A 72,089-nucleotide genomic window follows, 5' to 3' on the forward strand; every position below is an offset into this window, starting at 1 on the left:
CACACTTCACTGCGGCCATAACTAGGAAGTAATAGTAGTACATGTTTCACACACAAGCTGTTGTGTATCAAATTAACCAGGAAATAATGCATGTTGAGGACACACACAACATTCGAATCTACACATAGGTTTTCATGCTGGGATTTATCCAGAAGAATTAGAAACATAGAAGTAGCATATGCAAGTAATTTTGCTTCTTTACGTCTGGTTACAGGGAGGAGGGGAAGAGCAGAGACTCAAGGCGTGCTCCTACTGCTCGAGGTGGATGGGGATGGCAGATGCGGGCAGAGGTGGAGCTCCTGCTGCTCGAGGCGGACCCGAGGGCGGTGAGGCTCCTGCGGTGGCCATTGGCGGTGGTCGACGAGAGGCAGCGCCGGTGGAGAGCAGCTGGGCGGCTTCCAGAGAAGACGGAAGAGGAGGCGAGCATGGGTAGAGCTCCCACGGTGGTGGTTGAGGAGGGGCCGTGCCGGTGGCCGGCGGTGCCAGCAAACCCTAAATCGCGAGGAGGCCTGCTCGAGGAGGAAGCGCGCGAGGATGGTGGCTGCCGGTGGAGTGGCTCGGCGACGACGGTGGTGCTCCCTATCAAACGGGTGCTCGACGGCGCGGCTCTGGAGTGGGGCAACGACGGTGGTGGCTAGGGGTAGTGGAGTGGTTGTTGGGGCGGCAGAGGATGGTGGAGGGGCTACCGTGGTGGGGGGCGACGGTGTCGGTGATTTAATTGGAGGGCGGCGGGCGCTGGTAGTGGGAAGGTTTGGGGTGGCGGCGGAGGTCTGGTGGAGGATTGAGAGAGATGTGAGATTGGGGATTGGGGATTTTAGTCGGGGGAGGGATAGCAATGGCGCACCACCTAGCGGTGCGCCATAAGTAACTTTTTTGGATAGCAATGGCGCACCACCTAGCGGTGCGCCATAAGAAACTTTTTTTTGGATAGCATTGGCGCACCACCCAGCGGTGCGCCATAAGTAACTTATTTTTTGGATAGCAATGGCGCACCACCCAGCGGTGCGCCATAAGTAACTTTTTTTTGGATATCAATGACGCACCACCCAGCAGTGCGCCATTAGTAAAAAAAATTATTTTTTTATTTTTTTATTTTTTGTTGCATCTAATAACTTTTTAGAAAACGAATATGAATATGAAACAGTAATAATTTTTTATAAAAACAGTAATAATTTTTTAAAACATATCATCAAATTTGTTATTTGAAAATATCATCAAATTTTTTTTTTGGATTTTTAGTTGCATTCATTTGTGAATTGGTAAAACATTTATGAATATGACAAAATATCATCAAATTTGAAAAAATATTCATGAATTCAAAACGTGCCCATGAAATTTAAAAATATTCATGAGTTCAAAAAATATTAAAAAATTCAATACTTTTTGTGAGTTAGAAACTCAATACCATAATAAACATAAATAAATATTCATGAGGACTAGAACAGAAGAAATATGATTTCAATATGTGGAATTACAATCAAGAAATGAAGACTGCGATTTAAATACAATCGATCTTAGCTAGCTATCTTTTCACAATCTGCTTGCCCTTCTTTTTCGCAAATGGAGTTCTTCTGTGGAACGGACGTCCTTTAGGTAGGGTGGTCCTGCTTCTTCTTGTGGTGTATGGCACTTCATCGTCGTCGTCATGTTCCATCTTCGGGTGGCCGTACTTGTCGAAGTCTTGCTCATTGGCGATTCCATCCATTCCGATGATCTTCCTTTTGCATCTCCTCACGACAACACGACTGGGCTTTGACGAGTCGGTAATGAAGAAGCATTGGTCCACTTGGGAAGCTAGTACCCATGGATCATTTTTCGCGGTGACGTTTGCGCCCGCGGACTTGGATTTGGCTTCGGGCATAACCATGGTGGTGAAATACTGATCTTATTTTATGACGCTCTTGGCCCATCTGACACGGAACATCGGGACCTTCTCTCCAGCGTAGCTTAGCTCCCAGATCTCCTCGTTCCTTCTGTAGTATCTGTCCTTGTCGTTACCGGTGTAGGATTCCATCGTTACCCCGAAGTTCTGATAACCATCGCTCTTCATGTCCTTGTCCTCGGTGCAGAATGTGAAGCCGTTGATATCGTACGCCTCATAGGTCATCAGGTTGTGCTCGGCGCCCTGTCAAAAGGCGAATATGAGTTTTTCTTCCGCGGAAGAATCCTCATGTAAAGGGTACGACAGAAGCTTCTCCTTGAACCAACGTGTGAAACATGAGTTGTGCTCTTTGATTATGTCTCCGTCTGTCCACTGTTGGCCTCGGTCATTGTACGTCTTCTCAAAAAGGTTTTGTGCTCTACCACCCAAGGATCGACCACGTCTATGTGTTGTAGCGCGACTAGGTTGGCTCTTTCAAAGTCGGCGAGTCGACCCTCGAAGTCGACATGCATTTAGCGGCGACCATCGCGGTGACCCCATCCAACGAGCCCGCCGAGGTGCCTATTGACGGGCAGACCAACGGGATTCTTGATGCCTAGATAATTCGTGGAGTAGGAGATGCACTCTTCGGTCAGAAAGCCCCTAGCTATGCTTCCCTCTGGACATGACATGTTGCAAACGTATCCTTTGATGACACCATTCATCCTTTCGAACGGTATCATGTTGTGCAGGAATGTCAGCCTGAGTTGGATGATATCCTCCATGATATGGACTAGCAGATGCACCATAACATCTCAAGCTCACATACTATCACCACGATCTCTTCCTATAGCCTTTTGAGTTGCCTCATGCCAACCGACTTCCGAGAGATGACGTAGAAAAAGTTGCATAGGCCAAATAGCGTTTCACGGACGTGCGCGTCCATGATCCCATGGATTGCAACTGGAAGTATCTGCATCATCAGCACGTGACAGTCGTGAGACTTCATCCCGCTGAACTTCTGCTTCACTGAGTATAGGTATCTTCTTATCTTCCCCGCATAACCGTAAGGAAGTTTTACTCCTACAAGGCAGGTGAAAAACTGCTCGATCTCCTCCTGACTTAGAGTGAAGCATGCGGGAGGGTAGTCATTTCCGATATTCTTGGCCTTTTTGCCTTTGCGATGACTTTCCGTGTCCTGCTTTGCCTCATCATCATCATCATCATCATTAGCGTGAAGCTCCTCCCTGATGCCCATTGATTTCAAGTCTGCCCTTGCTTTCGGCCCATCTTTGACTCTCTCTGGCATGTCGAGAAGGGTACAAAGAAGACTCTCACACACGTTCTTTGTGATATGCATGACATCAAGGCTGTGAGGCACACGGTGGATCTTCTAGTACGGCAAGTCCCAGAAAACAGACCTCGTTTTCCATACCTCCAGCAGCGGCTCTGGCGCCTTTCGCTTATTTCCCGGCTCTAGCGCCTTTTGTTTGTTTCCTGGCAGTGGGCAATCTTTCCCATTTTTCAACAGCTCGTCTATTTCCTCGCCGCTCCTCGTACGCGGGCGTCTTCGGGGTTCCGTTTCACCACCGAACTGATCCTTGCATTTTCTCCATGGGTCATCGTCGCGAAGCCACCTTCTATGTCCCATGAACACGGTTTTCGGAGACCCGGGATCAATATCTAGCTGGCGATACGTCGTGTCATCCATGCACCTGACGCATCCAGAAAATCCGTGGACCACCTGCCCCGCGACATATCCTTAACCGAGATAGTCGTGCACCGTCGTGAGCAGTGCGGCTCTCATAGGGAAATATTCTTTCTCTGCGGCATCCCATGTATTGTCTAGCGTTTTCCATAGCATGTCTAGCTCCTATTTTAGCAGCCCCAGATACAGATTGATGTCGTTCCCTAGTTGTTTCGGCCCTTCAATTAGCATACTCATGTGAATGTACTTCCTCTTCATGCACAACCAGGGGGGAAGCTTGTACATCCACACAAACACCGGCCAGGTGCTATGTGTGCTTCTTTGGCTGCCAAACGGATTGACTCCATCGGTGCTCGCGCCCAGCACGATGTTCCTTGGATCATCCCCAAATTCTGGGTGTTCGAAGTTCAACGCTTGCCATGGGCTCTCATCCTTAGGGTGACTCAGCATCTTGTGTTTTTTATTTATCTCCGGATCATTTCCGTCATCTTCTCGCTTCTTCTCCTCCCTATCCGCGTGCCAAGGCAGGAGCTTTGCTAGCTTAGGGTCCGCGAAATACCACTGCAGATGAGGAGTGATCAGCAAGTACCACACCATTTTTCGAGGAGCTTTCTTCCTCTTCTTGTATCGGGTGACACCGCACACCGGACATATGGTAGACTCTGCATGCTCGTCCCAATAAATGATGCAATTGTTCATGCACACATGGTATTTCACGTGCGGTAAATCCAGAGGACACACGATTTTCTTCGCCTCCTCAAAACTGGTCGGGCACTTGTTCCCCTTGGGAAGACGTTCGTGCCAGAATGACATGTTCTCGTCGAAGCATGCGTCGGTCATTTTGTGTTTTACCTTCATCTCTAGAGCCATGAGCGTTACTTTCAGGCGGGCATCCTCGGGCCTGCATCCTTCATACAATGGAGTAACTGCGTCTATCTCCAATTGATCCAGCTTGGCTTTCTCTCGGGCGGCAGCTCTTGTGTTATCCGTCTGCTTGAGAAGCAGCTCTTGAATATGAAGGTCCTACACCCAGCCCATCGATGGTCCATCATCATCTGCTCCAGCATCTTCATCTTCATGATCATGCCCTTCGTCTTGATCTTCCTCATCATCATGTAGAAGATGCCGGACATGATGATGAGGAAGATCAAGACGAAGGGCATGTTCTACATGATGACTATGTACACCATCACCGTCGTGATCATGTCCTGGAGATTCTTCGTCTTCTCGCCCGCCCTCGTCACGGTGGTTGTCTTGCTGCCCTTCCTCATTTCTTGCCCGGCCCCCATGGAAGAATTCATAGTCATCTTCATCACCTTGTCACCGATAGCCATCCATGAAACCACGCAAGAGTAGGTGGTCCCGCACCTATCCGGAATCCGGGTCCGCAATAAGGCTCTTCAGCTTGCATCTTTGACACAGACATCTTATCTCCATCTCATTCTTTTGAAGCATCTCCGCCTTCGCGGAGCTCAGAAACCTATTCACGATGCCTTCGTTCATCATGCGGACCATGGTCGCTTGCGGGATAGAGCAAAACGATATTTTAGAACCAAGAAAACATTTGGCATGACTTTGCCTAAAAATAGGACCAAAAAGAATGCATAGTGCCAAATTCTCGCCGAAACGGCAATGAATGAACATTCTGGTAAAATATTGGCAACTATTGCATTTCAAATACCGGTACCTGCAAACACAAACATATATGCAACACCACAAACATATGCAACACCACAAAACATATGTAGATCTATCTAGGCCATAAAAAGTGCATGTGCACGTTGTTGGAGGGAGAAAAAAGTAGATCTACAACATAAAGAAAGCTTTCCCCTTAGTTACCTATCACAAAAAGGTAATTTAACCACTTAATTTGGCTGAATCTATGGTGCAAATGAGGTGAGGAGGAGGAGGCAGCCGAGACAAGCTTGGAGGGGGAGTCGGAGAGAATGAAGTGGGGAAAGTGAGTGTGGTAGGTGTGGCTGTCCAAAGTATCTAGCTGGTCTCAGGTTACTAATGGTGCACCACCTAAAAATGCGCCATTAGTAACCCTTGTTACTAATGGCGCACCAGTTAGCGGTGCGCCATTACTAGTTTTGCAAAAAAATGTTAGCAGTGGCGCACCGTGGTTGTGGTGTGCCATTACTAATTTGAACTGAGGGAGTCCTGGATTAGGGGATGTCCGGACAGCCGTACTATATCCTTTGGCCGGACTGTTGGACTATGAAGATACGAGATTGAAGACTTCGTCTCGTGTCCGGATGGGACTCTACTTGGCATGGAAGGCAAGCTAGGCAATACGGATATGTATATCTCCTCCTTTGTAACCGACCGTATGTAACGCTAGCCTCCTCCAGTGTCTATATAAACCGGAGGGTTTTAGTCCGTATGACAACATACAAATCATATCATAGGCTAGCTTCTAGGGTTTAGCCTCTCCGATCTCGTGGTAGATCAACTCCTGTACTACTCATATTATCAAGAATAAATCAAGCAGGACGTAGGGTTTTACCACCATCAAGAGGGCCCGAACCTGGGTAAAACATCGTGTCCCCTGCCTCCTGTTACCATCCGCCTTAGACGCACAGTTCGGGACCCCCTACCCGAGATCCGCTAGTTTTGACACCGACATTGATGCTTTCATTTTGAGTTCCTCTGTGTCGTCATCATTAGGCTTGATGGCTCCTTCAATCATCGATAGCGATGCAGTCCAGGGTGAGACTTTTCTCCCCGGACAGATCTTTGTATTCGGCGGCTTCGCACTGCGGGCCAACTTGCTTGGCCTTCTGGAGCAGATCGAGAGTTACGCCCCTAGCCACCAGGTCAGCTTTGGAAGCTTAAACTACATGACCGATATCCGCGGAGACTTGATCTTCAACGGATTCGAGCCCTTGCCTAGTGCGCCACACCGTCACGATGAGCGTGATTTAGCTCTACCACCGGACAGTGATCAGGAGATCGCGCCGGCAACTGCTCCGACCCTCAATTTGGAACCTGTTGTGCCATCCATGGACGGGTGGATAGACCCCGCCACAGAGGCCGTATCCTCATTGGCGATCGAGCCGAGTATTGACCTTACCCTTCATGAGAGCCGTGATGCCAAATTGTCGGATCCTTCCCTGGCCACGGACTCCGAACCGCCTGCGCCCGTGCCTATTGAATCCAACTAGGCGCCGATCATGGAGTTTACCTCCGTGGATATCTTTCAGCACTCGCCCCTTCGGCGACATACTGAGCTCATTAAGGTCTCTCTCCCTGTCAGGAGAGTCCTGGCCAAACTATGTTCGGCAGGATTGGGATGCGGATGACAAAGAAATTCGCCGCCCACCCACCACCCACTGAGTAGCCACTGTCGACAATTTGACTGACATGCTCGACTTTGACTCCGAAGACATCGATGGTATGGAAAACGATGCAGGAGACGAAGAGGAACAACTGCCTACGGGGCACTGGACGCCCAGGTCATCATATGACATATACATGGTGGAGACACCCAAAGAAAACGACGACGAGGAACGGAAGGATGCAGCGACAGGTTGTTACCTCGAGAAGCAGTCAAAGCGGCGGTGTAAGTGCCGCTCCAAATCCCACCTCGGCAGAAACAACGATCATATAGACCCAGCGTTAGAGCAGGGAGAACCATCGCCCGACCACGGCAACACAGAGAATCAAACCGAACAACCCGACTCCGTCAAAGATAACAGTCTGGACGACATCACACCGGACAGGCGCCCGGATCAACAGAATGACCATTAAAGGCTTGTTGCTACTGCGAGGAGTCTGAAAAGGCAGAAGCAAAGGCTCAGGGCTGCACAAGACACACTCAGAATCAGATGGAGTGAAGTACTCAACACTGCAGCGAAGTACAGTGGTAATCGCCACACCAAGAGCTACCCGAAGCGAAAGTTGCTACCTGAATTCGATGAGGAGGCCTTAGATCACCCGCAATTAAAAAACAAAACGGCCATCCGGTCGGATAGACGACCTCGTGGTCAACATAGAGCAGCAAACGACGCCGCACATAAGCCAGTAGGCGATCCACGCAAGGGCTCACATCAAAAGGACGACACAACCAGATCCTTATATGGACCACGCAAGCGCGCTCCAGCATGCAATGCAACACAACAAACATCAAAACACCATGGTACACCAAAATACAGGGGTGCCGCACACCCCTATGTTTCAACGATGAGGTGCTGGACCATGAATTTCCAGAGGGATTCAAACCCGTAAACATAGAGGCGTACGACGGAACGACAGACCCTGGGGTCTGGATTGAGGACTACATCCTCCATATCCAAATGGCTCGAGGAGACGATCTCCACGCCATCAAGTACTTACCCCTCAAGCTCAAAGGGCCAGCTCGGCACTGGCTTAAAAGCCTCCCAAAAAACTCCATTGGAAGCTGGGAAGAGCTCAAAGACGCCTTTCGGGCAAATTTTCAAGGGACCTATGTCCGACCACCGGATGCAGACGATTTAAGTCATATAACTCAACAGCCCGGAGAGTCAGCCCGAAAGCTTTGGAACAGGTTCCTCACTAAAAAGAACCAAATAGTCGACTGTCCGGACGCCGAAGCCTTAGCAGCTTTCAAGCACAGCGTTCGAGAAGAATGGCTTCCCAGACAACTCGGCCAAGAAAAGTCGAGAACAATGGCAACATTAACAAGCCTCATGACCCGCTTTTGCGCGGGCGAGGACAGCTGGTTAGCCCGATGCAGCACCAGCGACCCAAGTACATCCGAAGTCAGGGACGCAAACAGGAAATCATGACGTAGCAAAAATAAACGCCGGAATAAAGAAGACAGCCCGAAGAGCACAACGGTAAACGCCGGATTCAGAAGCTCTCGGCTAGGTCAGCAAAAGACGCCCTCCAAAGGCAATAGAGATGAACTGTCCAGCCTAAACAAGATTTTGGACCAAATAAGTCAGATCCATAGCACCCCCGATATACCTGCAAATCATACCCATAGAGAATGTTGGGTCTTCAAGCAGTCCGGCAAGCTCAGCGCCGAACATTAGGGGCAGGATACACCAAGCGAAGACAAGGACGAGCCTCGCAAGCAAAGCACTGGGGACCAGAAGAAATTCCCACCAGAAGTCAAAACAGTCAACGTGTTACACGTGATAAAGCAGAGAAACAAAGCGGCACTCCCAGAGACACATGCCCCAGGGCCTATCACCGCGGAGTTCTGCCGCTGGTCGTCCCAACCAATCACCTTTGACCATCGGGATTACTCGGCAAGTATCCAACACGCAGGATGGGCTGCCTTGGTATTAGACCCAACAATTGACAGATACCACTTCACACGAGTCCTGATGGACGGCGGCAATAGTTTAAACCTGATATATCAGGACATAGTCCGCAACATGGGGATAGACCCAGCAAAAATTAGCCATAGCAATACTACCTCTAAAGGAGTAATGCCAGGCCTAGAGGCCCATTGCACGGGCTCCCTGCTACTAGAGATTATATTCGGCTTCCCCGATAACTTCCGCAGCGAAAAGTTAACCTTCCACATCGCTCCATTCCAAAGTGGCTATCAAGCACTACACGGACGCGAAGCTTTCACTCACTTTAACGCAATACCGCATTACGCTTCTCTCAAGCTTAAGATGCCCGGTCCACGTGGCATCATTACGGTAAATGGAAAGATTGAGCGCTCCTAGGGCGCGGAAGACTGTGCTGCTGCTTTGGCAGCCGCACACTACACGGCCTCACCAACTAAAGCATCTAACAGGTCGTTAAGACCACGGACGAGGTTAGACAAGTCCGGCGCAGCTATATGTAATTGATACAGGTTTGATGGCTATAGCCCTATTATAATACACGGGGCTCAACACGCGCGAACAAGTGGCAATTAGGCTCAACTTTACTCATGTTGAACTGTACATAGTTTATTTAACCTACCTTTTTGCATGACAACTTTTCAACTAAGTTCCTCTCTTTTACAGATGACCATCTTGCTACACCCGTCCAGGATACGGCACAACGGAGACACAGGCGTAGACATGCAGTAGGGACCCGTTCCAAGGATTCTTTTTAGATTAAGACCCTGCGTAAACCTTTTTTACTATCTCTTGTTGATACACATCCCCCAGATTCTCAGTACAATTGAGAAGGATGCTGACGTATTGGCATGTGACCACGTCAGAATATTGCACGTACCTGGACACCAGGGGCTTATTACAAAGGGCACTGCTTAAGCCTGGTTTCCACCATAAAGACCGAATACCTTAGGGAGTGTTCGGCGTCGCGAGTTCGACCTTATATGCATCAGCTCCGAATCATGTCTTTGGTCAAATGTTGGGTTTGCTCTGCTGCTGTGTTTTGCTGCCGTACGTTCCGCTCTATCGGCTAAGGCAGCACCAGGAGAACTACTGCGATTGTGCCCTTGTTCATCCGGATGAGCACCTCAGTAGAGAACGCCGAAAACTGACTGTCATGATATAGCGTGAGACTGGTCAACCACTCGATGACCTAGCAGAATTTTCGAGATTCCTCCGCTTTAACGAAGGGCCGTTTCCCGGCCAGGCATGTAAGCACCCTGAATTCAGATGAGTGCGGAGCCACCAGGGGCTATATAGTAGCCCCACTATCAAACTCCTCTGGCTAAGTGAAAGTGTTAAAGCATTATAGTCCGGTTGCCTAGTTCGCTGCGCTATCACCTTCTTAATGGACCAAGACGTTGGATCAAGTGTGAACATGCATCTTCTATGAACACCCCTGCATTATATGCGTGGAGGCTGAAGCCGACGACTGCAATCTTTCAGGTTATATACATATATACATAAACAGCCGCACATCAGGCATCATAGCACTTTTGGGTAAAAGTATAAATACAGCCTTGATAAATTCAATAAAACATTGTTTTTACAATGGGAATACATGTCGCTCAAACATAATATTATTCGAGCACTGAGCCTCTATTGAACGAGCGCCTTCAAGAACTTCTTCAAAGTAGTGCTCGGGAGCCACTCGGCCTATGGCCGAACCCTGTGCCGCAATAGTGGTGGCATCCATCTCCGCCCAGTATGTTTTGACACGGGCAAGGGCCATCCGCGAGCCTTCTATGCACACCGACCTCTTTACAGCATCGATGCGTGGCACAGCGCCAAGGAATTGTTGCACTAAGCTAAAGTAGCTATTCGGCCTTGGCCCTCCTGGCGACAAATGATCCACAACGGACCTCATGGCCAGTCCGGACAATCTATGGAGCTCGGCTCAACTAGCCAATCCCTCATTCAGCAACAGCAGACGGACTCGAGCGTGAAACTGTGACCAGAACAGCTTCTCCACTTCAAGACCCTTCTGATCCTTGAAGTACTCGGTCGCATCCGCAGCACTCGTAGCCAAATTCATGTACTCATCCGCAGAACTCCATAGCCAGTCCAGGGGAGCATATTTCGGATCTCCGAACTTAGACCGCAACAAGAAGGCCTTCCCAGAAATGATATCCGCAGCTTGATTCAGCTCCTCCTTCGTCGCTCTAATTTTGAAGCGGGCCTCCTTGGCAGCCACCCGGGCCTTTTCCAGGTCCGTCACCTTCACCCGGTTTTCTTCTTCAAGAAGTCGGTAACGGTCAGCAGCATCTTTTAACTCCACGGCCATGTTGGCAAAAAAAATTTGCTCCCGCAATGTGCGGCCTGTTCGTCCCTTAACTCTTCGTCCGCCTTTAAAGAGGCTGCATTACTACTCCTTCCTTGCTCCTTGGCTCGGGCAAGCTCCGCTCGAAGGGTCTCCACGGTGGCAGCTCCATCTGCAGTAACAACATATTAAAGATACTGGCATCATGCTGCTCTTACTTTGTGACATTCACAAGAAAAATCACCTACCCTGTGCCTCGTCAAGCCGCTTGTTAACAAGCACGATGTCGGCATCTGCTGTATCCAGTTGCCGCTTTAGTTCGGCAACCCCATCAGTCCGGCTAGCCACCGGAGCTTCAACCACCTGCACACAAAGGCGTTCTGCTTATTACCTAGGACTACGATCCTCTGTTTGCCGCCGTTCTCGACCACAACCAGAGTCTCTGGGGCTACTATCTACACAGGGCACACCTAAAAATGTGCGGTACTGTCAAAAATGTACATCATTTCACATACCTCAAAACCCGTCGGTAGACTCATAAAGGCTTCATGCAACCCGCTTTCGGCGGACGAAATCCTTTCAGTCACCGTACTCATCAACGTACGGTGCTCTTTTGAGATAGTCGCTCACTCTAGCAGATACCTCAGTACGTCCGACTGCATACCAGATGGTGCCGGACTCTTTTGATTGCTCTCTTCAAGAGCCGGATACTGGGGACTTTCGGTGGCCATAGGATTACCTTCTGGCCTCGCTGGATCAGGAGAAACCCTCCGGGACAACACCTCGGGGTCGCCCTCCTCGTGAGGCGGTGTGGCAGGGGAGGCGTTTCGCTCTCCATCATCTCTGGAAGAAGATCCCCCGAAGACGAGTTCTGCTGAGAAGGGCTAGGATCTGAACTGCAAGATAAATTCTTCGGTTATTTTGCTCAGAAGTAAGGTCGGATATCTTCACTATTAAATACTTTTTGATTACTTACAGCTCGTTAGAGGGCTGATCCCCACGCGGACATTGTGCGGCAAGAACACCCTCCGAGGCAGGACCCTCTGGTGGAGATTTCATCTCCCGTTTGGAAACCTTGGTTTCCGGATCTTCAGAGGTAGTCCTCTTCCTTCCCCGGGGAGAGAGAATGTCAGATTCTTCCCCTTGGTTATCCTCCCTCACGGAGGCGCTCATTCCCTCGGTTGGAATAGGTAGCGATGGAGGCCCGCTTTTGGCCTCTTCATTCCCCCTTCGTCTTCCTTTGACGGCACCGGGCAATGTGCCGGCTCGAGCATCTTTTCTAGCACCGGATTGTCCAAGCCTTCGGGAAGGGGGGCCGAACACCGGATCATCTTTGCCTTTGTTATCCAGTCCTGGTCAAAGAGCGATTCTTCAGAATGATGTCATGATAAATAAAAGGACAGTGTGTTCGGCCATGGGATTACTTACTTGGGCAGCGGTGCAGTTGCTGCTCAGGCCCATGTCCTCGCACTACTAGGAAAAGGCCTACTAATGGCGCACCAGTTTTGCCTACTAATGGCGCATCACTGGTGCGCCATTAGTATCACGCCACTAGTATTTTTTACTAATGGCACACCACTAATGCGCCATTAGTATCTGGCATACTAATGGCGCACCATCCAGTGCGCCATTAGTATATAACACCATGCGCCATTAGTGTGCCTCCCAGGGGCAATATTTAACCATGTGCTTTGGCACACTAATGGCGCACTGCGGATAGATGCGCCATTAGTATACTTGGCATACTAATGGCGCACTCTGTCTTGATGCGCCATTAGTATCCTTTGGCATACTAATGGCGCACCTTGTGGTGATGCGCCATTAGTATGAATATTTGTTTTTTTTTACTTTTCTGATTTTTGCACAGGTTACAAAATATATTATTTGATAGAATATAGACAGTAGCACACGGCAACATCAGATTCATCGAATACAATAGAAGATTAGTCTCTGAATACAATTCATCATATTAGTCTCCGAATTCAAAAGACCGAACAAAGATAAAACATTACAAGTCTCGAGACCGCGAGTATCGAGTTTGTCTTCACATTACAAGTCGATATCAATCATCTAAACTACCATCACATAGAAGAGAGCTGCGGTCATCACGATGAGCATCATCGCGATCAAACTGGTATTCATCCGGTTCCTCCAATGCTCCCTCCTCTCTCCCGCTAGATAGCGGGCGTATCTAGATTCGGCCTCCGCCCTAGTGGTGTACCCTTTGTAACTGTTACCGCTAAAACGGTGAACCTGTCTCCGACACTCCTCCCAGTCGTCGTAGACTCCGGGAACCTTACCCTTGTACACGACATACGATGGCATCTCTATGCACAAGCCAAACAATAGACAATACATACCCAAGCAATATATAAGTATGCAACAAAATGATCGGAAGAGAAAAGCAAGACATTAATATCACGATTCATGATCCTACTAATAAATAGCATCGATTACATCTAAGTTGAACGACTGTCCAAACCAAAGAGTCATACAATTCATTAAAGTTTAATTACAACATGAGCCAATCAATGTTTCAGAACTACACATCACTACTTTTGACTCGACTCATGGACAGGAGCGTGGATGAAGCCGCCGTCTTTCATGATGGTCATGAAATCGCGGGCGTTGTCAGCCTGCATTTGTAGCATTCCGTCTATCTCAATGTTGGATGTTTGATATCCGAGGAAGAACTGCCCCGAGGTATGAAGGACATCTTGATGGATGATGTTTGCAAACTCCGACTGGATGTGAAAGAATTCTTGTCTGATGTCTGCGTCCTGGATTGCCGACAAGCTCGCGGCCCAATCTTTGAGATTATTTGGTAGCAGAAGGTGATGATGGTCCCTTACGATCGCCCACATGTGATGGAGGGCATAGTAGGCATCGTTATGACCGCCAGGCGGCTGCTTGACGCAGCAGAACATCGTATTGTGGGCGAACACGTGCTTGCCATAATTACGAACTGCCCTGATGAAGGTGCCTCCAGATTTAGCGTAGCCAGGGAGAACATCATCAAGAACTTTCTTGATATTTGTGTAGTCTATCTTGGAGTTACGGTTCGGGTCGAAATACGTGGCCATGGAATATTTCGGGCTTAAGTGGATGAGTGTGCAATGTGTGTCACTGCACAGAGCACGGAATGTTAGAAAAAAAGAACGATCGAAATCTAAGAAATCATATGTTACAGGGCGGTTAAGGGATGACTTACTCGGGAAAGTAAGGCACAAGGAAGTTATCCTTATCTGGGTTTGCCAGAATGAAGTCTTCGAGGTGTGAACTCGCGACTTGGCGGTTCCCAGCGCTGCTCAAGAGCTTGGGACGCATGTAGAAGGGGTCGACGATCACGATGTTTGGGGTGTTGTCTCTAATGATCCACATCTCCATACTCAGTGAAAATAGCCGAACGAAGGTGTAGTGCAGCGGATGAAGGTTGAACATAGCAAAGATGTCATCAAACCGCAGGACGATCGTACCCCTGATGGCGCCATCCACAAAGCCCTTGCCCTCTCGCACCTTGGCCATGAAAACCGGGTATGCCACATCATTCTCTCTGAGATGCCGCTTCTCCAAAGAAAGAACACTGTCGTGCAGACTCCGCATAGCACCGGTTGCAGCACTGAGCATATTTGTCGGTAGCATCGCCCTACCCGCCACATGCACCCTCCTCAAGATATCCTTAGGTGAAGGTGGCCCATCCTGAGCACGGATCGTACTCGGTGTCGGCTGGCTCGCACCGGCGGCCTTTTTAGTCGGCCGTTTCCGGCCCTTCTTCTTGATCTGCAGTAATGGGACCGAGTTCTGCTCACAGACCGCCTTCTTGAGCGTGTTGGGGCTGATAATATTTGGCACCTCCGCTATCTAAGGCTCGGTGAAGGCGGCAGCTGGAGGCGTCTCCTGAGAACTGAACGCCAGACGACGCCTGTTGTAATTGGGTTTCTCCGCCGTACCAGCTAGATCACGGTCGTCTTGTTTGGGTTCTTGAGAAGGAGGCCCACAGAACTCGTCACCGTACCCATGTTCGGCAAAGTACTTATCAACGTTGGTAAATGTACCATCGTCGTTGTCGTCGTTGTCCAGATCCTGTGCCATACGCATGTCCGGATCCTGTGCCATAGGGATGTCCGGTAGCGTTGCGGCGTTCTTGCCATGGCTTGGCGCTGGCACGACTAGCGGTCTTGTCTGTAGGGTGGTGTCCCCCGCCCCTAAATGAATCTGGCTCTTCGGCCAAAGCAGGGGCCAGCTTACACAGGCGCTGAGGGTCATCTCATCTTCTTCGTCGGCCCCAGCAGGTCGAATTGGAGATAACAGCTCATCGCAGCCTGGCAGCACCCGAACCACTTCAACCCTATACATTGTGGGTGGCATCAGATTACCGTGGAACACGGGGTTGCCCGGTTGAACGATTCTACCCTTGGCGACATCGACCAACTCGTCGCCCACGAAGTGCAGGAGAGTGCAAGGAACGTTGGCAGCGCCCTGCGAAAACATGTAGGGCGTCAGGGATGCCCAGTCAAAGGCAAGGAGATGAAGTCCTCGGCCGAGAAGCTTAGTTACCATGATGCCATCGAGCTCGGCTAATGTCGAGGCACCGCCAACGGCGGGCGTGCAACTGACGAAGGGGCCGCTTGCTGGCGAGGTGCCGGCCGGCGTACACCCAGGAGCATTAAGCTCCAATGTCGGCGTCGGAGACACCAATACCGCCGCCGCCGGAGACACCAATGCCGCCGCCGCCGTAGACACCAATACCGCCGCCGCCGGAGACACCAATGGCGCCGCCTGCGTGTTGTGTGAGTTGCTGGCCGTGAAGCTGGGAATCAGGGGCGGCCCCTGTTGGCCACCCGCAATCCACGTTGTTATCCCATGAATTAAGGTAGGCATAATGCCGGTAAGAGTCGATCCCAGTTGTTGTTGCACTTGCTCTTGGACCATCTCCGGAATCCGCGCCACTTGCGCCTTGAGTGCTTCAACCTCGCGCGACTGGCTTTCCGAGCTGGTCTTTTTCTCCTTTCGCCCACCAGCGCCATAGTATGACGACCATTTTGTGGACAAGCCTTTGCCGGCCACACGACCAGCTGACGTCGGCTTATTGAGCTTATCCCTGTTTTTCATTACATTCAATGCCCTATTCAAAGGGGTGTCGAAAGGGGAGCTGTGAGACGACCCTGCGCTACTGCTTTCTTTGTCCTACGGAAGGAACGTGAACCATTTAGAAATATTGGGGATTAATTAGAATGCAACCATATGGAGCTAATTACGCGGGGGTGTATTCCTTACCAGAACAAGTTCAAGCTCCTTGGTCTTTGGATCCGTGGTAAGCTCCTTTGTTACCGGGTCCCCCTTGTACCGGGCCCTGAGAAAGTTCCTGTTCTGCTTGTCACTGTATTTCGCGAAGCGGGGCGGTAGGCCTTGCTCGGCACGCTCCGCGTCCTCCTTGTCCCATACAGGCTCCGCCACTCTGTAACCGCCGGGACCGAGTTGGTGGACCCCTATGTTCAACTGCCGCATTTCTTTCCCCCATTGACTTGATTTGGAGGTTGCGGGGCTCTCGCACTTGATCTTGAACTCCTTGTAGTCATCTTCGCTCATCAAAGGATATTTCGCCTGATCTTCTCATAACTATCACCTTTTTCAATCATTGCCTTCACCATGCTTTTCCAAGTAGACAGGGCCGTGCTCATCATCGTGAGGGCGGCACCATTCACTTTATAACCCGAGAGGCGTGTGTTTGCGAACTCAGCGGGGAACTTGTATCGTTCGTGCAGCTTCGTGAAGAGGAGGCTGCGCAAATTCCCTCGGTCCTTATGCCTTAGGTCTCGGTGTTGATCGAGGTGGTGCTCCGGAGAATGCAGCCGAGCTGAATCGAGTACCCCTTGACTACGTGTTTGGGCGCCGTCGGATGCCCGTCGGAGTTCACTTCAGTAAATTCCTCCCTGACGGTGCCGAGCACGTTCGGGCGCCAGTCCTTCCGTTGCCTCTTCGGTTGGCTGCCATTTGTGCATGCGCCGCCATCATCAGTGGTGGCATCCGCGGCGCCATCATCAGTGGTGTCATCCTCGACGCCACTAGGGGTTGTGTAGTCAGGATCGGTGTCTTCCGCGGCATCCTCATAGCGGTGAGGTTCTTCCTCCAACTCCTGGGAGAGCTCCCAGAATTGCTTGCCGCCCGAACCGCCGGCCTCATCGTTGTGGGCCATGTTTCGCTCTAAATAGGAAAAAAATTTGGTCAAAAAGTTGGTTATTGTCAAGGAACAAGATCATGGTCTCATCATTTAGGGTTTGTCGACACCGAGGCATCCTATAAGCTAAGCTTTTATCATTTAGGGTTTGTCGATGCCGAGGCACCCTAAAAGCCTAAGCGTACATCATTTCGGTTCTCATCGATACCGAGGCACCCTAAAAGCCAAGGTTTCATCATTTAGGGTTTGTCGACGCCGAGGCACCCTAAATGCTAAGTTTTCATCATTTAGGGTTTATCTATGCCGAGGCACCCTAGGTTGGGCCTAATCACTTGGCACTAATCAGTTGGCTCTATTGCCACCTATGTTGGGTTTATCATCTAGGGTTTATCGATGCTGAGGAGAATTTCTAAGTTGGGCCTAATCAGTTGGCTCTATTTCCACCTATGGTTTAATGCAGCAAGAATAAAGGGGCAGTTGATCCTACTTAATTAAGTACTAAGATACCCCGGCCCATGCATTAGTAGCAAGTACCTCATATGTCCGATTTTTAGCAAAGTCATGCTAAATTTCACGAAAAATTTCAGCATGACCTTTGCTGAAAATAATACATTTGGAGTACCCGAATTTGCCGAAACGGAAGTTAATCGACATTCCGGCAAACTCAAGGGCCTCTCGGGGTACCTGCAAAATCATCACGACACGAAGGGCCTCCCAAGGGCGTCAAGCAGCAGCGGCGTCTCCCAGGACCCCATTTTGTTGCTAAATTTCTTTGAGCAACAATCAGAGCAGAAAATTCAGCACCACAATGTGCCTCTACTTTCATATGGATGAAAAGGCCACAGACCATATGGTCCTCTGCTTGCATATGGACAAAAATCAGCTCAACTTATGTGAGCTTCCATTCCAGATCTGATAGGTCACCCAACAAAAATTATAAGTCCTCACACCATATATACTTTATCACATTATAAGTCCTCACACCATCGACTATGAAAAAATCTGAGAGTATAAGTCTGGTTACATTCACCCAAGTCCAAACGTAAAATTATGTCCAACATAGTACAACCCACTTTGATAATTTCATAGGATTTAATATACCGAATGAAACCTGACAAGTCATATGTGTTTTAAGTATCTACAGAACTAACTAGCAGCAGGTGTGCAATGACAAAATTCTGGAGTTATGCTATGCAATCTACAATGTAGTCTAAGGGGAACTAACTAGCAGCGGATCATCTAGAACACATATGAGTACTTCAATGGAAATAGCAACATCAGGAAGAAAAGAAGGAACATTGCCCCACAGTAGCAACAGCAGGTGTTCAATTAGTCAAGCAGCAGGAACACACAAGCAAAGCATGTGTTCATTTAGTGAAGCAGTTGGTGTGACTGTACAAATTACTCTACTGATACATGATACATGTGTCATGTGCATTGATCACTATAGCCTTGTTCTCTGACCAAACATCTTCATCTCACTACATGGACAACGCAGTATACTGTTATGTCCACTCACAGACCAAAAAATTGCAAGAAAAAATGAACAAATGCCTAACAGTTCCATGGAGCTACTGCATTAAGTGAGATCTATATGCGGTTTTTTTAAAACAAGTGAGAACTCCTACATGCTTTCCAGGCCATGAAAAAAATGAGTGATGTTTCCATAATTATCTCTTAGAGTGAATACAGTATGTTCTCCAAAACTCAGCAAACAATATGCAGATCGTTCTTAGTGTCTCTTGCTTTTCTGATAGCCAAATAGCCACTAATAATATGCCATTGGGATCATCATCGCTTCAAATCATCTGTCTGGAAACAAAGGAATGTATAAACTGAATTTGCAGAATAATAAAGACAGATATGAGTTGCTAGCTGTTATGAGGCACCAGATATGTCTTTGCTTGCTACAGTTGTGGTTCTGTGTCATTGATGTCCTAGGAGTTTTCTCAAATTTTACTAGCTCAAGTGTGATGCTATTTCCTGTTTACCTATGTGTGCCACAGTTACTTTGTTACATAATTCCCTTTCATAAACTAAGCAATTAACATGAGCACATAGTTACATACTAGTATGTTTCACACAAAAGCAAACAAATCTCCTGGAATGTGTCATGAAATTGAGTTTTAACCAACTGCCATATATAGTTTTGCTATTAAGCACAGATCATTTTTGTTCAGGTTTCTTTTCCAGAAGAAGTATAAATCTGCTCCTAAACAAACAAGGCCGGCCCTGTGGCGACTTGGATAACAGCTAGCTACACTGACAAAGAGGAAGACAAAATCAAAGGGGGGAGGGGAACTGGTGCAGCTCACCGAGAGGAAGATGATGGCGAGCTCGTGCGCGGCCGGGGTTGACGAGGTGACGCGGATCGATGGTGAGGCCGCGGTGGCCGCAGGTGGAAGAAGACCTCGATCCGCACGATGCAGAGTCGTCGAGCTCGAACGGCTGGCCATAGATGACGTAGAATAACACTGCAGAGCTCCTGGACTCCTTGGTGGAGTGCGGGGACGAGGTGGTCGCGGGGACGACCTAGTCGGGTGAAGCAGCGCAAGGGGAGGGGAAGTGGGGAGGTGCTAGGGTGTGGAGCGGGCGCTGGGGTCGTCGGAACAGGCGCGGGGGAGCCGGAGCGGGTGTGGAGCGGGCGCGGGGGTCGTCGGAGCGGGCCGGGGGTCGTCGGAGCGGGTGTGGCGGGGGAGGGAAGGGGGATCTGGCGAGGGAGAGGGAAGGGGGATCGGGCGAAGGGGTATCCAGCTAGAGGGGGGAATGTTAGTAATGGCGCACCCTCCTCTCGTGTGCCATTAGTAGTTTTTTTTTCTGATAGCAATGGCGCACCCCCCTCTGGTGCGCCATTAGTAACTTTTTTTCTGATAGCAATGGCGCACCCTCCTCTGGTGCGGCATTAGTAACTTCTTTTTTTCATTATTTCTTCTTGCATCTAATAATTTGTTTTTTTATCAAATTTGTTATTTTCATGAGGACTAGAACAGAAGATATCATCAAATATCATCAATTTCTTTAAAATATCATCAAATTTGTTATTTGAAAATATCATCAAATTTGTTATTTAAAAATATCATCAAAAAGTGGGGGAGGGTGCGGGGTGTTGGCGGTGGTGGTGGAGCGGGCCGGGGGAGGGTACGGAGGGTATTACGCCAGCTGGCGAAAGGGGGATGTGCTGCAAGGCGATTAAGTTGGGTAACGCCAGGGTTTTCCCAGTCACGACGTTGTAAAACGACGGCCAGTGAATTGTAATACGACTCACTATAGGGCGAATTCAAAAAGTGCCCGTGAAATTTAAAAATATTCATGATATCAAAAAGTGCCCATGAAATACAATCGAGAAATGAAGACTATGATTTAAGTACAATCGATCTTAGATAGCTATCTGTTCACAATCTTCTTGCCCTTCTTTTTCGCAAATGGAGTTCTTCTGTGGAACGGACGTCCTTTAGGTAGGGTGGTCCTGCTTCTTCTTGTGGTGTGTGCTGCTACTTCATCGTTGTCGTCATGTTCGATCTTCGGGTCGCCGTACTTGTCGAAGTCTTGCTCATTGGCTACTCCATCCATTCCGATGATCTTCCTTTTGCCTCTCCTCACGACAACACGACTGGGCTTTGACGGGTCGGTAATGAAGAAGCATTGGTCCACTTGGGAAGCCAGTACCCATGGCTCATTTTTCGCGGTGACGTTTGCGCCCGCGGTCTTGGATTTGGCTTCGGGTATAACCATGGTGGTGAAATACCGGTCTTCTTTTTGGACGCTCTTGGCCCATCTGACACGGAACATCGGGATCTCCTCGATCCTTCCGTAGTATCTGTCCTTGTCGTTACCGGTGTAGGATTCCATCGTTACCCCAGAGTTCTGATAACCATCGCTCTTCATGTCCTTGTCCTCGGTGTAGAATGTGTAGCCGTTGATATCGTACGCCTCATAGGTCATCAGGTTGTGCTCGGCGCCCTGTGACAAGGCGAATATGATTTGTTCTTCCGCGGAAGAATCCTCATGTAAAGGGTACGACAGAAGCTTCTGCTTGAACCAACACGTGAAACATGAGTTGTGCTCTTTGATTATATCTCCGTCCGTCCTCTGTTGGCCTCGGTCATTGTACGTCTTCTCAATAAAGGTTTGGTGCTCTACCACCCAAGGATCGACCACGTCTATGTGTTGTAGCGCGACTAGGTTTGCTCTTTCAAAGTCGGCGAGTCGACCCTCGAAGTCGACATGCATTTCGCGGTGACCCTCACGGTGACCCCATCTAGCGAGCCTGCCGAGGTGCCTGTTGACGGGCAGACCAACGGGGTTCTCGATGCCTAGATAATTCGTGCAGTAGGAGATGCACTCTTCGGTCAGAAAGCCCCTGGCTATACTTCCCTCTGGACGTGACATGTTGCGAACGTATCCTTTGATGACACCATTCATCCTTTCAAATGGCATCATGCTGTGCAGGAACGTCGGCCCGAGTTGGATGATATCCTCCACGATATGGACCAGCAGATGGACCATAACGTCGAAGAATGCGGGCGGGAAGTACATCTCAAGCTCGCATAGTATCACCACGATCTCTTCCTATAGCCTTCTGAGTTGCCTCACGCCAATCGACTTCCGAGAGATGACATCGAAAAACTTGCATAGGCCAAATAGCGTTTCACGGACGTGCGCGTCCATGATCCCACGGATTGCAACTAGAATATCTGCGTCATCAGCACGTGACAATCGTGAGACTTCATCCCGCTGAACTTCTGCTTCGCTGGGTCTAGGTATCTACTTATCTTCCCGGTGTAACCGTAAGTAAGTTTTACTCCTATGAGGCAGGTGAAAAACTGCTCGATCTCCTCCTGACTTAGAGTGAAGCACGCGGGAGGGTAGTCACTTCCGGTCTTCTTGGCCTTTTTGCCTTTGCGACGAGTTTCTGTGTCCTGCTTTGCCTCATCATCATCATCATCATTAGCGTGAAGCTCCTGCCTGATGCCCATTGATTTCAAGTCTGCCCTTGCTTTCGGCCCATCTTTGGTCCTCTCTGGCATGTTGAGCAGGGTACCAAGCAGACTCTCGTGCACGTTCTTCGTGATATGCATGGCATCAAGGCTGTGAGGCACACGGTGGATCTTCCAGTACGGCAAGTCCCAGAAAACAGACCTCGTTTTCCATACCTTCAGCAGCGGCTCTGGCGCCTTTCGCTTCTTTCCCGGCTCTGGCGCCTTTTGCTTCTTTCTCGACAGTGGGCAATCTTTCCAATTTTTCAACAGCTCGTCTATTTCCTCGCCGCTCCTCGTACGCGGGCGTTTTCGGGGTTCGGTTTCACCATCGAACAGATCCTTGCGTTTCCTCCACGGGTCATCGTCGCGAAGCCACCTTCGATGTCCCATGAACATGGTTTTCGAAGATCCGGGATCTCTATCTAGCTGGCGATACGTTGTGTCATCCATGCACCTTACGCATCCAGAAAATCCATGGACTACCTGCCCCGCGAGATATCCGTAACCGAGATAGTCGTGCACCGTCGTGAGCAGTGCGGCTCTCATAGGGAAATATTCTTTCTCTGCGGCGTCCCACGTATTGGCTAGCGTTTTCCACAGCGTGTCTAGCTCCTCTTTCAGCAGCCCCAGATATAGATTGATGTCATTCCCTGGTTGTTTCGGCCCTTCAATTAGCATACTCATGTGATTGTACTTCCTCCTCATGCACAACCAGGGGGGAAGGTTGTACATCCACACAAACACAGGCCACATGCTATGTGTGCTTCTCTGGCTGCCAAACGGATTGACTCCATCGGTACTCACGCCCAACACGATGTTCCTTTGATCCTTCCCAAATTCTGGGAATTCGAAGTTCAACTCTTGCCACTGGCTCGCATCCTTAGGGTGACTCAGCATCTTGTCTTTTTATTTATCTCCGGATCATTTCTGTCATCTTCCCGCTTCTTCTCCTTCCTATCTGCGTGCCAACGCCGGAGCTTTGCTACCATATGGTCCGTGAAATACCGCTGCAGACGAGGAGTGATCAGAAAGTACCACACCGATTTTTGAGGAGCTTTCTTCCTCTTCTTGTATCGAGTGACGCTGCACACCGGACATATGGTAGACTCCGCGTGCTCGTCCAGATAAATGATGCAATTGTGCATGCACACATGGTATTTCACGTGCGGTAAATATAGAGGGCACATGATTTTCTTCGCCTCCTCGAAACTGGTCGGGCACTTATTCCCCTTGGGAAGACGTTCGTGCCAGAATGACATGTTCTCGTCGAAGCATGCGTCGGTCATTTTGTGTTTTGCCTTCATCTCCAGAGCCATGAGCGTTACTTTCAGGCGGGTATCCTAGGGCCTGCATCCTTCATACAATGGAGTAACCGCGTCTATCTCCAGTTGATCCAGCTTGGCTTTCTCTCGGGCGGCAGCTCTTGCGTTATCCGTCTGCTTGAGAAGCAGCTCTTGAATATGAGGGTCCTGCACCCAGCCTCCATCGTCGTCTGCTCCGGCATCTTCATCTTCATGATCATGCCCTTCATCTTGATCTTCCTCATCATCATGTACGACATCTTCTACATGATGAGTGTGTACAGCATCACCGTCGTGATCATGTCCTGGAGATTCTTCGTCTTCTCGCCCGCCCTCGCCGCGGTGGTACTTGTCTTGTTGCCCTTCCTCATTTCTTACCTGGCCCCCATGGATGACTTCATAGTCATCTTCATCACCTTGCCACCGACAGCCATCCATGAAACCACGCAAGAGCAGGTGGTCCCGCACCTGCCCAGAATCCGGGTCCGCAATAAGGCTCTTCAGCTTGCATCTTCGACACAGACATCTTATCTCCATCTCGTTCTTTTGAAGCATCTCGGCCTTCGCGGAGCTCAAAAACCTATTCACGATGCCTTCGGTCATCGTGCGGACCATGGTCGCCTGCGGGGTAGAGCAAAACGATATTTTAGAACCAAGAAAAAATTTGGCATGACCTTCCCTAAAAATAGGACCAAAAAGAATGCATAGTGCCAAAATTCTCGCCGAAACGGAAATGAATCAACATTCCGGCAAAATATTGGCAACTATCGCATTTCAAATACCGGTACCTACAAACACAAACATATATGCAACACCACAAACACATGCAACACCACAAACATACATAGATCTAGCTAGGCCACAAAAAGTGCATGTGCACGTTGTTGGAGCAAGCTAGGGAGAAAAAAAGTAGATCTACATCATGAAGATAGCTTTCCGCTTACTTACCTATCAAAAAAGGTAATTTCACCACTTAATTTTGATGAATCTATGGTGGAAATGAGGTGAGGAGGAGGAGGCAGCCGAAAGCTTGGAGAAGGAGGTGGAGGGAATGAAGTGGGGAAAGTGAGTGGGTAGGTGTGGGGCTGTCCAAAATATCTTGTTGGGGTCCCAGGTTACTAATGGCGCACCACCTGCAAATGCGCCATTAGTAACCCTGGTTACTAATGGCGCACCTGCAGGTGGTGCGCCATTAGTAGTTTTGCAGAAAAAAAGAATAAAAAAAAATTCAGTACTGGCACACTCCATGTCTGGTGCGCCATTACTAGTTAGAACTAGTAATGGCGCACTTCGGTAGGATGCGCCATTAGTATGTATGTAAAAGTAAAAAAAATAATTTATCACTAGTGGCGCACCTATTTTCTGGTGCGCCATTAGTGTCTTTCACACTAATGGCGCATCACCAACTGGTGCGCCATTAGTATATAGTAGTGGCGCACTACTTCCCTGGTGCGCCATTAGTGTCAATCCTATCTATAGCCTTTTTCCTAGTAGTGTCGGTAGTGTCCGGACACTCTATTTGGGGTCCGGAGAACGATTTGTACATCTCCGTGTGCGTCATGCCGAGGAAATTCTGAATAGTGCGTGGTCCTTCCAGGTTGAATTCCCACATGCGGAGGGGCCGGCATTTGCAAGGCTGGACCCAACGAACCAACATAACTTGCATTACCATAACCATACTGAAATCTCCCTCGAAGAGATCTCGGATACGGCTCTGCAGTATTGGCACGTCCTTGGCTGGACCCCAGCTCAGCCCCCTGCTGACCCATGACATCAGTTGTGGTGGAGGGCCCGGGTGAAAGGTGGGGACAGCTACCCACTTGGCAGTTCGGGGAGCTGTGACGTAAAACCACTCCTGTTGCCACAATCCGCACACCTCTGGAAAGTAACCATTTGGCCATGGAGCGTCAGCGATTTTGCTTATTAGAGCACCTCCGCATGCTGCATACTGCCCCTCGACCATCTTCAGCTTCAGATCGAAGGTCTTGAGCCACAGGCCGAAGTGAGGGGTGATGCGGAGGAAGGCCTCACAAATGACAATAAATGACGAGATGTCAAGAAGGGAATCCGGGGCCAGATCATGAAAATCCAGCCCGTAATAGAACATAAGACCCCTAACAAAGGGATCCAGAGCGAGGCCTAGTCCTCGGAGGAAGCGAGAGACGAACACAACGCTCTCGTTGGGTTCGGGAGTAGGGACGACCTGCCCTCGGGCGGGCAGCCTATGCGAAATTTCGGCGATCAGGTATCTAGCTTCCCTCAACTTCTTGATGTCCTCCTCCATGACGGAGGAAGGTATCCACTAGCCTTGAAGGTTGGATCCGGACATGATTGAAGGTCCAAAGCGCCTGACCTGGGCTTTGGGTGTTAGAACTCGAGGCGAGGGAAGGATTCGATTGAGGACGGGAGGGAAAAAAGTAAAAGCCTTGTCCCTTTATAAAGAGGGTGAATATCAAGCGTCCTCCTTGTGGCCGTTTGGGACTTGCCTAAAATCTAGGAGTCCTAGGCACGGTTGGGTTACCCAAGTCCGTATTAATGAGAATCCCGTAATAAAGGGAACACGATCTCTGCTTTTACAAGACGTGTCAAGAAACCGCCTCGCGTTATGTGCGGGGATGGTTAAAGAAAAGTGGTTCGGATAATTATCGGGCCATGGCATGATGTCATGCTGCCAAAACGTGTCAGCAGATTAGATTTGTGGAAATATTATTCTCTCTACGGTGGTATGTGGAACTTATTTTGCAGGGTCGGACACTATCCTTGTATTCAAACTCTTCTGTGGTGTATTCGGAGGAGGAACCCGCCTTGCAATGCCGAAGACAACACTGCGTGTCGGACTCATCGTCATTGAAGCCTAGTTCAGGGGCTACTGAGGGAGTCCTGGATTAGGGGGTCTCCGGACAGCCGGACTATATCCTTTGGCCGGACTGTTGGACTATGAAGATACGAGATTGAAGACTTCGTCCCGTGTCCGGATGGGACTCTACTTGGCGTGGGAGGCAAGCTAGGCAATATGGATATGTATATCTCCTCCTTTGTAACCGACCTTATGTAACCCTAGCCTCCTCCGGTGTCTATATAAACCGGAGGGTTTTAGTCCGTAGGACAACATACAATCATACCATAGGCTAGCTTCTAGGGTTTAGCCTCTCCGATCTCGTGTTAGATCAACTCTCGTACTACTCATATTATCAAGAATAAATCAAGCAGGACATAGGGTTTACCTCCATCAAGAGGGCCCGAACCTGGGTAAAACATCGTGTCCCCTGCCTCCTGTTACCATCCGCCTTAGACGCATAGTTCGGGACCCCCTACCCGAGATCCGTCGGTTTTGACACCGACATGCGCCATTACTAGTTTTGAAAAAAAAGGAAAACATTATTAGTAGTGGCGCACATAGCATGTGGTGCGCCATTACTAGTTAAAACTAGTAATAGCACACTGTGCCCTGCTGCACCATTAATAGTTTTGGAAAAATAAAAAAATAAAATTTGCTAGTAATGGCGCACCGTGTGTCTGGTGCGACATTAGTAATGAGGACACTAATGGCGCACATGTATCTGGTGCGCCACTGCTATATAGTACTGGCGCACCACATACATGGTGCACCATTAATGTCCATATTAGCTATAGCCCTTTTCCTAGTAGTGATAGTCATGGAGTCTTCAGAGAAGAACCCAGCCGAGTCTCCCCTTCACCCGTAGGGTGGTCAAGCTCGAGGTCCTCAAATCCGTCAGTTATTTCATCCACCATCACCCTATCATATCCTTCTGGAATCGGCCGGCAGTGAAAAGTTGTGCCAGGTTCAGGAGGTGCAACAGAGCCAACAGCTGCCTTGACTTTCAATTTCATCCATTGCGTCAAAAGGTAGCAATGTTGAGACTCCATGATTAAGTCCATGGGGTAGCTAGCAGGAGCCATGAAGACAGGCTCCAACTGAAGCAGCTCGGGGGAGGCCACGCTGCTTCTTCGCTGAGATGGCGGGGTAACTTCGGGGGAAGCTTCGGCAGGTTGCTTGCTACGATGTGCTTCTCGTTCCTCTATCGCTTGTACCCTTGCGTGTAGCGCCTGCATTTGGGTCTGCTCCACTTTATTCCTCCTCTCCTAGCATTTGTAACCACCTGTGTCCAGAAACCCAGCCTTCCACGGAACTGAGCCTGGCGTGCCTCGTGTCCATCCAGGGTGCTCAGGATTCCCGAGGGCCATTGTGAGCTCGTCGTTCTCTCTGTCTGGAACGAACGTCCCTTGCTGCGCTGCATCGATATACTGCCGAAGCTTCGTGACACGTATTCGCAGTTGCTCGTTCGTCCAACGACACTTCCCTGATACAGGGTCCAAGGTTTCGCCAACCCCGAAGAACAAAGTCTGGCAACGGTCTGGCCAGTTCAATGTCTCTGGTTCGACCACTTTATCAAGCAGGTCATTCTCAGCCTTGGCCCACAACGGCCGGGCTTTGAGGTAGCCACCTGACCCCTTGCGATGGTGAAGCTTCTTCTTCGCAGCATTTTTCCTGTTTGTCGCTGACATCTTCTTAATCTTGTCCGATGTCTTGTGGTCCACAAAATTTGCCTTCAGCGCGGTCCAAAGATCGTCTTTCTGCATATCGTTGACATAAGACACCTCAGGGTCATCTTTAGCTGGCTTAAACCATTGGTGGATGCTGATCGGGATCTTGTCCCTAAAAAGGACCCCGCACTGAGCAGAAAATGCTTCCTTTGTCCGGATGTGTTCAATTGACTGGCCATCTCGTGCGATTGCTGTGATCTCAAACCTTTCATCCAAGCGCAACTTTTTCTTCGGGCCTAGTCTCTTTACCGAAGTTGTGCTCGATCCGGAGGGCTAGAAAAGAAGAAATACTAGAGTTATTAATTAATATGTGTACATACCAAAAATAATTAATGCATCTATTAGCTATAGTCAGCACATGCTTACACTAGTGCAGAACCGGGAAATAGCACCGGTTCGTAAGGCCCTTTAGTGTCGGTTTGGTAACCAGCGCTAAAGTGTAGGCACTAAAGGCCCCCCTTTAGTACCGGTTCAGCACGAACCGGTGCTAAAGGGAAACCACGTGGCACGAGCCAGCTTCGGGGGCAGGGAGCCCTTTAGTACAGGTTGGTGTCACCAACCGGTAATAAAAGGTTGGGGGGGTTTTGGGTTTATGATTTATTTTTGATTTAATTTTGTGTTTTCCATTTAATTCTTTTTCGTTTGCTGGTATTTTACGATACTACATATTGTACACGTTATGCATATATATATATAAATAGAATTTCTAGTAGAACCGATCATAATATATATATATCATCGAATGTCTCACAACCACCATTAATTAATTCACACATATATACACACATGTATATATATATACAATTTCTCCTAATTGGTGCCTTTGGAGCCAGTGGCATAGCCTAATTGGTGCCTTCGGAGCACGATAACAATTGGAAGTGGTTCATGGGGGCGGTAGCGGGTAATAGTATTCTCCTTTGGGATCTGTGACCTTGTCGAGCAAAAATCCCGCTATTTCCTCTTGAATTGCTTCTATGCGGTCCTCTGTTAGGAGCTTCTCCCGCACCTCTTTGAACTGTTAAGAAGGAGATCAATATGCATGTGTATTAGTTGTGTGACTAGATATCGATAATGGTGTAAAAATTGTGAATAGTGTTCTGACAAACGTACCCACTCCTGTCTTTGAGATCTGCTCCTTTCGGATGCCATCATGCGAATGTTCTCGCAAACGTAGTATGCACACAGATTATTCCCCGGCGCCTGCTTCAGGGCCTTTACGAGAATCGAATTTGATCAGATAATAATTAATCAAGCATGATAATTAAAGAGATGGCAGCTAGCTAGTACTACTTAATTACTTACCTGGGGTAGATACCATTTCAGATTTTGTTTCCATGGGCGTGGAGTGGCCCTGATGAACTTTGCCCAAGCCCTGCCCGCCGACAAAGAAAATGAATAAATGGGTATTAAATAGTTGTTATCAGGAAATGACGAACTAATTAAATAGGCCGAGATATAGTTAATAATGATTGAAATTACTTGTTGACTATCCCCTTCACGATGGTGTAGTCACTTGCTTTCTTAAGTAGTGAGTCTAGTACTTCAACTGTTCCTTCATCAACTTTAATGATTAACAAGATCCACTGAAATCTGCATGCACACACGTTTGCATGTCTTAATTAAGCGGGCATATGTAAGCAAAAACATGTAGCTAGCTAGTAGGCAAAAACAGAATTTGTAGTACAAGATAGTGTGACTCACTCGAAGTTGTAAGGAAGTAGTATATCTTCATTGTATTTGAGGCGCTTGAAGAACTCTAGCATGCTTTCCTCTACACTTTTTTTCATAATATGAATCTATTTCCATGTGTATTCATTAATGGTATTTGGGTCAACGAACCCAATGCCATAGCGTCCACCTTTTTTCATTTCATAAATCTTCATCGTGCATAATACCATAGAAAAGAATATAATGAGGATAATTACAGGTAATGATTGATTAAAATGATCACTATAGCTAGCTTGAGACTTAAATTATAGAAAGAAATCCCTTATAGACAATAGCAACTGACGATAGATTTGTTGAGTGCGTCTTGATTGTATAGCTGAAATAGTTCAGAATACTCAACGGTCACAGCTTTCTCATGGTAGTAATGATCCTTCTTGACATTCACCATGAGGGACTCTCGATTGGAAATCTTGGTAATGTCCATGTACCATTAATGGTAGTAATGATCCTTCTTGACCTCGTCTGGCTCGACCAAAGGTTGGCCCCGGACATATTCCGTTTTATTTGCTCCTCTCTAGTCGGAGACATGGGCTCGATATCGAGGAGTTGTCCAACGGTGATCCCGATCGTTTCAGCCTGCTCAATATGCTCCTCGGTTATTACCACATCGCCCACCCCGGGAACGTTAAGGGTTTGACCACAATAATATTGGGCGCGCCTACTCTCATGTGTTGTTGGCACAACAAGCGTGGGGTATTGATTGCACCGCCTGTTCTCCCAGCTGGGGAACGATTTTACCGCTCCTTTTGCCAGCTGACTTGCTCGAGCTCGAGCTCGCCTCTTTTTGTAGACGTGCTCGATTTAACTTCTTGATGTGGCGCTCATAGTCTGTGTCAACAGGCTTGGGAGCTGGTGCTCTAGCCATACGAATGAAGTGGTCAATCTTTTCCACAGGCACTTTCTCCCTTGGCGGCGGTGGCGGTTTCGGTGCAAAATGGGCTTCCACCTTGGCCTTCGATATGGCTACGTTTTCCTCCTCGGACTTGTCGTAAGGCCTCTGCAGAAGAGGCGTGAGGCTTGGACCATATTGTAATCGCTTGCCTCCTCCTGTACCTCAAGTACTACCTCGACTTGTACCGCTACGCACCATAGCTGAGGCGGCTCTCTTCCGTGATTGTTGAGGCGGCGAAGACGGCTGACGTGGCTGAGTTGGAGGAGGAGGAGTGGCCTGAAGCTGTGCCGGACTTGGAGGAGGAGTGGCCTGAAGCTGTGCCGGACTTGGAGGAGGAGGGGCCTGACGCTTTGCCGGACGTGGAGGAGGAGGAGTGGCCTAAAGCTGTGCCGGACTTGGAGGAGGAGTGGCCAGACGCATTGGTGGACTTGGAGGAGCGGGAGTCTGCTGACTCGGTGGCGGACTAAGACGAGGAGTCGGATGATGCAGTGTCGGTGGCCTTCGAAAGATGATGCAATCCTTTCTCCATAGGATGATACGATGGTTGGCCTCTCCCAGTGTGTGCTCATCGTCACCTCCAGGAATGTCAAGCTCTAGCCCTGAATATTGGTCCACCACCCCATCAACCAAGACATGAGCATAGCCCACTGGAATCGGGTTGCAATGGAAGATTGCCTCGGGGGGATTTGTAAAAGCAAGGGCGTCCGCCACCTTCATGGATATGTTCTTCATTTTGAAGTGTAGCTCGCAGTTAGTGTTCTCCATGATGTCATCCACTGGGTAGCTATCCAGAAATGCGTCGCCCGGGGCGGAACCCACGCTGCTTCTCGGCATGGATGGGACGGTGCTATCCAATGGTGGATCATCCCCTAGCCGTTGAGACCCCCTTTGCGGGCTAAGTGAGTCGATATGCTCCTGCTGCCGCTGGAATTTGACAGCCAAGTCCGCGTGTGCTGATTCTAGGCCTTGAAGGCGTTCATAGTCTAGCTTCCTCTGCTCCTCCTCCATCTTCCTCTTCTTCTCCTCCGCAATCTTCTTTCTCGCACGGGTTCTGTAGTCGGTGTTCCAGTCCGAAAACCCCTCATACCACGGAATAGCGCCCATGCCTCGTGTTTTTCCCGGGTGTTCAGGATTTCCCAGGGCATGCGTAAGCTTGTCGTTCTCGCTGTTGGGCTCGAACACCCCCGATCGAGCCTCTTCTATTGCAACAAGTAGCTTATCTTCGACTCCGTCCAGACATGCCTTCTTCGAAACTTTGCCTGTCTTCGGGTCCAACTCCCCCCCATGTGCATAGAACCAAGTCCTGCACCTGGGGGCCAGCTCAATGTTTTTAGAGTGACACCTGCATCCCCCATCTCTTTCTCGGACTTATCCCACTTAGGCATTCCCACCGCATAGCCACCTGGCCCCAACTTATGGAACTTATCCTTTTTTGCGGCATTGGACTTGTTTATTCTCGACCGTTCCTTAGATAATTCCGAATCCTTGAATTTCACGAAATCGTCCCGATGAGCACTTTGCTTCTATAGTGTTCCCTCGAATACTGGAGTCTTCCTTCCTCCCTTGACATACTTGGCCCATTCACGAATCTTGTGGTTCTTGAATGCAACCGCCATCTTCCTAAGAGCAGTGTCCTTAACTTTCTCCACATCTGCGTCTGTGAAATTATCTGGTAGGGTGAAATGTTCCATGAGTGTTTCCCAAAGCAGAAGTTTTTGTCTGTCGTCGACAAAAGTAATCCTGGATGTGGCTTTGCTGGCTCTCTCCATTCTTTAAGGGAGATCGGGGGTTGGTCCTTCACAAGAACTCCACACTGACGAATGAACTTGTCCGCAATCTTCTTAGGCGCTAATGGTTCACCATTTGGTTTGATGGCCTCGATATTGTACTTTACGCCCTCCTTCAACTTTTTGTTCAGGCCTCGTTTCCTGTTGCCTGAAGATTTGCTCGATCTGGATGGCTCAAAGAAGAAAGATCGATTCGTTAATATATCTTCAAGTCATTTAAAACATGTGATGATCACCAGATACCTGCTTATATAAATATATATACCTCGCCGGTCTTTGTTGTTTCAAGATCAACATTTTCTTCGTCGTGTTGATAGTTCATGACTTCATCAATTCGGTCGTCGCGATCGAATATCATATCACCCTCCCCGGTGTTGTTTAGATATTCGGAGCCGTCATAATCTTCTTGATTCTGATCATCATCTGGCCCGTGAGGATTGTGTATGATATTGAACAGGGCCTCTTCTCCCTCTCTGCCGGTATTGTCCGCCATAGGTTTTGTTTAACTAATCCAAAAGAAATATATATTCAAATTACAATGCATGGATGCAATCAATTAATAAGGAAAAACTGAATAATTCATAGTACATAATAAGCATCATCGAATATAATCTCAAATACGTCGTCTCGAATAATAGACATAATCTTGAATACATCGTCTCGAATAATATATATAATCTTGAATAAATCATCTTGAATATTATATATCGAATACATCACTAGCTAGCTAGCTAATAAAGATCGAATACTAGAGAGTAATCTAGGCAGTGGACAACCAAAGTGAAGGAACCATCACTGGATCATAGCTCGGGTGATCTCCCCAAAGAACCTGCCAGGTATAGGAGAAACTGACGTCCATAGTAGCCATGTAGCGATGGACGTGCTCGTCCTCCTCCCTAACACGGCGACGTACCACCTCCGGCGGGGCCGGCTCCCTCCGCACCGAAAGTGGCCCACGCGAACGCCACCAAAGGAGATGAGGGTCGACGATGGGACCCGGGGCCGGGTTCCTCACCAAGCGTCGTGCCCCTGAAGGTAGCACCTCCCAGTGCCAGCCCGGCGGAGCCCTGTCCCGGACATGGGTCCTCTAAAGCAGGACGTCGTCGTGAACGGGTCGACGGCGAGGATGCGGGCCGGGCATCATCGACAACAAATACTATATGCCGCAAAAGTAAAGTAACATTTTTTAAATGATGGATTGTGATTTCATATATGCAAATTCTAAATTTTATAACTAAAACTAACATTTCTAATATTTCTATAACTAAAACTAACATTTCTAATATTTCTATAACTAAACATTTCTATATAACTAACATTTCTAATATAACTAACATTAATTTCTATATAACTAACATTTCTATATAACTAAACATTTCTATAACTAAAACTAACATTTCTAATAATTCTATAACTAAAAAACAGAAAGATTGCTAACAAATTCTATAACAATGTGTGTGTGTGTGTGTGGTTGGCGGCCGGGGCATGAGCTCACCGGCGAGACGCGACGACGGGGGGCGGCGACGGGGACGGGGACGGAGACGGCGACGGGGACGGGGCGGCGACAACGGGGACGGGGCGGCGACGACAGGGACGGGGACGGGCCGGGCGGGGACGACGGGAGGACGGGGCGGGGCGCAGCGCGGCGACGGGGACGGGGACGGGGACGGCGATGGACGGCGACGGGGACGGTGATGGACGGTGACGGGGGCGGCAACGAGGAGCGGCAGCGACGGGGCAGAGGAGAAAGAAGCAGGGAGAGATGAGAAGCTGACAATTTTTTTGAAGTGTTTTCTTATATAGAACCCACCTTTAGTACCGGTTGGAGCCACCAACCAGTACTAAAGGTCTCTTTTGGCCAGGCGAAGCGGCGGGAACCGCACCCCTTTAGTACCGGGTCATGGCGCCAACCGGTACTAAAGGCCCCCCCTTTAGTACCGGTTGGAGCCACGACCCGATAATAAAGGTTGTGCGCTGCCAGGCGAGGGGCGCAAAAGTTTAGTCCCACCTCGCTAGCCGAGGGGCACTCGCACCTGCTTATAAGCCCCGCCGTCGGTCCTGTCTCGAGCTCCTCTCTTAAGCAGGCCTTCTGGGCCTACCTCTGCTGCGATGCCCTGTTGGGCCTACTGGGTTAGCGGGCCTGCATCATGGCCCAACTAGAATTTGGGTTTCTAGTCGTATGCAGGCCGCTATGGCCCAGTACGTGGGCTTTTTTTCTTATTTTTTTGCTTTATTTATTTTTGTTTTATTTATTTTTGAGTTGTTTTTTGCTGTATTTAGAGTTTCTTTGTGAATATTTTTGCTTTATGTACAAAAAATTACAAACTTTCTGTTAGTACCGGTAGTTTACAAATTTGAATATTTTAAATTTTGAATTATTTGAAATTTGTGTGAATCACTAGTTTGTGAATAACTTAACTTTGAAATTAGATTTTTTAGTGATTCTTTTTTCTTATGTTTAATATTAGTGTGTTTTATCATTATATTCAATTTGCTAATGCTTAGGTTATTTAAAAAATGAAATGCCTTTGTAACAGATGAGTTTTTGTCCGAAACCCTAATACTTCGAAAGAGATTGTCCATTTTGTACACGAAGTGCATCCACTTTTTGCGGTAACCCTCTCTACTTTTTTGCACATGCTATGTGGGTGAAATTATGATACCATGCCAACTTTCAACCTTTTCTCAGTTCATTTGAATGCTTTTCAATTTCAGGGTCATTTAGCTGAAAAAATCAGTAAATGCATGAAAGAATTTGGTTGCACATAAAATTTCTTCGCGTTTCAAATGCCAAAACACATAACTAGCTACCCTAACTATTACAAAGATTCCCTCCTGGGTGTGAAACACAGAAGAAAGTGATGATAGTGAAGCGGATCACATCCCAGATCTTTGGGTGTGAAACTTTTTCTTCACGTGTGTCCCTTTGCGCCGTAGCCATGGAAAATCTTCATCATTTAACTGGATGCTCGGGTCAATATTCACTATGAATGGAGCAATTTCATCAAACTTTTCATAATCTCCTGACATGTCTATCTTGTCATCCACTCCCATGATGTTTCTCTTCCCAGAAAGAACTATGTGCCGCTTTGGCTCATCGTACGATGCATTCGCTTCCTTATCTTTTCTTTTTCTCAGCTTGGTAGACATGTCCTTCACATAGAAAACCTGTGCCACAACATTGGCTAGGACGAATGTTTCGTCTGCATAAGCAATATCGTTGAGATCCACTGTAGTCATTTCGTACTGCGGGTCTTCCGTTACCCCGCCTCGTGTCATATTGACCCATTTGCACCGAAACAAAGGGACCTCAAACCACGTCGATAGTCAAGTTCCCATATGTCCTGTATATAACCATAATATGTTTCCTTTCCCGTCTTGGTTTCTGCATCAAAGCGGACACCACTGTTTTGGTTGGTGCTCTTCTTATCTTGGGCGATCGTGTAAAATGTATTACCATTTATCTCGTACCCTTTGAAAGTCATTATATTCGAAGATGGTAACTGGGATAGCAATTACATGTCATCTTCAATAGAGGCGTCATGCATGGTACGTGTCTGCAACCAGCTGGCGAAACTCCTGGTTTGTTCACGTGTAATCCAGTCATCAGACCGCTCCGGGTGTTTGGAGCGTAGAAAATTCTTGTGTTCATCCGTATACGGAGCCACCAAGGAGGAATTCTGTAGAACTGTGTAGTGTGCTTCAGTGAGTAAATGTCCGTCCATACATATTATTTGTTCCCCTCCTAGCGTGCCTTTTCCATCCAGTCTGCCCTTATGCCGCGATTCAGGAACACCAATCGGCTTAAGTTCAGGAATAAAGTCAATACAAAACTCAATGACCTCCTCATTTTCATGGCCCTTGGAGATGTTTCCTTCTGGCCTAGCACGGTTATGAACATATTTCTTTAAGACTCCCATGAACCTCTCAAAGGGGAACATATTGTGTAGAAATATAGGACCCAAAACGTTAATCTCTTCACATAGGTGAACTAGGACGTGCATCATGATGTTGAAGAAGGATGGTGGGAACACCAACTTGAAACTTACAAGACATTGCACCAAATCATTCTCTAACCTTGGTATGATTTCTGGATCGATTACCTTCTGAGAGATTGCATTGAGGAATGCACATAGCTTCACAATGGCTAATCGAACGTTTTCCGGTAGAAGCCCCCTCAATGCAACTGGAAGCAGTTGCATCATAATCACGTGGTAGTCATGAGACTTTAGGTTCTGGAACTTTTTATCTGCCATATTTATTATTCCCTTTATATTCGACGAGAAGCCAGACGGTACCTTAATACTGAGCAGGCATTCAAAGAATATTTCCTTCTCTTCTTTGGTAAGAGCGTAGCTTGCATGACCCTGATGTATGCCATCTTTTCCGTGCATACCTTGCTGGTCCTCCCGTGCCTCAGGTGTATCTTTTGTCTTCCCATACACGCCCAAGAAGCCAAGCAGGGTCACACAAAGATTCTTCGTCACGTGCATCACGTCGATTGCAAAGCGGACCTCTAGGTCTTTACAATAGGGAACGTCCCAAAATATAGATTTCTTCTTCCACATGGGTGCGCGTCCGTCAGCGTCATTCAGAACAGGTTGTCCACCAGGACCCTTTCCAAAGACCACCTTCAAATCCTTGACCATATCATGTACATCAGCACCCGTACGGTGGCAAGGCTTCGTCCGGTGATCCGCCTCACCTTTGAAATGCTTGCCTTTCTTTCTTATGGGATGCCTGCTCAGAAGAAGTCGACGATGTCCCAGGTACACATTCTTCTTACAATTAGCCAAATATACACTGTCGGTATCGTCCAAACAGTGCGTGCATGCGCGGTATCCCTTGTTTTTCTGTCCTGAAATGTTACTGAGACCAAGCCAATCATTGATGGTCACGAACAGCAACGCCTTTAGGACAAATTCTTCCCCCATGTGCTCATCCCACGCACGTACACCTGTTCCATTCCACAGTTGTAAGAGTTCTTCAACTAATGGCCTTAGGTACACATCAATGTCGTTGCCGGGTTGCATAGGGCCTTGGATGAGCACTGGCATCATAATGAACTTCCGCTTCATGCACAACCAAGGAGGAAGGTTATACAAACATAGAGTCACAGTCCGGGTGCTATGGTTGCTGCTCTGCTCCCCAAAAGGATTAATGCCATCTGCACTTAGACCAAACCATACGTTCCTTGCGTCATCTGCAAACTCCTTCCCGTACTTTCTTTCTATTTTTCTCCACTGCGACCTGTCAGCGGGTACTCTCAACTTTCCGTCTTTCTTACGTTCTTCTCTGTGCCATCGCATCGCCTTAGCATGCTCTTTGTTTTGGAACAAACGTTTCAACCGTGGTATTATAGGAGCATACCACATCACCTTGGCAGGAATCTTCTTCCTGGGGCGCTCACCCTCGACATCACCAGGGTCATCGCGGCTGATCTTATAGTGCAATGCACCGCATACTGGGCAAGCATCCAAATCCTCGTACTCACCACGGTAGAGGATGCAATCATTAGGGCATGCAGGTATCTTCTGCACCTCTAACCCTAGAGGGCAGACAACCTTCTTTGCTTCGTACGTACTCTCGGGCAATTCGTTGTCCTTTGGAAGCATATTCTTTATCATTACCAGCAACTTTCCAAATCCCTTGTCAGATACACCATTCTCTGCCTTCCATTGTAGCAATTCCAGTGTGGTGCCCAGTTTTTTCTTGTCACCTACGCAATTCGGGTACAACAATTTTTTGTGATCCTCTAACATGCGCTACAACTTCTTCTTCTCCAAATCACTTGCGCAGTTTCTCTTTACATCGGCAATGGCGCGACCTAGATCATCAACCGGCTCATCCGATGCCTCTTCTTCAGCTTCTTCCCGCATTGCCGGCTCAGCTTCTTCCCGCATTACCGGCTCAGCTTCTTCCCTCATTGTTCTATCATCGTATTCAGGGAACCCATGGCCAGGATAGCTGTCACCGTCCTCTTCTTCTTCATTGTCTTCCATCATAACCCCTCTTTATCCATGCTTGGTCCAAACATTAGAGTGGGGCATGAAACCGTACTCAAACAGGTGGACGTGAATGGTTCTTGACGTAGAGTAATTGTGACCAGTCTTACAGCCAGCACATGGACAAGGCATAAATCCATCTGCTCGCTTGTTTGCCTCAGCCGCAAGCAGAAAAGTACGCACGCCATTAATGTACTCGGGAGAGCATCGATCATCGTACATCCATTGCCGGCTCATCTTCAATACACAGCATCGAAAACACCAAATTAATACAATACATAAAGTTCATACATAAAGATCAAACAACACTTACATGCAACAAACAAATAACTCTCTAGCTAAAGAATTTAAATGCAACAACAAATGCGATCAAGATCGCAACTAAGGTAACAATTGATCCAACAACATAATGATACCAAGCCTCACTATGAATGGCATATTTTCTAATCTTCCTAATCTTCAACCGCATTTTCTCCATCTTAATCTTGTGATCATTGACGACATCGGCAAAATGCAACTCCAATTCCATCTTCTCCCCCCTCATTTCTTTTCAATTTTTCCTTCAAATCCTTGTTTTCTCTTTCAACTAAATTTAACTTCTCGACAATATGGTCGGTTGGAATTTCTGGTTCAACTACCTCCTACATACAAATATCTATGTCAACTTGATGGGCATAATTTGTCATAAAAACGAAATGAAATGAATAGTTTTAAAAGAGAATATACCACATCCGAATCATAACCCGGACGAGGGCCGACGGGGACGGATATCAAAACCATGGCACTATGTATAACAAGCAATGTATGGGTAAGATAATTATACGAGTAACTATATATCCAAATCACACAAACATCAATTTTTTATATAAAAATTCATGAACAAGAGGCTCACCACAAGGTGGTGCCGGCGACGGGACGTTGCGAGCGATCGACGGTTGTTACGACGGAGATTTAGAAGGTACTAAGTAAACCACACCTACATATGCAAACTAAGTGTTATTTTTAACCTGAAATTGCATATAAATGAAATACTAGCACATATATATAATTCTCCCAAATTACTAAACTCAAAAATCAACCACTATATAAAGCATTGCATGAGCTAATCTAGCAATGAGAGATTAAAGGACAAAGTTGCTAACCTTTGTGATCATTTGAATGGATGGGGGGCCTTCAAATCTAGACAAATTTTGGGCAAAATGTGTGATGAGCTTAAGAGGAAGAGGGAAAAGAACAGAGAGGAGAGGGGAAAGGGGAAGAACAGAGCGAGATCGGGTGGACAAAGGGTCTATGTAGGACGACCTTTAGTACCGGTTCGTGATACGACCCGGTACTAAAGGTGCTGGAGGGGCCCCGGACTGACAACATCCTGCCACCACTCACTTTAGTACCGGTTCGTGGCACGAACCGGTGCTAAAAGTTCGCCACGAACCGGTAGTAATGAGAGCGGCCGGCTAGCCATTGGAACCGGCACTAATGCACACATTAGTGCCGGCTCAAATTCAAACCGGCACTAATGTGCTTCACATTTGACCCTTTTTCTACTAGTGTTAATTAATATATATACCTGGCCGGACTCCATTCGGTCACCAGATCCGTCATCACGGTGTCCTTCTTCCACCGGCATTCGGTCACCGGAGCCGTCATCAAGGTGTCCTTATTCGACCGCATTCGGTCACCGGAGCCATCATAATCATGTCCTTCCTCCTCCATTGTTCGATCTCCATAGCCTGCTTCATCACCCTGTCCTTCCAAACCATCGGTTTCGTTGCGAAATGAGTTGATGACATCACTTCCGGCTGTGCTTATGTCCCCCAACACTACATCTGTTGCTTCGTCTCAGGGGTGCTCCATAGTTTCTGCAAATATTTACGACATGGCAATTATTATAACGTGATAGATGGATATACTAGTGGCAAATGTAGAACTAGCTAGCTAATCACAATAAGGAATCATATTAGTGGGATCGACGCTTCTCTAGGGCTTGGGGTGGCCTCGGCAACGCTTCAAGGGTTTGGGGTGGCCTCGACGACAACGCTCTTTTAACTTGGAAAATTTTGGTGGCCTCGAGAGAGTTTGTCGGGTAGGGGCGCGGCGGGAGGGGGTAGGAGACCGACGTTGTTTTTTCTAGGCTTTGGGTGTCCTCGAGAGTTTTGGTCGAGCAAGAGGGCCGGGGGGTGCTCCCATCGTATTAGTTATCACGGTCGACAGGGGGTATATATATCGACCGCCCCTCATGTCGAAGTTATTCGGGAGGGGGTTATATCGACAACGATAGATGGATACATGGGAAAATAATGTTATCGGGGAGGGGGTATATCGACTCCCCCCCTCGTGTTGAAGTTATCGGGAGGGGGTATATCGACAACAACATACCCGATAAAAAATAAGAAGACGAAGAAGAAATAAAAGAGGAGAAGATCGAAGAAAAAAAAGAAGAAGGAAAAGAGGAGAAGAAGAAAGGAATAGAAGAGAAAAAGAAAAAAGAGAATTTATTCTACTTTTTCTTCTTCTCCTCTATTCCTTTCTTCTTCTCCTCTTTCTTTTTCCTTTTTTCCTCTTCTTCCTCTCCTCTTCTTCTCCTTTTTCTTTTCGTTATTCCTAAACTAAACATAAACAATAAAAAGTACTTTATGAACAAAATTACAACAGAAAAAACAATAAAAATTGTATGAACAAAATTACAACAGAAAAAAAATTATTAAAATTCTATAAAAAATGACATATTCTTTGCATATGAACATACAAACATTTTCATATTCTACAATAATATCACGAAAAAAATTCTATGAACAGAAAAAATTCTAACTTTTGCATATAAACATACATACATCATCATCGTCATCATCTACTACTACAATATGAAAAAAATCTATATATGTGAACAGGGCCTTCGTCGTCGGCGTCGAGGTGGGCGCCGGTGTGGGGGCGGGCGCGTGGTGGTGTTGGGGCGCGGGGGGAAGGGGGAGAGGAGGTGGAACGACACGGTGAGGCTCACAGTGCAGGTGAGCGGCGGCGAGGTCGGGGCAGGGCGCTCGGCGTGCGCGACGGCGAGGTCGGGGCAGCGCGCGGCGAGGTTGGGGCAGGGTGCAGGGTGCAGCGAGGCCGGGCAGGGGCAACGGCGACGACGGAGACGGCGGTCGGGGGCAGCAGCCTGGCGGCATGGATGTCGTCGGCATCGTCGGGGTGGCAACTGCGAAATGAGAAGTGGCAATTTCCACAAGTCTTGCTTATATACACGAAGCATTTGTCTCGGTACGTGCCACCAACTGGGACCAATGCCCCCTTTGGTCCCGGTTGGTGCCACCAACCGGGACCAAAGTTCTCTTTTCAGCAGCCCAAAGGGCGGGAAGCAGAGGCCTTTGGTGCTGGTTGGTGGCACCAACCGGGACTAAAGGGGTGGCATTGGTTCCAGTTGGTGCCACGAACCGAGACCCAAGGCCATCTTTCGTCCCGGTTCGAGCCATGAAACGGGACCAATGGTCTTGTGCTAGAACTTTCGCTGTGCTATGGGATATTTAGTCCCACCTCGCTAGCCGAGAGGCTTTGACAGTGGTTTATAAGCGCTACTGTGCTGACCACTTCGAGCTCCTCTCTAATGCAGGCTTACGGGCCTAAAGTCACTTTATCTGCCTGTGGGCCTACTGGGCCTAATGCGGACATGAATCCTGGCCCATGGGTGGATTTCTAGTCGTATTCAAGCCGTGGTGGCCCACTAGGTGCCAATTTTTAATTTTTTCCAGTTTTTTGTTATCTTTGTTACTTTATTTATTTTATTTCGTTTCACTTACAACAAAATACTTACTGTTTTTCAGTGATTCTTTTTTATTTTAGGTAATAAAAATAATAAACTTTCTCTTAGTGCCATTAGTTTTCCAATTTGAATAGTTTAAATTTGAATTCTTTGAATTTTGTGTGAATCACTAGTTTGTGATTAACTTTACTATAAAAACAAAATACTTATTGTTTTTCAGTGATTCTTTTTGATTTTAGGTAATAAAAATAATAAACTTTCTGTTAGTGCCATTAGTTTTCCAATCTGAATAGTTTAAATTTGAATTCTTTGAAATTTGTGTGAATCACTTGTTTTTGATTAACTTTACTATAAAAATAAAATACTTACTATTTCTCAGTGATTCTTTTTTATTTTAGGTAATAAAAATAATAAAGTTTCTGTTAGTGCCATTAGTTGTCCAATTTGAATAGTTTATATTTGAATTCTTTGAAATTTGTGTGAATCACTAGTTTGTGATTAACTTTACTAAAAAATAAAATACTTACTATTTGTGAGTGATTCTTTTTGATTTTAGGTAATAAAAATAATAAAATTTCTGTTAGTGCCATTAGTTTACCAATTTGAATAGTTTATATTTGAATTCTTTGAAATTTGTGTGAATTACTAGTTTGTGATTAACTTTACTCTAAAAATAGATTTTGGAGTGATTCTTTTTCCTCCTATTTAATATTACTCTAGAACAATTTTTGTTATTTTAGTTTCTAACAATTTTTTTATGATAATTCTTTTTGCTATTAAAGATTCTAAAAAATTTATTTATGAAAATTCTTTTTGCTTATAATGTTTTGGACATAAAATACTTTGATAATTTTAGTTCCATAAATTTTATATAATTTTAGTTTCAATAATACTAGAGGTTTATGAATGATTTTTAGTTGATTCCTTTTGCTATTAGAGTTTCATTAAAGTTTTCTAGTTCATTGGTTTTTATATTAGAGTTTCATTAAAGTTTTCTAGTTCATTCTTTTAGTTTATTATTTTTTCTATCAGAGTTTCATAAAAGTTTCTAGTTCATTATTTTTCCTATTAGTTCATTCTTTTTGCACTAAGTGACCCTGAAATTGAAAAGCACTACAAATGAACTCTGAAAAGGTGAAAGTCGGCATGGTGTCATCATTTCACCCACATAGCATGTGCTAAAAAGTAGAGATGGTTACGGAAAAAACTAGATGCACTTCGTGTACAAAATGGACAATCTCTTTCGAGGTATTAGGGTTTCAGACGAAAACTCATCTGTTACAAAGGGATTTCATTTTTTGAACTTATGTGGACTCCAGACTTTTTGTGTGTTCAAAATGCACCATCCAAAGCCACATCATAAATTTTCAACCCTTTCCGACTTCATTTTTATTTTTCATGCAACCATTCTACTTGTTTGCCTCAGCCACTTCGAGAAACATAATTACGTGTGTCTGTCACCGTACATCCATTGTCGTTTCATCTGCTTGCATTATATATAAATATGTGTGTCAAAAACCATTATAGATTCACATGGATAGATAAGTGACCAAATTAATAGAAGTTCATCATCACATTAAAACCAAAGTACATACATAGTTCAAATTAAACAACATATAGCTCTCCAGAGCATCTGCTTAAACCATACATTGAAAATATGTAAAACATTTCAATGCAACAACAAATTTGATCATAATCACAACCAAGGTAACAATTGATCCAACAACATATTGATACCAAGCCTCGGTATGAATGGCATATTTTCTAGTCTTTCTCATCTTCAACCGCATTGCATCCATCTTGATCTTGTGATCATCGAAGACATCCGCAACGTGCAACTCCAATATCATCTTCTCCTCCTCAATTTTTTTTATTTTTTCCTTCAAGTAATTGTTTTCTTCTTCAACTAAATTTAACCTCTTGACAATAGGGTCGGTTGGAATTTCCGGTTCAACTACCTCCTACATAAATAAAATCTATGTCACATTGGTCGGCATAATTGTCATAAACAATAAATGAACCATATTGTTATATAAAGATAATATATACCACATTCGAATCATAGCTAGGACGTGGGCCGACGGGGGCGGATACCAAAACCATCGCACTATATAACAACAAGCAATAATAAAAGTAAGAAAATTAGACAAGTATATATCTAAAGTAAGAATATTTTTTCTTTTAGAAAGAAGATAAGAACAAGACGCTCACCATGGTGGTGTCGGCGACGTGATCAGTGCAGGCGATCTACGGCGGTGAAGACGGGGACGGGACGTGACGGACCGCTAAACCTATGCAAATCTCGGGAAAATGGACCTTGGAGGTCGAGCTTCGAGAGGAGAAAGCTTAACTAGTGTGGCTCGGGCATTTCATCGAACACCTCATGTGCATAAGAGGGGAGCTAGAGCACCCAAATGCCCTCCCCTCGCCAGCTAGAAAAAAAGATCACTGTGGAGTGCTCTGCTGCGGCGATGGGGTATATATAGGCAGCTCATTTGTCCCGGTTTGTGGCTGGAACCGGGACTAATGCTCCACCTTCTTTCCCGGTTCGGGCCACGAACCGGGACCAATGTATGTGGGCCAGGAGCTAGGCCCATTGGTCCCGGTTCGTGCCTATAACCGGGACAAATGGGTCTAGATGAACCGGGACCAATGCCCACGAGGCCCTGGCCGCCCCTCCCCCCCCGGGCTCACGAACTAGGACGTATACCCCCATGGGTCCTGGTCCGTGACTGAAGCGGGACTAATGGGTTGGCCAGGCCCGAACCAAATCCCTGTTTTCTACTAGTGGGATGAAGCGGCCCAGACCGACATTACACATAGGCTTACGTGAGACTGGTTCTACCGCCATGCTTCGCACACTGGTGGCTAGTGGGTGTCTATTTCTCCAACTTTAGTTGAATCGGTTTCAATGAACATGGTTCTTTTTGAAGATCAAAAAGCAATCACTATACTATGTTGTGGTTTTTGATACGTAGGTAAGAACGGTTCTTGCTCAGCCCGTAGCAGCGACGTAAAACTTGCAACAACAAAGTAGAGGACGTCTAACTTGTTTTTGTAGGGCATGTTGTGATGTGATATGGTGAAGAAGTGATGAGATATAAATTGTTGTATGAGATGATCATGTCGCTTTGTTGCATAAGATGCAAAGCGCCATATAATTCCATTACTTTATCGCTATGCGATAGCAATAGTTGCAAAAGCAATAGTTGGCGAGACGACCATGTGACGACATGTTGATAAATATCAAGATGATGGAGATCATGGTGTCATGCTGGTAACGATGGAGATCATGACGGTACTTTGGAGATGGATATCAAAGGCACAAGATGATGATGGCCATATCATGTCACATATTTTGGTTGCATGTGATGTTTAACTTTTATGCATCTTATTTTGCTTAGTACGACAGTAGCTTTATAAGATGATCCCTTACTAAAATTTCAAGGTATAAGTGTTCTCCCTAAGTATGCACCATTGGGACAGTTCTTCGTGCTGAGACACCACGTGATGATCGGGTGTGATAAGCTCTATGTTCACATACAACGGGTGCAAGCCAGTCTTGCACATGCAGAATACTCGGGTTAAACTTGACGAGCCTAGCATTTGCAGATATGGCCTCTGAACACTGAGACCAAAAGTTCGAACGTGAATCATATAGTAGATATGATCAACATAGAGATGTTCACCATCGAAAACTACTCCATCTCACGTGATGATCCAACATAGTTTAGTTGATATGGATCACGTGATCACTTAGATGATTAGAGGGATGTCTATCTAAGTGGAAGTTCTTAAGTAATATGATTAATTGAACTTAATATATCATGAACTTAGTCTTGATAGTTTTTGCATATCTATGTTCTAGATCAATATCTTACGATGTAGCTCCCCGTTTTTTTTGATATGTTCCTAGAGAAAAATTAGTTAAAAGATGATAGTAGCAATGATGTGGACTGGGTCCGTGATCTGATGATTATCCTCGTTGCTGCACAGAAGAATTATATCCTTGATGCACCGCTAGGTGACAGACCTATTGCAGGAGCAGATGCACATGTTATGAACGTTTGACAAAGCTCGGTATGATGACTACTTAATAGTTTAGTGCACCATGCTTTACGGCTTAGAACTGGGACTTCAAAAATGTTTTGAATGCCACGGAACATATAAGATGTTCTAAGAGTTGAAATTGGTATTTCATACTCATGCCCGTGTGGAGAGGTATGAGACCTCTGACAGTACTTTGCCTACAAGGTGGAGGAGAACAGCTCAACCAGTGAGCATATGCTCAGAATGTCTGGGTACTACAATTGCTTGAATCAAGTGGGAGTTATTCTTCCAGATAAGTTAGTAATTGATAAAGTTCTCTAGTCACTATCACCAAGTTACTAGAACTTAGTGATGAACTATAATATCCAAGGGACGACAAAAGTAATTCCCAAGCTCTTCGCAATGCTGAAATCGGTGAAGGTAGAAATCAAGAAATAGCATCAAGTGTTGATGGTTAACAAGACCACTAGTTTCAAGTAAAGGGCAAAGGGAAAGAAAGAGGGACTTAAAAGAAGAAAGGAAACCGAGTTGCCACTCCCATGAAGAAGCTCAAAGCTAGACCCAAGCCTGGAACTGAGTGCTTCTACTGCAAACGAAATGGTCATTGGAAGTGGAACTGCCCTAGATACTTGGCGGATAAGAAGGATGGAAAAGTGAACAAACGTATATATTTGATATATATGTTATTTATGTGTACTTTACTAGTGTTTATAACAACACCTCAGTATTTCATACTAGTTCAGTTACTAAGTGTAGTAACTCGAACCGGGAGTTGCAAAATAAACAGAGACTAGTTAAGGGCGAGGTGATGATGTGAGTTGGAAGTGATTCGAAGGTTGATAAGATCACCATCGCACACTACCTTTACCTTCGGGATTAGTGTTGAACCTAAAATAAATGTTATTTGGTGTTTGCGTAGAGCATAATATGATTGGATCATATTTTTGGAATGCGGTTATTCATTTAAGTCAAGGATAACTGTTATTCTGTTTACATGAATAAAACCATCTAAGGTCATACACCCAAGGTGAATGGTTTATTGAACCTCGATCGTAGTAATACACATATTCATAATATTGAAGCCAAAAGATGCAAAGTTAATAATGATAGTGCAACTTATATGTATCACTGCAGTTTAGGTCATATTGGTGTAAAGCGCATGAGGAAACTCCATGCTGATGGGCTTTTGGAATCACTTGATTATGAATCATTTGATGCTTGTGAACCATGCCTCGTGGGCAAGATGACTAAAACTCCGTTCTCCGGTACAATGGAGCAAGCAACTGACTTATTGGAAATAATACATACTGATGTATGCAATCCGATGAGTGTTGAGGCTCGCAGCGGGTATCGTTATTTTCAGATCTTCACAGATGATTTGAGCATATATGGGTATATCTACTTGATGAAACATAAGTCTAAAACATTTGAAAAATTCAAAGAATTTCAGAGTGAAGTGGAAAATCATCGTAACAAGAAAATAAAGTTTCTGCGATCTGATCATGGAGGAGAATATTTAACTTACGAGTTTTGTCTTCATTTGAAACAATGCGGAATAGTTTCGCAACTCATGCCACCTAGAACACCATAGCGTAATGGTGTGTCCGAACGTCATAACCGTACTTTATGGATATAGTGCACTCTATGATGTCTCTTACCGATTTACCACTATCGTTTTGGGGTTATGCATTAGAGACAGCTGCATTCATGTTAAATAGGGCACCATCTAAATCCGTTGAGACGACACCATATGAACTATGGTTTAGCAAGAAACCTAAGCTGTCGTTTCTTAAAGTTTGGGGCTATGATGTTTATGTGAAAAAAGTTTCAACCTGATAAGCTCGAACCCAAATCGGAGAAATGCATCTTCATAGAATACCCAAAGGAAACTGTTGGGTACTCCTTCTGTCGCAGATCTGAAGGCAATATATTTGTTGCTAAGATTGGATCCTTTCTAGAGAAGAAGTTTATCTCGAAAGAAGTGATTGGGAGGAATGTAAAACTTGATGAGGTAATTGTACCTTCTCCCGAATTGGAATGTAGTTCATCACAGAAATCAGTTCTAGTGATTCCTACACCAATTAGTGAGGAAGTTAATGATGATGATCATGAAACTTCAGATCAAGTCACTACCGAACCTTGTAGGTCAACCAGAATACGTTCCGCACCAAAGTGGTATGGTAATCATGTTTTGGAGGTCATGTTACTTGGCCATGATGAACCTACGAACTATGAGGAAGTGATGATGAGCTCAGATTCCTCGAAATGGCTTGAAGCCATGAAATCTGAGATGAGATCCATGTATTAGAACAAAGTATGGAGTTTGATTGACTTGCCCATTGATCGGTGAGCCATTAAGAATAAATGGATTTTCAAGAGGAAGACGGACATTGATAGTACTGTTACTATCTACGAAGCTCGAATTGTCGCAAAAGGTTTTAGACAAGTTCAAGATGTTGACTATGATGAGATTTTCTCACTCGTATAGATGCTTAAGTTTGTCTGAATCATATTAGCAGTTGCCACATTTTGTGAAATCTAGCAAATGGCTGTCAAAACTGCATTCCTTAATGGACTTCTTAAAGAAGAGTTGTATTTGATGCAACAAGAAGGTTTTGTCAATCCTAAAGGTGCTAACAAAGTGTGCAAGCTCCAGCGATCCATCTATGGACTGGTGCAAGCATCTCGGAGTTGGAATATATAGTTTGATAAAGCGATTGAATCATATGGTTTTATACAGACTTGTGGTGAAGCCTGTATTTACAAGAAAGTGAGTGGGAGCACTATAGAATTTCTGATAAGTATATGTGAATGACATATTGTTGATCGGAAATAATGTAGAATTTTCGGGAAAGCATAAAGGACAGTTTGAGCAGAGTTTTTCAAACAAAGACCTTGATGAATCTACTTACATATTGAGCATCAAGATCTATAGAGATAGATCAAGAAACTTGATATATTTTCAATGAGAACATACCTTGAAAAGATTTTGAAGTAGTTGAAAATGGAAAAGTCAAAGAAGGAGTTCTTGCCCGTGTTGCATGGTGTGAAGTTGAGTAAAGACTCAAAACCCGACCACGGCAGAAAATAGAAAGAGAATGAAAAGTCATTCCCTATGCCTCAATCATAGGTTCTATAAAGTATACTATGTTGTGTACCAGACCTATTGTGTACCTCACCATAAGTTTGGCAAGAGGGTACAATAGTGATCCAGGAGTGAATCACTGGATAGCGGTCAAAAATATACTTAGTGGAATAAGTAAATGTTTCTCGGTTATGGAGGTGACAAATAGTTCGTCGTAAAGAGTTACGTCGATGTAAGCTTTGACACCGATCTGGATGACTCTAAGTCGCGATCTAGATACATATCAAAAGTGGGAGCAATTATCTAGAGTAGCTTCGTTCAATGCATTGTAGACATAGAAAATTTGCAAAATACATACGGCTCTAAATGTGGCAGACCCGTTGACTAAATTTCTCTCACAAGCAAGACAAGATCACTCTTTGGGTGTTAATCACATAGCGATGTGAACTAGATTATTGACTCTAGTAAACCCTTTAGGTGTTAGTCACATGGATATGTGAACTAATCACATAAAGATGTGAACTATTGGTGTTAAATCACATGATGATGTGAACTAGATTATTGACTCTAGTGCAAGTGGGAGACTAGAGGAAATATGCCCTAGAGGCAATAATAAAGTTGTTATTTGTATTTCCTCATATCATGATAAATGTTTATTATTCATGCTAGAATTGTATTAACCGGAAACTTAGTAAATGTGTGAATACATGGACAAACAGAGTGTCCCTAGTATGCCTCTACTTGACTAGCTCTTTAATCAAAGATGGTCATGTTTCCTAGCCATGGACATGTGTTGTCATTTGATGAACAGGGTCACATCATTGGAGAATGATGTGATGGACAAGACCCATCTGTTAGCTTAGCATAATGATCGTTCAGTTTTATTGCTACTGCTTTCTTCAGAACTTATACATGTTCCTCTGACTATGAGATTATGCAACTCCCGAATACCGAAGGAACACCTTGTGTGCTATCAAATGTCACAACGTAACTGGGTGATTATAAAGATGCTCTAAAGGTGTCTCTGATGGTGTTTGTTGAGTTGGCATAGATCGAGATTAGGATTTGTCACTCCGTGTATCGGAGAGGTAACTCTGGGCCCTCTCGGTAATGCACATCACTCTAAGCCTTGTAAGCATTGTGACTAATGATTTAGTGGAAGGATGATGCATTACGGAACGAGTAAATAGACTTTCCGGTAACGAGATTGAACTAGGTATTGAGATATCGACGATTGAACTAGGTATTGAGAGTTATGGGAATTCATATTGGGCCTTAATGGGCCATACGGGAAAGGAGAGAAAGGCCAAGGGTGTCTGCGCCCCTTCCCCATGGACTGCTCTGAATTGGACTAGGGAAAGGGGGTGCCCCCTTCCTTCCTTCTCCTTCTCCCTTCCCTTTTTCCTATGCCTTGTGGGAGGTGGAATCCTACTAGGACTAGGGAGTCCTAGTAGGACTCCACACTTTGGGCGCGCCCTATGAGCGCTGGCCTCCTCTTCCCTCCATCCTTTATATATGTAGCTAGGGGGCACCCCAAAGACAGACAAGTTGATCATTGATCTCTTAGCCGTGTGCGGTGCCCCCCTCCACCATAATCCACCTCGGTCATATCATCGCGGTGCTTAGGCGAAGCCCTGTTCCGGTAGCATCATCATCACCATCATCACGATATCGTGCTGATGAAGCTCTCCCTCGACACTCTGCTGGATCATGTGTTCGTGGGATGTCACCTAGCTGAACATGTGCAGATCGCGGAGGTGCCATACTTTCGGTACTAGGATCGGTCAATCGTGAAGACGTACGACTACATCAACCGCGTTGTCATAACGCTTCCGCTTACGGTCTACGAGAGTATGTGGACTACACTCTTCCCTCTCTTTGCTATGAATCACCATGATCTTGCGTGTGCATAGGAGTTTTTTTGAAATTACTGTGTTCCCCAACATTCCTATCAGCAAGGACTAGCTGTTCCACCAGTAGCTCATGTAAGAAAACTATCAAGTTATGTGTGCTCAGGCTAGAGCAGCCATCGGATGGGTGACTGGATGGGAAGTTGTGTCGATGTTAAATTAGGTGATGGGATGGGTCTTTGTTTTTTTAACACATGTTAAAGAAGGTCTACCGCATTACTTTTTGACAATGTGCGATACGTGGCATACAGTTGAACTATCCGACCTATTTGTGATGTAATAGGCCGTGTGTGTTGGGGTAGTATTCAACCGTTTGGGATTGATGAATTCATCACCGACGGGTTCCCTAGTGTGGTCCGTGTTCATCTGATCATCATCTACTTCTTGTGCTAGATCGATGCTAAGTTTCCATTAATTGATAGCGTTTTATGAACATGCCACCGTTTCCCGCCATTTCCTCACATGTTTCCCGCCACCCTACTATATTGCGCATAGGGGGCGCGCGACGCACGGAGGCAACAAGCGCATCCTATAGCACATCCACCCTTTCCAAGCATGCCATCCCACCAAAGCGCCGCCTCTGCCATCAACCTCGTTGACGAGGAAAAAGAGCAGGCTCCACGGCCCGTCAAGGCCGAGGCACTCTCCGGCAACGCGATGGACAACGCCGTGATGCACGTCATCCCCAGGATTGAGCAAACCTTCGGCGCATGGAGATTGAGCGCCACGGATCAAGATAGGCGTGTCAGCGCAGACAGGCTGCAGCTCGCCGCACAACATGATCAATGGCGTGCCGCAGAACAAGCTAGGCACGTCCGCACCGATAGGCTGCAGCTCGCCGCACGGCGAGACCATTGGAGCGCCGCAGAGCGAGAGGCGCGGCGCGCCGCATAGCAAGAGCGGATCAAGCAGCGATTGCCTGCTGTCGACACGATGTCGCAATTGGGTACACATCCGGTTAGTACCCCCATTAATGGCCTATGTTCACTCTGGCCCTCAGCGTCGTACTTGCACCAGAGGCCAGAGTGAACATAGGCCCTCAGCGTCGTACTTGCACCAGAGGCCAACCGCGCCGTACTTGCACCGGACGCCCGCCGCGCCGTTCGCATGGGTGCCGCCGTTCGCCTTATCCGCGGCCCGCTGGATGTCGACACACTGGTCTGTAGGCTCGACCGCCTGCTTGGCCCAGGTGTCCACCTGGGCGCAGTAGAGGAACATGGCCGTCGCATCCTCGAGCTGGTGATCTCTGATGAAATAGCCAACTTGGAGCTCGAGATCATGCTCCAGATGTAGCGCGAGCATGTCGACCGCTTGGAAAAATGCCTGCACGAGTTCAGGCAGAGCCAAGAGTAACCCTAGGTAAGGGCTGCTGGTCATGATCTCATGGACGCATTTTATTTTGAAAAGTCGCCGTTTCGACGTGGATAGCTATGTATTCACAGCAATCATAGTATTGCTCTATTTATTGCTCTGTTTCAATGTGTGTCTCTGTTTTCCATTCTTATATGTGTATGATAACAGCTAGATTGGAATTGGTATACAAAAACAGATGGAAAATAGAATTCATAATATTCTCTAGTATTAGCAGCTGAGTTGTCAATTCAACCACACCTGGAAACTTAATATCTATAGCAAAGTATTTAGTGGCAAAGTAATATGATAGTAATGGCAACAGTGGCAAAAGGTAACAATAGCAAAAGTAGTGTTTTTGGTATTTTTGTAGTGATGATAGCAATAGCAACGGAAAAGTAAATAAGCAAAGACAATATATGGAAAGCTCGTAGGCAATGGATCGGTGATAGAGAATTATGCCCGATGCGGTTCATCATGTAACAGTCATAACCTAGGGTGACACAAAACTAGCTCCAATTCATCAATGTAATGTAGGCATGTATTCCAAATATAGTCATACGTGCTTATGGAAAAGAAATTGCATGACATGTTTTGTCCTACCCACCTGTGACAGCGGGGTCCTAATGGAAGCTAAGGGATATTAAGGCCTCCTTTTAATAGAGTGCCGGACCAAAGCATTAACACATAGTGAATACATGAACTCCTCAAACTATGGTCATCACCGGTAAGTATCCCGATTATTGTCACTTCGGGGTTAATGGATCATAACACATAATAGGTGAATATAGACTTGCAAGATAGGATCAAGAACTCTCATATATTGATGAAAACACAATAGGTTCGGATATGAAATCATGGCACTCGGGCCCTTGTGATAAGAATTAAGCATAGCAAAGTCATAGCAACATCAACCTCAGAACATAGTGGATACTAGGGATCAAACCCTAACAAAACTAACTCGATTACATGATAAATCTCATCCAACACATTACCGTCCAGCAAGCCTACGATGGAATTACTTACACACGGCGGTGACCATCACGAAATTGGTGATGGAGGATGGTTGCTGATGACGATGGTGGCGGATTCCCCTCTCTGGAGCCCCGAACGGACTCCAGATCAGCCCTCCCGAGAGGTTTTAGGGCTTGGCGGCGGCTCCGTATCGTAAAACACAATGACTCCTTCTCTCTGATTTTTTCTCCCCGAAAGCAAATATATAGAGTTGGAGTTGAGGTCGGAGGAGCTCCAGGGGGCCCACGAGGTAGGGGGGCGCGCCCTAGGGGGGCAGGCGCACCCCCACCCTCATTGCTAGGGTGTGGCCCCCTGGTCTTCATCTTTTGCAAGGATTTTTTATTATTTCGTAATAGACATTCCATGAAGTTTCAGGTCATTCCAAGAACTTTTGTTTGTGCACATAAATAACACCATGGCAATTCTGCTGAAAACAGCGTCAGTCCGGGTTAGTTCCATTCAAATCATGCAAGTTAGAGGCCAAAACAAGAGCAAAAGTGTTTGGAAAAGTAGATACGATGGAGACGTATCAACTCCCCCAAGCTTAAACCTTTGCTTGTCCTCGAGCAATTCAGTTGACAAACTGAAAGTGATAAAGAAAAAACTTTTACAAACTCTGTTTGCTCTTGTTGTTGTAAATATATAAAGCCAACATTCAAATTTTCAACAAAGATTATGAACTAACCATATTCACAATAACGCATAGGTCTCATGTTTACTCATATGAATGGCATAATCAACTAGTGAGGAATAATAATGCATCTCGGATGACAACACTTTCTCAAAACAATCATAATATGATATAACAAGATGGTATCTCGCTAGCCCTTTCTGAGACCGCAAAACATAAATGCAGAGCACCTTTAAAGATCAAGGACTAACTAGACATTGTAATTCATGGTAAAAGAGATCCAGTCAAGTCATACTCAATGTAAACTAACAGTAAAGAATCCAAATGACAGCGGTGCTCTCCAACTGGTGCTTTTTAATAAGAGGATGATGAATCAACATGAAAATAAATAGATAGTCCCTTCGCAGAGGGAAGCAGGGATTTGTAGAGGTGCCAGAGATCGGTTTTGAAATACAGGTGAATAATATTTTGAGCGGTATACTTTCATTGTCAACATAAAAACCAAGAGATGGCGATATCTTCGATGCTACACACATTATGGGCGGTTCCCAAACAGAATGGTAAAGTTTATACTCCCCCTCCACCAACAAGCATCAATCCATGGCTTGCAGGAAACAACGTGTGCCTCCAACTAACAAGAGTCCCTGGGGGAGTTTTGTTTGCAATTATTTTGATTTAGTTTGCATAAAGCATGGGACTGGGCATCCCGGTGACTAGCCACTTTCTCGTGAGTGAGGAGTGGAGTCCACTCCTCTTGAGAATAACCCGCCTAATATGGAAGATACGGACAGCCCTAGTTGATACATGAGCTATTTGAGCATACAAAATAGGATATTTATTTGAAGGTTTAGAGTTTGGCACATACAAATTTACTTGAAATGGCAGGTAGATACCGTATATAGGTAGGTATGGTGGACTCATATGGCATAACTTTGGGGTTTATGGAGTTAAATGCACAAGCAGTATTCCCGCTTAGTACAGGTGAAGGCTAGCAAAAGACTGGGAAGCGACCAACTAGAGAGCGACAACAGTCATGAACATGCATTAAAATTAATCAACACCGAATGCAAGCATGAGTAGGATATAATCCACCATGAACATAAATATCGTGAAGGCTATGTTGATTTTGTTTCAACTACATGCGTGAACATGCGCCAAGTCAAGTCACTTAAATCATTCAGAGGAGGATACCACCCTAGCATACCACATCACAACCATTTTAATAGCATGTTGGCACGCAAGGTAAACCATTATAAGCTCCTAGCTAATCAAGCATGGCACACAAAATTATGATATCTATTTGTCATTGCAAACATGTTTATTCATAATAAGCTGAATCAGGAACGATGAACTAATCATATTTACAAAAACAAGAGAGGTCGAGTTCATACGAGTTTTTCTCATCTCAGTCAGTCCATTATATACCGTCATAATTGCCTTTCACTTGCATGACCGAACGATGTGGATAATAATAGTAGTGCACGTGCATTGGACTAAGCTGGAATCTGCAAGCATTCAATAAACAGGAGAAGACAAGGCAATATGGGCTCTTTTGTCAGATCAACAATGATGCATATAAGAGCCACTTCAACAATTTAATCATGGTCTTCTCCTATCGACCCCCAAAGAAAAGAAAATAAATAAAACTATTTACACAGGAAAGCTCCCAACAAGCAAAAGAAGAATAGGAAATCTTTTTCGATTTTATTTTTAATTACTACTACAAGCATGGAAAGTAAACTAATTAAAAACTAAAACTAATTTTTTTGGTTTTTCTTAAGGTTTATTAAACACACAAGAAGAAAGCATAAAAAGGAAAATAAACTAGCATGGATGATACAATGAAAAAGTATGAGCACCGACATCTAGCAATGAGTGTGTGAACATGTATGTAATGTCGGTGGGAAATACGTACTTCCCCAAGTAGTTTTGTGAGAGGTGCTTTGAGCAAGGAGATCGAAAATCGTAGCAAAATGAGCTAGAACTCGTGCTTGAGATGGATATTCGTGTTTGTGGGAGGAAGATAAACTGTGTGGGTGTAGGAATAAGTGGAGGAGGGCCACCGTGGGCCCACGAGGCAGGGGGCGCGCCCAGGGGGGTAGGGCGCGCCCTCCACCCTCGTGGCCAGGTGGATGCCCCCCTGCTGTGTTCTCAGTGCCAAATATTCTCAAATATTCCAGAAAAAATCATATTTAAATTTCACGGCATTTGGAGAACTTTTATTTTCGGGGTACTTTTATATTGCACGGATAGATTAGATAACAGACAGAAAATACTATTTTTATTTTATTTAATATAAATAACAGAAAGTAAGAGGAGGGTACAGAAGGTTGTGCCTTCTAGTTTCATCCATCTCATGATCATCAGAAGGAATCCACTAACAAGGTTGATCAAGTCTTGTTAACGAACTCATTTTGAATAACATGGAACCGGAGAAATTTCGAATAACACTATGTTACCTCAACGGGGATATGCACATCCCCAATTATAAGAATATCATATTTCTTCTTGACAGTAGGAAGAGGAAATTCAAAACCTCCAGATATAGTCGATGGAATTTTGCCAATAGAGTTGATACTATGAACCTGAGGTTGTTTCCTCGGAAAGTGTACCGTATGCAAAGTATTTAGTAGCAAAGTAATATGATAGTAGTGGCAACAGTAGCAAAAGTAAGAGTAGCAAAAGTAGTGTTTTTGGTATTTTGTAGTGATGATAGCAATAGCAACGGAAAAGTAAATAAGAAAAGAACAATATACGGAAAGCTCGTAGGCAATGGATCTCTGATAGAGAATTATGCCGGATGCAGTTCATCATGTAACAGTCATAACCTAGGGTGACATAGAACTAGCTCCAATTCATCAATGTAATGTAGGCATGTATTCCGAATAGTCATACGTGCTTATGGAAAAGAACTTGCATGACATCTTTTGTCCTACCCTCCTATGGCAGCGGGGTCCTAATGGAAACTAAGGGATATTAAGGCCTCCTTTTAATAGAGTACTGGACCAAAGCATTAACACATAGTGAATGCATGAACTCCTCAAACTACGGTCATCACCGGTAAGTATCCCGATTATTGTCACTTCGGGGTTAACGGATCATAACACATAATAGGTGACAATAGACTTGCAAGATAGGATCAAGAACTCTCATATATTGATGAAAACACAATAGGTTCGGATATGAAATCATGGCACTCGGGCCCTTGTGATAAGAATTAAGCATAGCAAAGTCATAGCAACATCAACCTCAGAACATAGTGGATACTAGGGATCAAACCCTAACAAAACTAACTCGATTACATGATAAATCTCAACAAACCCATCACTGTCCAGCAAGCCTACGATGGAATTACTCACGCACGGCGGTGAGCATCATGAAATTGGTGATGGAGGATGGTTGAGGATGATGATGGCGACAGATTCCGATCTCCGGAGCCCCGAACGGACTCCAGATCAGTCCTCCCGAGAGGTTTTAGGGCTTGGCAGAGGCTCCATATTGTAAAACATGATGAATCCTTCTCTCCGATTTTTTTCTCCCCGAAAGCAAATATATAGAGTTGGAGTTGTGGTCGGAGGAGCTCCAGGGGGCCCACGAGGTAGGGGGCGCGCCCTAGGGGGGCAGGCGCGCCCCCCACCCTCGTGGCTAGGGTGTGGGCCCTCTGGTCTTCATCTTTTGCAACAATTTTTTATTATTTCCAAACAGACATTCCGTGAAGTTTCAGGTCATTCCAAGAACTTTTGTTTCTACACATAAATAACACCATGGCAATTTTGCTAAAAACATCGTCAGTCCCGGTTAGTTCCATCGTGCGCCCCTCGCCAGCATTCCAGACGTATCACCCTCCTGGGGTCAGTATTCCGGCAGCCCCTCGCCAGCAGCTCCCTCGTGCGCGGCGTCTTCCTAGTGCGGAGGCAGTACTCCGACTCCTCCGCCTCGCAGCGCTTAACGTACCGATCTGCCTCTTGTTGGCGGACGCGCGCGGCTGATCTTGCCATTTCGTTGGGCGCCCACCGGAGCTCCTCGTTGGTGGAAGCTGGAGCTTATCGGCCGACCTCCACGCAGCGACGAGGCACCCAACGCCTATGACCTTCCTCGCGAAGTACCCATCTTCATACACCTCCTCAGCACGACGACGCGCCCGCCCCCAAAGGTCCGCCACCTCCTTTTTCCTCCTTTTTCCCCCTCAGAAGCTGCCTGGTACCTAGCTTCCTCCTCCACCATCTCCTTCTTGAATGCCACCTGCCTGGCTTTCTCAGCTGGCGGCAGCGACTTCTACAGACAAAGATTGTACTGGCCCTGAGGGAGTCTTGGACTCAGGGGTCCTCGGGTGTCCGACCAATTAGACATGGGCCGGACTGATGGGCTGTGAAGATACAAAGGCTGAAGACTCTACCCATGTCCGGATGGGACTCTCCTTGGCGTGGAAGGCAAGATTGGCGACCAAATATGAAGATTCCTTTCTCTGTAACCGACCTTATGTAACCGTGAATCCCTCCGGTTTTATATAAACCGGAGGTCTAGGTCCTTAGAGATATATCATAATAATCATAGTCAGATAGGCTAGACTTTTAGGGTTTAGCCATTACGATCTCGTGGCAGATCAACTCTTGTAATATTCATATTCATCAAGATCAATCAAGCAGGAAGTCGGGTATTACCTCCATAGAGAGGGCCCGAACCTAGGTAAACATTGTGTCCCCAGTCTCTTGTTACCATCGACCTTAGACGCACAGTTCGGGACCCCCTACCCGAGATCTACCGGTTTTGACATCAACGTTGGTGCTTTCATTGAGAGTTCCACTATGTCGTCGTCAAAAGTCTTGATGGCTCCTTCAATCATCTACAATGACGTTGTCCAAAGGGAAGTCTTCTTCCCCGAACAGATCTTCGTGTTCGGTGGCTTTGCACAGTGGGACAACTCACTTAGCCATCTGGAGCAGGTCGAAAGCTACGCCCCTGGCCACCAGGTCAGATTTGGAAGCTTGAACTACGTTGCGGATATCAGTGGAGACTTGATCTTCGACGGATTCGAGACCACGGCAGCCGCTCCCTACCACCACGATGAACATGACGTAAATCTTTCATTGGTCCATACGCAAGAGATAGTACCTGTAGCTGCTCTGGCCCTAGATCCGGAGCAGGTCGCGCCATTCGAATACGGGAAGCTCAACCCCACTGCGGAAGCCGCACACTCAGTGGCGTTGGAGCCGCACACAGATTTAACTTCAAGTGACATCTATGTCACCGGAACCATGGACTTGTCTCTGGCTACAGGTTCCGAACATTGTGCATCCCCGTACGTCGAGCTTGATCGGTCATCGATCATAGAATTCAGTTCCGCGGACATCTTCTGACACTCGCCCATGGGCGACGTGTTAAACTCGTTAAGAGCACTATCCTTAGCGGGGGGCCCACAACCGAATTTTATCCGGTCCGAACCGGAGGCTGATGACAGAGAGTTTCGCTTCCCACCCACTGCCCACTTCATAGCCACTGTCGAAGACTTAACTGACATCCTCGATTACGGCTATAACGACATCGACTGTATGGATGAGGTGGCCAGAGAAGAAGAGGCTGAAAACCCACCGTTTGCCGGACTCTGGCCGGCCACTTCCTCGTATGATGTATACATGGTGGATGCACCAAAATAGAATAGAGGCGATGACAAGGAAGATCCAGTTGAGGATAAACCTCCCGAGATACAATCAAAGTGCCGGCGTCAGCGGTGCCGCTCTAAGTCACGCCGCAGCAAAGGAGCAACACCGGCACAGGAGAAGATAACACTCCGGAAGGTGCCGAAGACAACGAAGACCCCGTTGATGTAACTGCTAAATAGGATGAATGGGAAGATGGGCAAGTTAGCCCTATTAAATAGGCCACGCACGAAGACTCGGAGGACAATAATTATCTTCTGCTCTCCGAGGAAGAGGCGAGCCTCATCATCGAGGATTTTACCGTGCCTGAGGAACCTCAAGAGTAGGAGTGTTTTAAGCGCCAGCTAATAGCCACTGCAAGGAGCCTGAAAAAGAAGCAACAACAGCTTCATGCTGACCAAGATCGGCTCAAAGATAGATGGACTGATGTCCTAGCAGCCGAAGAATACGGCCTCAAGCGCCCAGCCAAAATTTACCGGATGCACAAATTGCTACCTCAGTTCGATGATGAGGTGTCGGAGCCCATACCATCACCGCACAATGCGGCTAATCGACCACCACGCGGTCGGGACAAAGAGGCAACTCAAGCCGAATACTAGCCCGACCCACCTCACTGGAAAGGTAGAGACGACACAGCTCGTGGTCACACATATGACCTTTGGCAGGACCTGGACAATAGAGCAGGACATACCAGATCGATCTATGGATCGCAAGGACGTGATGATGGCTATCTATTCAGACGTGACAAGCCCAGTCACACCCGGGCCGAAAACTGCAGACGGACTCCACTGGAGCTACGTCGCAATGTGGCCCAACATAGAGGCGCCGCACACCCTCTTTGCTTCACAGACGAAGTAATGGAGCACAAATTCCCAGAAGGGTTTAAACCCATGAATATCGAATCATATGATGGAACAACTGATCCCGTGGTATGGATCAAGGATTTCCTTCTCCATAACCACATGGCCCACGGAGATGACCTTCATGCCATCAAATACCTCCCGTTAATACTCAAAGGTCCAGCTCGGCACGGGTTAAACAATCTGCCTGAAAAATCTATAGGTAGCTGGGAGGATTTGGAAGATGCCTTCCGCAACAACTTCCAAGGTACATATGTCCGGCCACCAGACGCCGGTGACTTAAGCCACATAATTCAACAGCCTAGAGAGTCAGCCAGGAAGCTTTGGACTAGGTTCTTAGTTAAAAAGAACCAAATCGTCGACTGTCAGGACGCGGAAGCCCTAGCGGCCTTCAAACTCAGTGTCCGGGATGAGTGGCTCGCCCGCCACATCAGTCAAGAAAAACCAAAATCCATGTCAACCCTTGCCGCTCTAATGACTCGCTTTTGCGCAGGAGAAGACAGCTGGCTCGCTCGTAGAAGCAACAGCGCCCGCAATCCGGGCACTTCCGAAGTCCGAGACGGCAATGGCAAACCATGACGGAGCAAACACAAACATTATAATGATTAAGAAAGAACGAATGACATGGCGGTCAATGCCGGATTCAGCGGCCCCAAACCCAGTCAACGGAAAAAGCCATTCAAGGAAAACAGAGACGGACCATCCAATTTAGACAAGATATTGGATCAGCCCTGCCAGATTCATGGCAACCCCGATAAACCAGCTAATCACACCAACAAAAGTTGTTGGGTCTTCAAGCAGGCTGGCAAGCTCAACGCCGAACCCAAGGGGAAGAGGCCGCCCGGTGATAGCAATGACGAAGCAACTCACCAACCGAATACCGGGGGTCAGAAGCAATTTCCCCTAAGGTAAAAACAGTGAACATGGTATACATGACACATGCCCCTACAGGGGAGCATGAGAAGCACTCCCTCCGGACGGAGGATCATATTATGTTTCCTTCGGCTAGAGTACAAAGGGTCTTATTAAACCGCATACCTTGTCGGCCATTAAGCCGCCGGTCTCCATTCAGTAGAACTAACCAATTCTGGAGCTGGACTAGCTGTTCGGCTTCCGCCGTCCGCCTCATACACCAGCGAAATCGGTACCGCGCATACATAACTATGCACTTACAATACCATGGGCATCGGCGGAAGCACAATACGGATGGGCCTACAAGCACTCCCATACCCTCCCTCTTTTCTTTTCTAACCACTCTTTCATTTTCATTATCCTTTTCCATAGGTGACTCACAGGCTGATCATCTCACCGACTCTATCAGAGTTCCGGTTTGTATATTCATCCAAAAGCCACTCCCTTTAAGGAGCTCCTTCATCGAGGAAAGGCGACGCAGACGTGCGACATGAGGTCCAAAACAACTTGTTGTAGACCGCACTCTCTATTTTGCGAGCCTGTAAAGTGCCTTCTACCTCAGCTGTCGACCCTTGACATGTCAAATAGCCGGGGTCATGGCGTTATTATATACAAAACAATGATTGGCATATCACTCAAGTTCTAGTGAATATTATCAGTATCCAGTATTCACTTTTCTCTAAGAAACTACATTTTGCTCCTTGTGTTATTTCACACGCCCCGACATAACTCGCCAGGGGCTCGATATGGGAACAAAATAAAACAAGTCCGAACAGCTTTATAGCATACTTCTGCGTTGCGAGTTTGGCCTTATATGCATCAACTCTGAATCATGTCTTTGGTCAGTAGTTGGGTTGTCCAGCTCATGTGATTGCTACATTACGTTCCACTCTATCGACTAAGGTAGTAAAGGGACAACTACTGCGATTGTGTTTCCGGTTCATCTGGTTAAACACCTCCGTAGAGAAAGCTGAAAACTGATTGTCATGATTCGGCAAGAGCTGGTCAACCACTCGACGACTTATCAGAATCTTTTGCGATTCCCCCCATATTGCATGAAGGACCTTTCTTCAGGTCATACATGTACACGCACCACATTGGGATAACTGCGTACATACCAGGGTTTATATTCTAGACCCACCATAAAACTCCTATGGCAAAGTGAAAGTGTTAACGCCCTATAGTCCGATTGCCTCGTTCACCGCATTAACACCTCCTTCATGGACCAAGACGTTGGGTTAAGAGTGATCAAGTTCTTTTCCGAACACCCCCGTATTTTCTACGAGGGGGCTGAATCCGACGGCTGGAAACCTTTCAGATTATACAAAAACGGCCGCACAGGAGGAACCAAAAGCTTTTAAGAAAATATCACAATATTATCGTAATATTGTCTTTTACAATTTCAATACATTTCATTCGAATATCATATCTTTCGAGAACTGACCCTCTATCAAGCGGGCACCATCTAGGACGTCCTCGAAATAATGTTCGGGTGCGTGATGGTCCTTGCCCTTGAGGGGACCCCTCGCTGCAACGTCGGTGGCCTTGATCTTCGCCCAGTATGTTTTGACATGTGCAAAGGCCATCCGTGCACCTTCAATGCATGTTGAACGCTTAACGGCGTCGATAGGCGGCACCGCAGCCACAAGCCGCTGGACCAAACTGAAGTAACTATTCGGAATGGGCTCAGTAGGCCACAGCTGGACTATGACGTCCTTCATGGCAAAACGGGATATCCTGTGGAGCTCGGCCCACTGGGCCATCTATTCATTAAGTAACAACGGACGCTTTAGCACGCCGAACTGTGACCAAAAAAGCTTCTCCATGGCACACCCTTCCTGCGCTTGGTAAAATTGCGCCTCATCGGAGGCACTCTTCTGCAGGTCCAAGAATGTGTCCGTAGAGCTCCACATTTGATTAAGCGGGGAATACATCGGATCGCCGAACATTGTTTGTAATAAGAAGGGCTTACCAGCCGCTATCTCCCCATCTTGCCAGATCTCTACCCTAGCCGCTCTGGACTCAGATCATGCTTCTTTCGCCTCTTGCAAGGCCTTGTACAGATCGGCCGCTTTGGCTTTGTTATCCCTCTCGAGGAATTTGCACTGGACAGTGGTTTCCTCTATCTTGCGCGCCATGATAGAAATTCTCTCCTCACACTAGCGCCGAGTAGCCTGTTCAGTTTTTAACTCATCAACTGCCTTATTGACAGCCAAATTACTCATCCGGGCTTGCTCCTTGGCGAGGACAAGCTCAGCCCGAAGGGCCTCCACCGCAACAGCACCATCTGCAGTTATGCGTGTCTCAGTATACAATTCTAGCTTCGTGCTCATGTTATCATACACACATATATTGAGTGCCCCAAAAACATACCTTGCGCCTCGTCAAGCTGCCTGTTGATAAGCGTGATGTCATCATCCGCCTCATCAATCTTCTGCTGCAGATCTGCAACCTCTACGGATCGGGCAGTAGGAGGGGAGGTAACAGCCTGTGTTCCAAGTAGTCAGATTATTTCCTGGATATATCTTTTTGATCCTCTGATTGCCTCCCTTCGGAAGCCAATAAGAGTCTCAGGGGCTACTATCTATACACAAGAGTATTTTGTGAATAAAACACAATCGAAAGCATTACAGTACAATCCTCGAAGCCTCTTAGTAGGCTCGTGAAAGCCTCATTCAATCCGGTTTTCGCGAACATGACATTTTAAACCATCGTACCCATCAAGGTACGATGGTCCTCGGAGACGGACGCCTGTCGCATCATGTTTGTCAATATATCCGGCGCTTCTGGATATCCTTCGAAGGGATCAGTTCATTCGTCGCTAGAGTCCTCTCTGGCTATAACCCGGACAGTCGGGGGCCTTTATTGTTGGCCCCCGGACCCTGGGCTACCGAAGTATCACCTTCGGTTGGTGTTTTCATCATCCCTCACATCACTTGTTTATCAGGAGAGACCCTCTGGAACGACACCTCGAAGTCGTCCGCCCTACTGGGCGAGGATACTACTGGAGGCGTCTCGCTTTCCATCATCTCCGGGAGAAGATCTCCCGAGGAAGAGGATTGTTGAGCAAGACTATGCGCTGAGCTACAAAAACATACATTCTAGATGTTACCCTGGTCATAGGAGAGGAATGGGGAATGTGTAAAACACCCTTGATAGCTTACGATTTAGGCTGGTCCTCCCCAGGGGTCTGCGCGATAACGTCGTCCTCCAAGCCCGAGCCACTTGACAGGGGCATCTTGCCTCGCTTGGGAGCCTTTTTCTCCCAATCTTCGGAGACAACCCTTTTCTTACCATGGGGAGAATGAACGTTGGCTTCACCTTTACTTTTGTCTTCGGGTGATGGGATTTTCATCTCCCCGGACACAACATCTAATATATCTTTGGGAGGGAGGCCACCTTCGGTCCTCCCGCTCTCCGTCTTGTCCTCCATCACAGGCATCTGGTATGGCGCCGGGGCCAGCATCCTTGTTAATACGGAATCCGCTGAGTCTTTGGGAAGGGAGGCCGAACACCTGATTCGCTGTGCTTTCTTTATCTAGCCCTGGAAGAGGATAGTGTGATCAGTGTCGCACTACGGCATACATTGCTTTAAAATTGTTCGGAAATAGAGCACTTACCAAGGTATCTGAATGGTTGCGGTCGAGGTTGATGTCCTCGGTGGTGTCCGGCCACAGTTTTTGTTTCCCAAAAAACAGCTTCCATATTCCTTTGTGCATAATGCCAAAGAAGTCTTGGAGGGTCCATGGTCCTTCCGGATTAAACTCCCACATACGGAGAGGCCGTCGCTGGCATGGCAGAACCCGGCAGACCAACATTACTTGAACCACGTTGATAATACTGACGTCCTTCTCAAGGAGGCTCTCGATGCAGCTTTGTAGAGTCTGCACTTCGTCAATTGATCCCCAGTCCAGTTCTTTATTAATCCATAACGCAAGCTGTAATAGAGGGCCAGATCGAAACGCAGGTATAGCCGCCCACTTGGTACCACGGGGTTTAGTGACATAAAAGCACTCCCGCCGCCATAGATCAGGAGTTTCGGTGAAAGATCCTTTTGGCCAGGGAGGATTGATAAGGTTGCCCACTATAGCACCTCCTCACTCCGCTTGTTCCCCGTCGACTACCTTCGGCTTCACACTAAAGGTCTTGAGCCATAAGCTGAAGTGTGGGGTAATGCGGAGAAAGGCCTCACACGTGATAATGAACATCGAGATCTAAAGGAGAGAATCTGGGGCTAGATTGTCAAAATATAGTCCGTAGTAAAACATGAGACCCCGCACGAAGGGGTGAAGAGCGAATCCTAGCCCCGGCAGGAAGTGGGAGATGAATACGACCCTCTCGCCGGATCTGGGAGTAGGAATAACATGTCCTCGAGCTGGAAGCCTCTGGGGGATCTCTGCGGTCAAGTATCTGGTTGCATGAAGCTTTGTGATGTCCTCCTCCGTAACAGAGGAGGCCACCCATCAGCCCTGTGGGTTAGGTACGGACATGATTGGGAAGCTTGAAGCGATGAAGTCGAGCCTTGGGTGCTAGAAATCGAAGTTGGAAGGGCTAAGGAAAAGGTTGGCGCAAAACAAGGGGGCCCTTGGCTCCTTTATAAAGGCAACGGATATCGAACGCCTCCACCTAAGCCTGAAAACCTGCCTATTGGGAAGGAATCATACCAATGGAACGATTGGATTATCCACACTCGTATTAATGAGAATCCCGCGATAAGGGGACACGATCACTGCTTCAACAAGATGTGCAAATATAAACCGCGCCTCGAAACATGGAACAGAGGGAGAAGAAACAGTTCAAAATAATGATCAGACAAAGGTGATGTCACGTTACAAAAAATTGTCAATGGATTGGACTTGTACAAATATTATATTCTCTGCGGTTGTGCGTGGTACTTGCGTTGCAGATCCGGACATGTTCGTCCGAAGACTATCTTGGAGTATTCGGAAAGCGGAACCCGCCTTGCAATGCCGAAGACAATCTACGCGCCGGACACCTCGTCTTTGAAGCCTGGTTCAAGGGCTACTGAGGGAGTCCTGGACTAAGGGGTCCTCGGGCGTCCAACCTATTAGACATGGGCCGGACTAATGGGCTGTGAAGATACAAAGGCCGAAGACTCTACCCGTGTCCGGATGGGACTCTCCTTGGCGTGGAAGGCAAGCTTGGTGACCAAATATGAAGATTCCTTTCTCTGTAACCGACCTTATGTAACCCTAGATCCCTCCGGTGTTTATATAAACTGGAGGGCTAGGTCCGTAGACATATATCATAATAATCATAGTCAGACAGGCTAGACTTTTAGGGTTTAGCCATTAAGATCTCGTGGTAGATCAACTCTTGTAATATTCATATTCATCAAGACCAATCAAGAAGGAAGTACGGTATTACCTCCATAGAGAGGGACCGAACCTGGGATACATTGTGTCCCCCATCTTGTTTTACCATCGACCTTAGACGCACAGTTCGGGACCCCCTACCCGAGATACGCCTGTTTTGTCACTGACAGCCCCAAAACCAATCCAAAGTTGGGGGGTTCGGCGCAACCTCATCAGGCGAAGCATAGGGGTCCTCGTCGCTGCTAATCGAGTGAGTGTCCCCGGGGGGCGGCGACTCCTCGTCGGTGCGGGGGCAGACCGACGGCGCCATGGCAGAGATTTGAGAGAGCGAGAGGGCGAGTGAGGGGAGGATGTAGATGAGAATGCAGGCGGGACAATACACATGCCGGTCGCCGGAATTTACGAGTACTATAGTTTGAATTACACACAATTCCAGCAGCAAGTCCGTGTGTGAACATAATAGCTGACGGTTTCCAACACAGCTCGAGCCGCGAGATAGAGTGCCAATCATGTGGGAGCCGGTTGTCTTGCCAGAATTTACATTTTCTTTTTTGAACACCAGATATTTACATCGTCTGATGATTTTTTAACTCGCACACAAGTACACAAAAATAAGATTTTTCAAACCGTTTTGGTTAGGCATTGCATGTAGATGTAGTTAAAATTTGAATTACGGTCATTAAATGGTTAGGAAATCACTTAAATGTCTTTAAAAGGTCAAATGACCCCTGAAAATTTCCAACTTTTCACATGACAGTTGTTTTAGTGCACGTAAACATAGGAAAAAATTTGAAGGCCCTAAGAGGATGCTATCTCCCGTCCGTCAGCAAACATGCATTGTTCACTCTCGGAACCACGAACCTTCTAGTGAGTTGCTCCGGTTTGTGAGGGGCGTGTGTCCAAACTTTCGTCAAACAGGCCAACTTTTTTACCACGTCATCTTGGTGGCATGGCATTAAATCAAGCAAGGTTTCATGTTTTTCTGATCATTTTTTAATTTTTTGGAATTAAAATGCCATGGCATGCACTCCATGCATGTGCCCAAGCCTTGACACCAATATGTTTGAAATTTCCTTATAACTTACTGTACATGGAGTTAATTCGCACACAAGTACACAAAAATATGATTTTTCAAACCGTTTGGGTTAGGCGTTGCATGTAGATGTAGTTTAAATTTGAATTATTATCATTAAATGGTTAGAAAATCACTTAAATGTCTTTAGAAGGTCAAATGACTCCCGAAATTTACCAAATTTTTACATGACAGTTGTACGTTAAACGTAGGAAAAATTTTGAAGGCCGTAAGAGGAAGTTATCTCCCGTTCGTCATCAAACATGCATTGTTCCCTCTCCGAACCACGAACCTTCTACCGAGTTGCTCCAGTTTGTGAGGGGTGTGTGTACAAACGTTCGTCAAACATGCCAATTTCTTTACCACATCATCTTGGTGGCATGACATTACATCAACCAAGGTTTCATGTGTTTCTGATCATTTTTCTATTTTTTTGTATTAAAATGCCATGTCACTCCATGCATACGTATGCATGTGTCCATCTCGTGAGACCAATATGTTTGAAAATTCCTTCTAATTTATTGCATATGGAATTAAATCACACATAAGTACACAGATATGATTTTTCAAACCGTTTTGGTTAGGCGTTGCATGTAGATGTAGTTCAAATTTGAATTATGGTCATTAAATGGTTAGAAAATCACTTAAATGTCTTTAAAAGGTCAAATGACCCCTCGAATTTTCCAAATTTTCACATAACAGTTTTAGTAGTGCACGTTAGACGTAGAAAAAAATTAAGGCCGTAAGAGGAAGCCATCCCCCTTTCTTGATCAGACATGCATTGTTCTCTCTCGGAACCATGAACCTTCTAGCGAGTTGCTCCGGTTTGTGAGGTGTGTGTGTCCAAACTTTTGTCAAACATGCCAATTTCTTTACCACCTCATTTTGGTGGATGACATTAAATCAACCAAGGTTTCATGTTTTTCTGATCATTTTTTAATTTTTTGGAATTAAAATGCCAAGGCATGCACTCCATTCATGTGCCCATGTCTTGACACCAATATGTTTGAAAAATTCCTTCTAATTTACTGCACATGGAATTAACTCGCGCACAAGTACACAAAAATATGTTTTTTCAAAATGCTATGGTTATGCGTTGCATGTATATGTGGTTCAAATTCAAATTACGGTCATTAAATGGTTAGAAAATCACTTAAATGTCTTTAAATGATCAAATGACCCCTGAAATTTACCAAATTTCACATGACAGTTGTATTAGTGCACGTTAAACGTTGGAAAAAATTTGAAGGCCGTAAGAGGAAGCTATCTCGCGTTCGCCATCAAACATGCATTGTTCCCTCTCGAAACCACGAACCTTCTAGCATGTGTCCAAACTTTCGTCAAACATGTCAATTTCTTTACCACATCATCTTGGTGGCATGACATTACATAAACCAAGGTTTCATGTGTTTCTGATCATTTTTCTATTTTTTGAATCAAAATGCCATGTCACTCCATGCATACGTATGCATGTGTCCATGTCATGAGACCAATATGTTTGAAAATTCTTTCTAATTTATTGCACATGGAATTAACTCGCACACAAGTACACATATATGATTTTTCAAACCGTTTTGGTTAGGCGTTGCATGTAGATGTAGTTCAAATTTGAATTACGGTCATTAAATGGTTAGAAAATCACTTAAATGTCTTCAAAAGGTCAAATGACCCCTCGAATTTTCAAAAATTTCACATTACGGTTGTATTAGTGCATGTTAGACGTAGAAAAAATTTGAAGGTTGTAAGAGGAAGCCATCTCCCGTTCGTCATCAAACATGCATTGTTCCCTCTCTGAACCACGAACGTTCTAGCGAGTGGCTCCGGTTTGTGAGGGGTGTGTGTCCAAACGTTCGTCAAACATGTCAATTTCTTTACCACATCATCTTGGTAGCATGACATTACATCAACCAAGGTTTCATGCGTTTCTGATCATTTTTCTATTTTTTTAATTAAAATGCCATGTCACTCCATGCATACGTATGCATGTGTCCATGTCGTGAGACCAATATGTTTGAAAATTCTTTCTAATTTACTGCACATGGAATTAACTTGAACACAAGTACAAACCGTTTTGGTTCGGCATTGCATGTAGATGTAGTTCAAATTTGAATTACGGTCATTAAATGGTTAGAAAATCACTTAAATGTCTTTAAAAGGTCAAATGAGCCCTACAATTTTCCAAAAATTCACATTACACTTGTAGTAGGTCACATTAGACATAGAAAAATTTGAAGGCCGTAAGAGGAAGCTATCTCCCGTTCGTGATCAAACATGCATTGTTCCCTCTCGGAACCACGAACCTTCTAGCGATTTGCTCCGGTTTGTGAGGGGTGTGTTTCCAAAATTTCGCCAAACATGCCAATTTATTTTCCACATCATCTTGGTGGCATGACATTACATCAACCAAGGTTTCATGTGTTTCTGATGTTTTTTGGAATTAAAATGCCATGCCACTCCATGCATACGTATACATGCATATGGGTTCGTGTCGTGATACAAATATGTTTGAAAATTCCTTCTAGTTTACTGCACATGGAATTAACTCGCACATACGTACACAAATGTGATTTTTCAAACCGTTTTGGTTAGGCGTTGCATGTAGATGTAGTTCAAATTTGAATTACGGTGATTAAATGGCTATAAAATCACTTAAATGTCTTTAAAAGGTCAAATGACCCCTAGAATTTTCAAAAAATTCACATTATAGTTGGAGTAGTGCACGTCAAACGTAGAAAAAATTTTGAAGGCCGTAAGAGGAAGCTATCCCCCGCTCGTCATCAAACATGCATTGATCCCTCTCGGAACCACGAACCTTCTAGCGAGTTGCTCCGGTTTGTGAGGGGTGTGTGTCCAAACATTTGCAAACATGTCAATTTCTTTACCACATCATCTTGGTGGCATGACATTACATCAACCAAGCTTTCATGTGTTTCTGATCATTTTTCTATTTTCTTGAATTAAAATGCCATGTCACTCCATGCATACATATGCATGTGTCCATTTTGTGGGACCAATATGTTTGAAAATTCTTTCTTTTTATTGCACATGGAATTAACTCGCACACAAGTACACATATATTATTTTTCAAACCGTTTTGGTTAGGCGTTGCATGTAGATGTAGTTCAAATTTGAATTAATATCATTAAATGGTTGGAAAACAACTTAAATGTCTCTAAGAGGTCTAAATCAACTAGCCTACTAAATCAACTAAAACATATCAACTAAGTCAAAATGTTGCATGTGAACCGGCCTACTAAATCAAAATTTAGCAGGGAGGAGGGGTTGTGGATGGAGGAGGGAGGAGGGAGAAGGAGGGGCGTCTCGAGGAGGGAGAAGAGAGTAGGACGGAGGAGGAAGGCAGAGCGGGGAGGAGCCGGCCGGCGGAGAGTGGAGGGAGGACGGAGGAGGAAGGCGGAGCAAGCAGGGGTCGACCAACAGCGAGTGGAGGGAGGACGGAGGAGGAGGCCGGTACCGAGTCCAGCAAGGAGGAGGAGGTGACGGAGGCACATAGGGAGGAGGGCGACGGGGGGTTTAGGGGGAGATCCAGTGAGTGTGTGTGAGTGTGAGTGGATCGGGTAGAGGAGAGTGGGGGTGGGAGATGGAATGGCTTAGGAGTAGCGCGCTATAGAGAAAGGCGCTATTGCTAAACTACCTAGCAGTAGCGCCTTTCACAAAGACTGCGCTACTTCTATGTGTCAGCATGTAGAAATCGACATCAAAAATACAGTGATGATCAACGATCTTTTTGTGTATAATTTGATTTGTCAATATGAGTCCTAGACATCAAAATACATTGATCATCAACGATCTTTTTGTGTACAATCTGATTTGTCAATACGAGTCCTCACCGGTTTAGGAACCGGTGAAGA

Source organism: Triticum urartu, chromosome 7 (genome assembly GCF_003073215.2).
Source record: "Triticum urartu cultivar G1812 chromosome 7, Tu2.1, whole genome shotgun sequence".
Lineage (NCBI taxonomy): Eukaryota > Viridiplantae > Streptophyta > Magnoliopsida > Poales > Poaceae > Triticum > Triticum urartu.